This window comes from Aedes albopictus, chromosome 2 (assembly GCF_035046485.1).
Source record: "Aedes albopictus strain Foshan chromosome 2, AalbF5, whole genome shotgun sequence".
NCBI classification, from domain to species: Eukaryota; Metazoa; Arthropoda; class Insecta; order Diptera; family Culicidae; genus Aedes; species Aedes albopictus.
In genome coordinates, this window is record NC_085137.1 from 506,754,848 (window position 1) to 506,825,698 (window position 70,851).

Below are 70,851 nucleotides of genomic sequence, written 5' to 3' on the forward strand. Positions count from 1 at the left end.
TTGCAGCTACTGTTGGCAACACATAGTTTTATCCTTTATTCGGATATAAGTTTCCGCCATCGTCTCAAATTTGCGAGCTATAACATCAATATCATCGGCGAAACCAAGCAGCTGAACAGACTTCGTGAAAATCGTTCCGTTCGTGTTTATCCCCGCTCTCTTTATTACACCACAGATAACAAATGTTTATGCTAGTACAAATTTTTCGCAGAATCCTGTGTAAATGTTCAAAACGATACACGTTGGCTCACCACAGACATCTACTCAACTTATTGCGACATTACATCGAACTTGAATGCAAGAATAGTTCAAAGTTCCAGTTTCATTCATAATCCTCTGCGAGATTAATAGAGGTAATAAACTATAGAGGAAGAATGTCGCTGGCGTCGCCGCCGCAACATCTTTTGCTGGCGAAGATAGGGAGGGATATAAGTGTCAAAGCGAAAAAGTATGCAGTTTGACAGATAGATACCCGGCATGTTTGCAAACGAGAACAAAGGGAACAGCAGCGACATTCGTCCTCTATAGTTTATTAACTCTATTGCGAGATTGGAAGGGACTCAAGAGTATCACTGATACTCGAACTACGCACATCACTCGATTCATCGTCGTCTTAATCAATTGTAGCAGTTTATCCGGGAATCCGTGTTCGTGCATAATCTCCTAAGTGTCGTGGACTGACTCAATATGCTCTCTCAGCGGGAGCCAAACATCGGGAGACAAACATTGAAGATTGAGGTTATGTTAAACCTTGTTGAACCTGTGTGATTGATTGAAGAGTATTGTTATCTAGGTGCTGCGGATGTAATCGAAACTGTTGTCACGATATCTCCATTTGCCGCTGTCAAGCCGTTGGAAAGCGAGGAGAAGGATAAACATTGTTTTGAGCCTATTTTAGCTAATTTTTTAACAACTATCCATCAAAATTTCCATCGCGAATGGAAAATAATAAACTTTTAACATGAGAACAAAATTGGAATAATGGTGGATTGATCATGTTTACCATTTCCGAACAGCGTCGCGACCGTCGCGACGGCGTGTTTGACAACCGCGCTGAGAGAGGTGGTTGCAAGAAAATTGAACGCTCGGGCGTGTTTACAAGCTGTGTATCGGGAATGTGTAGGTGTGTGTTAGCTAGCTTGAAAAATAAAACCGCTTCTATTCGCACCACTCAGATAATCTCCATAGCTGGTCTCGATCGGTTGTATCATACGCCGATTTAAAATCGATGAACAAGTGATGTGTGGGCACTTTGTATTCGCGGCATTTCTGCAACACTTGGGCGAATGGCGAACATCTGGTCCGTTGTAGCGCGATCACCCGTAAATCCAGCCTGATATTGCCCCACGAACTCTCTTGCAATCGGTGATAGACGGCGTACACTCAGTAGTGTGATTGCGCGGTAGTTCCCGCAATCCAACTTGTCGCTTTTTTTTGTAGATGGGACACACGATACCTTCCATCCATTCCTCCGGTAATACTTCCTCCTCCCAAATCTTGGTAATGACCCAGTGTAGTGCTCTCACCAGTATTTCTCCACCGTATTTTAGAAGCTCGCTTGGTAGTTGATCTGCTTTAGCGGCTTTGTTGTTTTTTAACCGGCCAACCTCTTCCTCAATCTCTTGGATCGTCCTGTGCACATATTCCTAAATCTGTTACCACGCCACCTTCGATACTTGCAACGTCGCCATTGAGGTGCTCATCGTAATTCTGCCGCCACCTCTCGAGCCTGTAAGATGCCTCAATCGCTCTCGTACGGTGTTGCAGCATTCTCGCCCATGCTGCATTCTTCTCGTTTTCCATTGTTCACATTCGCCGTCGCCACTTTTTTCTGTGATTTGGAGTCGCGGAGCCTAGTGCTGCAACCGAGGTTCTATCTATGACGAATCGGATGTCCCTCCACCAGCCATCTTCAGCTGTAGCTGCGCCAAGCTGCTCTTCCGTTGCTAACTGCTGCGCAGTCTTCTTGAGCCACTACTACGTTACGCAGCTACTCGCAGCTCCTTACGTTGATCGGCTGCCACCCGATCACACGTTGTCGCATCTTGCCCAACACTATACCTAAATCCTGTTTCCAGTTCATTAGTGGTGCCACAGCTGTGGTAGAAGGTAGCCGCTTGATGCCCGCTTTTCCGTCGCGTGGGTCTTTGCCGATTATATAGAGTCGTATTTTCTCATTCGCAATGGGGATTTTCACGGGTGGCTTATTGGGCCTACGTCAACACTCCTGTCTCACCGGAGGGCCATCGTGCCAGTTCTGATTAACGTCCCAACCAACGCTAGGACGATCACGCTGATGGAGCTACCACCTTGGATCTAGCTGGGCGTGGTGCAGCGTTTCTTACTCAGCCGCTGGATGCCAGAACAGACGCTGTTTGAGTCGCACCTCCTTGGTGAACAGACGCTCGGGTCGTACCTCCTCAATATAGCTGAAGGCACAAGGGCAACAGTGTCTATCAGCTAATCACATAACTCTTAGCTGTCAGTCTTTGGCATCGATTGACCCGTGGAAGCACGAGTTAGGAACCTGCGAAGACTAGAGGTGTGTTGGACGCTCCAGGTTGTCAAGTCACTATTTTGCAGCCCACCCAAACTACATCCGCATCCCGAACCTGACACAGTCTGCTGAAATTTGAAAACAAAGCCATTAGTAGCCTTCGGATTTCAAACCGAAGGACGGTAAATAGTGATTCGTACTTGATGGGCTACAACTTGTAGCGAAAAGTCTACACCGAATGTAGTATACGCTTCCACTTGTCTTGGTACCTACTGGGCCAATCGCTTCCAGTCGCCATGAACGTTAAAAATCATTAGGTCCTCCTCAACTGCAACAAGCCAACGTGTGCGCAGCCGTCCACGAAGCCACCGACCGCTTCCTAGTTATCTGCTGAATATGATTTTAGCTTGTCGTTCCTTCGGCATACGAGCTACGTGCCCAGCCTGCCGTGTTTTTTTCGCTTCACTATATTCATCTCTTTGTATACTTGGTACAATTCGTAGTTCTTGCAACGCTGCCAAATGCCATCCTCCAGTTTACCGCCGAGTATTGTTCGAAGCACTTTACATTCGAAGACTCCAAAGGCTCTCCGATAAACATCTTTAAACGTCCATGTTTCATGACCATATAAAGTAGAATTTCGATATCGTGCATTCATTTCGCTTTGTTGCACCTGCTGATAAATATCAAGCTGAATTGTTGAATGTAAGCAAAGAATCCGACGCTCATGCTCTCAGGATGTTTCTTTCCTCCGTCTATCGAATGTATTGAACAACAAAATGCGCGTCAACAAGCCTTATCAGAAGACTTTTAAGCAAATATATTAAAAATAACATACGGATAAGGTAAAAATGCATCACGTTTCTTCTGCCTAGCTCTGATGTGTGGTGACTATCTGGTTGTTTAAAATTCTATCTTTTAAATTCTCAAACAGATTCATTCCAACTAACAATATGAAAATAAGCTGCTGTTCATATGGCCTTCACAATTCTCCTAAGGTGCTAAATAGTACGTGCCTAAAATACATTCAATCGTATCGAGTAGGTAGGTTGGAAACGCGGTTGATTGGTCGGTCTCTGATACTGTTTTTTTTTGTGCACTACATTAAGTATCTAACACTAACTATGCTGAGGTTCAGTAGGAATCATTGGGAGGAGAGGGAAATCGATGCTCAAACCGGATCGACAGACATTCTAAAACTATGATACGTTTCGTATTTTATCTAACTAGAAAAAAATAAAACTGATTGCCGCTTGCAATAGGAGAGAGAAAAACGTCAGGCGGAAGCAAAGTTTAACACCATGGCACTAGAACGTCATCATTCAAACGTCGGTTTGCTTCGTGTTTCCTGATTTGGATTTCGACGGCCCATTGGCGGCAGTCCTCGACAGATGAACACCCATCGATCCGAGCAGGTTCGCCGCCGGTCCCGGACCACCGATCTGCGACTGGTAACTCTCCATCATATTCTTCAGTACGTTCACATCGATGTTGACCGGTTTGAAGCTTTCGATGTCGTCAAAATCGTCCACATCCGATTGCCGTCTGGCCTCATCACCCTCGCCCTGACCAGGTTCACTTAGATCCGTCTCGAAGCTCTTGCCAATCGTGGTCTTGGCCAATTCCCGATCCATTTGGTCCATGTACGACTGCAGCTCGTTCTTGGCGCCCTTCGCCGCCTTTCGGGATGTGGCCATATCTTCGATGTTCTGATCGTAGGCATCTTCGTCGTAGTCGCTCATGTCCGAATCATCCGAGGAATCCCACCGATCTTCCGGAATCACCAGATCCAACATGTGCTTTACGTGAGCCCCGAAAGCATCCGGATCGAAATCGATTGGCTGATGCAGTGGCGCAGGCTGAGGTAGATTGTTCTCCAGATCCGCTTTGGCCTTGCTCTTGGTACGCTTGGGCTTAACCGGTTTGAACGCTCCCAAATCAAGCTGAGCCACTGCTGCGTCCTGATCCACTCCGTCAAATTCACTTTTTTGTTCAAGAAAATCGGTAACCATGCTCGTGAAAGCTTCCGGACTAGCGTTACCGTTCATGGAGAAAAGCTTCCGAGTTCCGTACCGTTCGGTCAGCATCTGATCCAGTTCCTCTGGCGATATGTTAATCCAACTGTCATCATCCGGCGCGGGAAGGTTTTGACCTTGCTGACGGAGATCCTCCACGTCGAAATCGTTTCTTTTCAGGATGGATACAATTTCTTCGCCGATTTTGGGTGTGAACTTCATGGAATCGCGATTTTCTTGATAGTATTCTTGCGCTATTTTGAGAAGACGGGTATGTTCCTAAAATACAAAGGTATACGTTTAAGAGGTGTTGTAATCTAAGGCACCCAATGCCCTTACCTGAGATCCGGTGATGTTGTCCTGGAAGTATCCTTTCGCTTTCAACGACTCAAAGTAGCTCTGCCAGCCTTTGTCCGTTTCCAGCGACTGGGACTGCGACTTGGCTTGCGATGCCAGAATTTCAAATCCACAGGCAAGTTTCAGGCCCAACATGTGCGCCTTGTAGTTCGGATCACTGGCCAGCGGTATGCTCCAGCCGGTTCTCCGATCTGGAAGATAGTTGCTATGCATCAGCATTGCATAGAGACATCGGGTGAACACAGCACTGGTGTAGACACAGTTCTCCGGTGGGAAGAACCTCATTGCCCGGCATGCTTTTAGATCGATCGGGTCACGATTACAGAATGCCAGGACGGCAGCCGATACCAGTTGGGGATTTTCCTTTAACGCGGCCGCCACTCCAACGGGAACAAAGAGATTCGCTCTGTGATGGCTTTCTTCGATTTTATCCGGGAAATCCTTGATTCGTTCATCGAGGCAGGATTTAATCTCCTTGGAAACAGCCCACTTGGAACGCGTTTCCGGTTCAAGTTCGCGAATGACCCGTTCCACCGGATAGGCATCCTTCTGGTCTTCGGTTCCAACGAGATACAGAGCTCCATCGCAGATAAAAACACGACCCTCGCAGCGTTCCGGGTTGGCCCACCGTGGTAAATGCTCTGCGGCTTCGATCAACAGAAATTCCCCATCGGCATCGATGACTCGGGCCAACAGACCGTGAATTCGGCGCGTCAGATGGAACAGCAGCGAAACTATGAACCATTCGTCTTGCACATTGTCACCGTAATGTGTGATGCCGTACAGATGTGGCGGCAGCTCGGCTAAAAATAGACATGTGGAGATTTATTGAGTTTTGGTATCTAGCTCGAATTATATCCATTATTCACATTTACACTTCAGAGATTTCGTTTGCCTTTCAACTGAGAAAATAATCCAAATTCATTATATGAGACATAAATACACAGAAACAAAATTAATAGCTACCTTTGGCTGTTTTAGGGAAAAGAGTGCAAAAAAACCCTTGACCTCAGATTATTTTAAAACTAGTATCACAGATATTGAGGAGGGAAGAGTGCTCCGATGAGCGGATTCGCTGATATCTCACAGGAAGTCCTGAAGGATCTCGTGACCCGTGACTCCGGCCAGCTTGTGGAGATCGTCGGTCGGGTACCGAGGTTTCAAGTTGTGAACCATCTTGAACAGATCACCGCCGATGCATAGGTGATCATTAAGTCGCCCACGCACTTGACCACCAGTAGCTTGTTCTTAATGTGCAGCTTCGACCGTCGTTCCAGCAGGGAGTACAGCGCTGCTTTGGTAGACCGATCAACCTTTCCAGCGGCGTAGTTCGCATGTTTGTCGAACTTCAGCTTCTTGCCAAACCACACTCCAAGATTCTTGACTTTATCGTCCCATGTAGTTGGCTGACCAATGACCGTAATCGACCTGCGGGAAGGTGTCTAGCAGCACACCTCCTCGTGAAGAACATCGACTGAGTTTTTTCTGCGTTCAATTTGATTTGCTACTTCCGTTGGAAGTCCTGGAGATTGTTCATCGCCGCTTGGAGGGAAGAATGTTGTATATTACCGTGACCGTACCTAATTTCACTTAAAAATGGAAAACATTTTCCACCAGGAAAAATTAGAAGACACCTTGATTCTACCTCTAAATGTGTATCAAAATCGATTTTGGAAAAAATCAAAACCAAAACATGAGAAAATTTATTCAGTTTTGGAAAACGAAGGTAATTCAATCTGCCAACACTGCTTTTTTGTCACGCACAAACTCTGCAGACAAATGAAACGCATCAAACTGAATAAAAAAAATGATTACCTTCCGGTTCTTCCTGTCGGTCGCTGGCTTCGAGCAACAGCCGCTGCACGCGACCGCCCTTCCGGACGGTGACCTTGAACCCTTCCCGGTGCCAAATGTAGCGCCGACAGTAATCCTCGGCCAGTTTGTTGACCTCGGCTCGCACTTCCTCGAGCTGGGTTTCACAGTTTTCCAGCGACACATCCTTCCGATCCAAACCGGTCGGGAACAGCCAGTACTCGACGAAGTCGTCCTCACGAACCGACTGGAGAACACTCTTGGTGGTCATCACGATTCTTTTTGCAGGTTTTCACACAAAATCACGACAGGATTTACTCACGCCACGGGATGAATCACTCGAAACTTTGGTTCGTACTCTTGCTTTATGAATGGTTTTTACCCTTCTTACACCCATAAGAAGGGTATAAATATCGCTCGAAAAACCGACTTTCGATCCGAGGCCCGGAGGGCCGAGTCTCATATACCAATGAACTCAGCTCGACGAACTGAGCAAATGTCTGTATGTGTGTGTGTGTGTATGTGTGTATGTGTGTGTGTGTGTGTATGTGCGTTACAAAAAAAAGTCACGCACGTTTCTCAGCCGTCTGTCAACCGATTTGAGTTCTCTTGGAAGCAAATGAAAGCTACTACATCCTAGTAGAACGCTATTGAATTTTTTTTTCGATTGGACGTTTGGTTACCGAGATATCTCTCGAAGAGTACTTATGAGTCATACTTCTAAACTTTTTAAGATTTTTGAACAAGTGTATCATAATAAATATTTCGACCGTTTGTCAATCGATTTGGGTTCTCTTGGCACCAAATGAAAGCTACAGCATCCTAGTAGATCACCCGGAAATTTTATTGCGATTGGACATTTGGTTACAGAGATATCTTTCGAAGAGTATTTCGGATTTATACAACTAAACCTTTTGAGATTTTTGACCAAAAGTATCATAATAAATATCTTAGCCGTCTGTCAACCGATTTCGGTTATCCTGGCACCAAATAAAAGCTACAACATTCTAGTAGAACCCTATACAATTTCATTAGGATTGGAATTTGGTTACTGAGATATCTTTCAAAGAGTACTTGGGAGTAATACAGGTTAACTTTTTGAGAGATTTTTGACCAAGGGTACCATAATAAATATCTCAGCCGTCTGTCAACCGATTTGGGTTCTCTAAGCACCAAATGAAAGCTACAATATCCTTGTATAAGGCCCTGAAATTTTATTTTGATTCGACATTTGATTACTGAGATATCTTACGAAGAGTATTTCAATAAATTCTTTTTACCCTTCTTACACCCATAAGAAGGGTATAAATATCGCTCGAAAAACCGACTTTCGATCCGAGGCCCGGAGGGCCGAGTCTCATATACCAATGAACTCAGCTCGACGAACTGAGCAAATGTCTGTATGTGTGTGTGTGTGTGTATGTGTGTATGTGTGTGTGTGTGTGTATGTGCGTTACAAAAAAAAGTCACGCACGTTTCTCAGCCATCTGTCAACCGATTTTAGTTCTCTTGGAAGCAAATGAAAGCTACTACATCCTAGTAGAATGCTATTGATTTTTTTTTTCGATTGGACGTTTGGTTACCGAGATATCTCTCGAAGAGTACTTATGAGTCATACATCTAAACTTTTTAAGATTTTTGACCAAGTGTATCATAATAAATATTTCGTCCATTTGTCAATCGATTTGAGTTCTTCTGGCAGCAAATGAAAGCTACAACATCCTAGTAGAACGCTCTGAAATTTTATTTCGAATGGACATTTGGTTACTGAGATATCTTTCGAAGAGTACTTAGGAGTTATACAACTAAACTTTTCGAGATTTTTAACAAAGTGTATCATATTAAATATCTCAGCCGTCTGTCAACCGATATCGGTTCTCCTGGCACCAAATGAAAGCTACAACATCCTAGTAGATTGCTCAGACATTTTATTAGGATTGGACATTTGGTTACAGAGATATCTTTCGAAGTGTACTTAGGATTTATTCAATTAAACTTTTTGAGATTTTTGACCAAGTGTATTATAATAAATATCTCAACCGTCTGTCAACCGATTTCGGTTCTCCTGGCACCAAATGAAAGCTATAACGTCCTTGTAGAACCCTATAAAATTTTATTAGGATTGAACATTTGGTTATCGAGATATCTTTTAAAGAGTACTTGGGAGTAATACAGGTTAACTTTTTGAGAGATTTTTGACCAAGGGTACCATAATAAGTATCTCAGCCGTCTGTCAACCGATTTGGGATCTCTAAGCACCAAATGAAAGCTACAGTATCCTTGTAAAAGGCCCTGAAATTTTATTTCGATTGGTCATTTGGTTACTGAGATATCTTACGAAGAGTATTTCAATAAATTCCTTTTTTTATTATTATATTCGTTTGTTATCTTGCATGAGCTTATGACCAGTCTATGGGAAATTATTGTTCAATCAATAATGCTGACCTCATATAAAGTGTATACTAGCAGGTTATTGTTTTCAATAAAATTATAAATAACAAATTACAAATAAACAGGAATTCTATGAAAACTAACAATATGTTAAATGAAAGCTTTGAATTTATGTATTGTGGGAAATATGCATGAACTGGACAGCCAAAATAACTAGCCAATTCCAAAACTGATTAGCATAGTAGATATATTATTTTTGTCCTTTTTACACCATAACCATGAATACCAAGTACTTCGGAGCTAATTTATTCGACTGGTTAAGAGATATTAGACAAAGTGTATCTCGCTGATTTTCTTACCCATTTGTTAATCGATTCAAGATCTTTTGGCAGTTAACAAAAGATACAATATTCCAGAATATGTAAGCTATTTTTTAAACATTCCATACAAGATTCTAGGAGGTGTCTGGCATTTCTGGTATTGTCGCGCTTATCTTAGATTCTCAGCAAGCTGCGTTCGAAACGCGCAGCCTCTGATAGCGCCAGACTGCGCACGTATGATTTGTACACGGTTTGCACCTTGGCTAAAACTGTTTTGCAGCCGCCGGGTGGGGTTGTCAGCCGCCGTGTACAAATCAAACGGGCGCAATCTTATGGCGGCTGACTCAGATCAGTAGGATCTGAGTGATTAAGCTAGGATGCACAATAGTTTAGTCCCTGGTCTATGATGCTATTTTGGAAACCCATCCACTAGATGTCAAATCCACAATATTTTCTAGAACTTTTGGTCAATTACACAAAATAAATATGTTAAATACAAATAATACAACAATAATTTTAATAAGTGTAAGAAGGGTTCTGTTCACCATAGGTGGATTAAATCGGGTTTTTTATTCTTTTCTTTGCGTTTCTTTCACAAACTGCTGCGCGGACAAAAGAAAAGACGACTGTTTTGGTCCAACTTCTTGTTCTTTTGCTCTCTTCCGAGCGAGCGAACGACAGTCAAAAACGTTATCGAAACAGAGCTGGCGCTATTCGAAGCGGGATAGTTTTATATCGATTAACGGCGGGATTGGAATCTGACGTTTCATGAAAAAAAAAAACACAAATAAATCAAAACATTAAAAAAATATTCACGAACATTTTTTAAGTTTTAAATTTTGTTAAAATAAAAAGTTAAAAAATAGAGAAAAGCACAGGAACTTTTGTTCGGTTTGTGCCGGCCAAAAGTGCACACAATCAGGAAATGGTAAACATCGCATTGCAAGTGCAAATATTCCCCGTAATAAGCAAATTTTCCTTGCAGGATCATTTCTGGCATACTCTGTCGAAGGAGGTTGGGCGTATCCCGGATACGTTGAAGAATATCCTGGAAGTGACCGAGTACATCAATGCCGGGCTGGGCTTCATCGGCAACGATGAGATAGCGGCCATTGAAGACGACGTCCGGCTGTTGCCGAAGATCATGGACAAACCGGCGGATGACCCTTCTATGAGGAAGTACTTTGGCCGTTTTGCCCACTGTCCGGATCGGTTCCGGTTGATGGCCGGCGAGAGGGCGATCCTGAAGATGATTTCCGGCTGCATTCAGCGCAAGGGGATTGCACATTATATGAAGACGGTGGAGCGGCGGGAGAAGGAAGTGGCCGTCGTCCAGGGCAGTGTCGATCAGGTGGCTAACGAGGTGCGTAAGAAAATCGTGGACTTTTATACTGACCGATGCGATGGAAGTGCGGAGCAGATTGATTTCTGCAACCGCGTGGCGTTGATTCCGATAGAAATAACAGAGGCGGATGACGGCGGAACGGTTGCGAGAATCAGATGCATTTTTTGCACCAACGAAAATGTGATAAGCTGTCGACCGGAGCGATGTGGGGGAAGCTGGAAGGTTAGCAACTTTCTGGCGCACATTCGCAACGTGCACAAGAACATCAATTCACCGAGTTCGATGGCTCGGGCCGTTGGAGCTGCAGGAACCAGTAAATCACCTCCGGTGGAGGTAATTGTAGGAGAATCGAGCTCCAATGGGGTCGGAGCTTATGACTACTGGAATAATTCGAATGATGTGAGTTCGAGCCACGAGAATCCGTACAAACGGAAACTGGAGCAAATGGCTGGAGGTGGGGAATCTTTGATGGACAAATACGGCTTCTCTATCAAGGAAGAGCGATATCAATAACATGCAGGTAATTCTCACATCGTTCGATAAATCAAATTAATCTAGTATCAAGTAATGCACCTTTGTTCCACTTTGATCTTCAAATATGCGATTAAGTGTTTCCGCTTTCTTGCAACAGAAATGACTGCAATAATATTACATGGACACTTTTATTAGGGAGATGTCGGAGTGGGTCGTTTCATCCAAACGGCGCGTGTTAACCCGATTTCCTATATACACATGTGAGGAAAATAGCGATTTGGGCGTATCGACTGTGGAAAACAGACATAGAGAGTCTTGGGACAAGGAGCAAATTATCAACAATTTAGTTGAAGGCCCCTGTCAACGTCGATTCAGTTACGTCGCAAACGCTATTTCATATGAATTTATTCATACAGGGTGTCTACTACCTGGAAAAACCTGGAAAACCGGGAATCCTCAGGGAATTTTATTGAACAGGGAAAAACCTGGAATACTCAGGGAATTTCTTGAGTACTCAGGGAAATTTTACTCCGATAATAAAAAACATTAGGTCGTATGAACCTGCCAGTAAAAATCCATAAAGAAATTTCGCTACAAGGATTTTTTCCAGAAATTCCGTCAGAATTTCTTTCTAGAACTTCTTTAAAAATACTTCCGGGAATGTCTCCCAGGATTTCTCATAAAATTCCTTCCGCATTTTTGATGCTATTTTTCTTGGTATCCTTTTTGATTTTTTTTTTCCGGAAAGGTATACTTCCACATTCCTTCCAGGATTCCTGAATTCCAACCGATTCTCCTGGAGTTTTTCACGGGGTTGCTATTTCTTCCCAGAGTTCCTCCAGTGTTTTGCTCAAAGAGATCTTCGTTGGATTTCTACCAGAATTTATCCTGAATACTCTATAAGAATATCTGTCGAGATAAATCGTGGAATTTCTTTCGGCACTCCTCACGGAAATTTTACCCGATTCCTTCCGGTGTTACTCTCGGGACTTCCTCAGAAGATCTTCACAGAATTTCTTTTAGGGTTGCTAAATGAGTTATTCCTGGGGTTTCTAGTTCCTCCAATGGTTTCTGAAGGAGTTTTCACGAATTTACTGCAAGAGTTCCTCAAGAGATTTCTTTCATTTTTTTCCTGTGATATCTTCAAACCATTGCTTTAGGCTTTCTTTGAGATGTTCTTCCTGGTCTCCTACAGGAATTTGATAAAAGTTTTCGCGAGGTTTATTCTGAAGTTGTACCTGAGGTTTTTCTCGGAGTATCTCCTGGAACTTCTCTCAGAAGATTCCTTCCGATGTTGGTCATGAGATGTTTCTCAGAGTTTTTCTGAATTTACCTTGGATTTTCTCCAGAGTGCCTTCTGGGATTTCCACAGAAGTTATTGCTGATATTTCTCATTAAATTCTTTTCTTGCATTCTTTCAGAGCCATGCTGTTTCTTGTAGTTGTACCGGATTTCTTGCAGTGATCCACCTGAGATTTTTTACAGATATTCTGTGCATTATTCCCAAAGATCTTCCCGGAATCTTTACCAGAAGTTGTCCCGAGATTCTGGATACTCCTTTAGGGATTTCTTCCAAAGTAATTGCAGGGATTCTTCTACGGGTTTTCCTCAGAATGTCTCCTGAGATAACTTACGAAATACCTTATAGGAAATTCATGGAGAAATATTTGACTGGATTCCAATAAAATCTTTCGAGAAACTCCGCAAAGTGTTATTGAAGAAATCTCGACAGAAACTTCAGGAAAAACCTGAGAAAAAAAAATAGACATCTCGAAAAAAGTTCTAGGTAATAGTAATCCCGAGAAGAATTATTAAGGACATCCAAGGAGGAATTCTGAAAACCTCATGGAATCCTGAAAGCAGCTGCGGACGTAGTTCCGCGAGGAAAACAATAGGAGTATCGGTAAAAATCCAATAGTTTATGGATAGCTGTCCTGGAAAACCACTAAAAAAGGCATGTACACTAGCTTCAGTCGGTGGCTGTACCGATTAAACGAAACTTAACACTGAATGGCTACGGATAAGAAGCTATTCTCGTGAAAAATGTCATCGCTCGGAGCGGGTATCGAGCCCTCATCCACCCGGACTCTAACCGCATGGCATGGCAATTAGTCTATGGCATGGCTACGAGGTTCAACCAATGACATTCTTGAAGAAACTTTGAATAGTTTTGGATGGATCTTCAGGAGGAATCCAGCGAGAATCGAAAGTATATCGGAAAACCTTTGCAAGAAATATCGGGACGTACTCAAACAGATATCTCGTGTGGAAGAATCCTACGGAAAGCCAGGAAGAAACTTTGGAAGAAATTCCAGGAATTATGCTCAGAAATCTTGAAAGAATTTTTGAAGAGTAGGGGAACTTTCGTATTTTCGGCAGTTTTGTTCTCTTCGTCATGGGTTTTTTTGTTGAACTTAGAGTTGGCATCAAATCCTTCCAAACCAAGCTGAATATGATCAAGTTTCAGGCAATTTGGCCGACATAAATCCCTCATGACGAAGAGAACAAACCTGCCGATGATACCCTAAGTCACCCTTCTTAATTTTTAGAAAATTTGGGTTATTTTTTTAATTATAAACTTTCAAAATATCATCTGGAAAAACCTGGAAAACTCAGGGAATTTTATTTTGAGCTATGAGTAGACATCCTGTCATACTCGTCATGAAAAATATGTGTGAGGTCGTTAAATCGATGTATGTACTTCCTTTATTTATTACTGCACCACGGTATGTGTGATTTTAGTATTTAAGACTAATATCGAAATAAAATAACTATAATACAAGCGTATAAGTGTGATCAACCCTAGAATAGCTTAATAAACGTGGCATCCATACATTTGGAGCAAACATAGTCGTTGGGGTCGCTTATTTCGGCACATTCCAGATGCAACGTTTCTCCGCCGCAGGCCTTGCATCCGACCATACGATCCGCGCATCGCTTCTTATCCCCATATTTGCAGTTCTCCGCCGAGCATTTGCAACCGTGCAGATCTTTGAAGTAGGTCCTATCGATTTCCCAGCTGGCATCCCTCATGGGTACGAAAATCCCATGCATTTTGGCGTACTGCGAAAAGATTTGCTTTTCGTGACAAATTGGGCACTTGAAATAGTACCCGGCTTCGTAGGCATACTTCTGTAGGCATTCGCGGTGAAACCAGCTCACTTCCTTTTCCCGACTGGAGGAAGATTCGTCCGGTTCGCAAAACGTTGGAACACAGGATACCGGATTCGATGGCTGTAGGGTATCCCAGCAGATCCAACACTCACCATCGTGTTCGGGTTGCGGCTCCTCGAATGGTAAATGTTCATGGCAGTACGAGGGATACTCTCCTGTGAACTGTGTCACACAACCCTTTCGATAACCACAAACATAATGGAAGTAACGACCACAATCCGGAGCAACACAGCGCACCGGAGCGGATAACTGACCACAGCAGTAGCAGACTTTGTTACGGAAAATTTGGAAGGATTGCTTCACGTCATTGATTAGAAATCCTAATATTCCAGCATCGTCACCGATTCCTCTTTGTGCAATGTGTGTACCGGAAAGCAAACACAGATAATGGCACCGGAAGGTGTCCTTTGCCAACATTTTCTCAACGAATGGTCCAAACTGAATGGTATTATTTTCGTTTACCAGAAGGCAAATATCGCAGCGAACGTCCTTCTCCGAATTAACTATCCTTAGACGAGCCGTTTGCTTCAGGACGGGTACAGAAGGACTGGACAAGCTCGCGATCGATGAAGCAGCTACTGATTCTGGAATATAAAGCAGATAGTAACCATTAGAAACTCTTCACACAGTTCAAAGTGCAAATTTCTTCTACCTTCAGATTTCAGCCGCGACAGAGCGCCCTTTGAAGCCTCCGGATTAATCTCGGGATTGTAGAAGGCGCGTATCTTCTCGCACCGTTTAACAATCGTTTGGGAAATCTCCGAAAGGCCCGTAAATTGCCTATTCTGCACAAGGTGCACCGTCGGGAACAGCTCCTGCAGTTTGAAAAGCTTCTCAAACAGCGGTAGGTTCTCGAAGTGCTGGCAGTTGACCTCCAGTTGAGTATCAATGGTGATCAGAATTCGATAAATCGGAGCATATCGCCGGAAGAAAGGGTTTGAATATTCGTAGCCCCTGATCAGCTGCAGAAAACCTGGAGTGTTGATTAGGCATTTCGAATCGACAGGAATGGAATCTACCTGCACACATCCAGGGCAGAATACGCGTTCAATCTGAAGAATAAACAAACACCAAAGTGAAAAGCAGTTTTAACTTTTGGTATACATACTTTTCGATAGTTTGTTCAGTTTGTGATCAAAATTCTTGTGAAATTAATGATGCCCCATTCTGCCCTATAAACACTGTGTGTACTTACGGCGGTCGAATCGGGCAAAGCTCCGTCCGGGCGCAAATGAATCATGAACGGCGAGTAGCACGAACAGCTCCGACACGACAGGAACAAGAAGCGGTCCAAGCCAGAATACGGTTCGTCTTGATCTACCAGGAGATCTTCGGCAAAATCCATGATAACAACACCAAAAAGTTTTGTAAAGTAGAAAAATCTGAGACGTTTGAAATCGCACCGAACTTTTGTTTTGATATGCGCTCGACGATGCTGCGGGCGATTTCAATCCCGCCCGTTAATAACAACCGAGGAATAGGGTGGTCCCGCAGTCATACAAGCGATATTTTTTCCTTTTTTTTTCTAAGTCAAACGGACCTTCGGATGAGTTTGACGTTTAAGCGGTGCCGAGTTTACATAAATCGGCACCAACATTTCAAAAGGGCGTAACTGCTTTTGCAACCAATGCCTTCTCACAGAGCTGTGGGTCGTATTTCATTAATCTCACGCAATTCACACCCATTAATCGAAAGAGGAGGATTTTATATTTCTATTTGTGCTAGTGGATTGCTCGAGAGGGATGAGATACGCTCCACAGCTTTGTGAGAAGGCATTGGTTGTAAATCCAGTTACGCCCTTTTGAAATGTTGGTGCCGAAATATACACTGAGAAAAAAAGTATAGTACTGTGAACCACGGCATTGTGCTTAATTTTACCATTCCCAAATATCGTAAACACAACCAAAATATTATTCACACCTACCACGAATCAATAAAATTTACTATGCTACATGGTAATTGTGACATGGTGAGGCTAACAATATACACATTCAGCAGTACTATTTGATTTTTACCATTCACCGAGCAAACATAGTAATATTAACTCCAAATATGTTTGCCCAAACTTTCAACACGTTCGAGCTCACAACGCAGCATAGTTGTTGTAAATATTTAAATGCTGTATTAAGTTTTCAGTTTGCTGTGTGTCGTTTGCTCCTCCGTTCGCCATCTTGACAAATTTCTAAAAACTCCGGACTCGAAACCGGAATAATTTTTAGTTTTTTAGGAACAGCGGATAATTAATTTAGAATTTAGTCTTAAACGCGGCAAATGGATCCAGAGGGCTCTAAGATAGCTACTTGCGTGGACCGGGGAAGTGCTGATCAAACAACAGCGGGCACTTATGCGGCGGAAATGTTAAATCGTCACTCGCGATCCGGACCCGGAGTAACTGTTCTGTTGACCATTTCTTCGGTATCCGTATTTAAACAGCAAGAGGTAAGTTGGAACAGTTGGACAGGAATTGGTCAGATTCCTTAAACTCATTCTGAACCGCCTGAACTATCCTTTCAGGTAACCTTTGCCGCAACTAGACCATTTTGTGGACTGCAGCACCAAATACGACGACAACCGCTTGCGAAATCCGGTAGCCCATGGAGAAATTCCCCCTGCAGGACCAGCACTGGCCCTCCAATTTGCTCATTTTGCGTGGAGTTCCCTCCGACTTCAAACAGCGGAAAAGATTGTGTTTATACATTATAATTGTGCTTATTCATGTTATTTATTTGTTGAAAACCAATAAAGTAATTGAATTTACTCATAAGCAAATTTTTAAAATGTAAACTAAAGAAATGACAGCACCATGAACCGAACCACATACATAGTAACTGAAACCATTTCACGATAGTTAAACTTACTATGCTTTTGCATGTTTTTTACCATGCGCATAGTAAAATAAACTATGAAACCCCATTCAAAAATACCATGAAATGTAAACATTAAGCGGCATGGTAAATTCAACCCCTTCCATTGTAGATTCAAGCAGGAATCATGGTCTACCAAAATCAAGTAGTAAAAGTGTTTTATTTTAACCCTCGATACAGTCAGAATTACTATGTCCCTTTTTTCAGTGTATGAGACCGTTTCTATCTGTTTTCATAATAGAGTTAATAAACTATAGAGGACGAATGTCGCTGCTGTTCCCTTTGTTCTCGTTTGCAAACATGCCGGGTATCTATCTGTCAAACTGCATACTTTTTCGCTTTGACACTTATATCCCTCCCTATCTTCGCCAGCAAAAGATGTTGCGGCGGCGACGCCAGCGACATTCTTCCTCTATAGTTTATTACCTCTATTGTTTTCATGAACACCTAACAAGGCTTGTTCACTCGACGTTTAATGAATGAGAATTGATTCCTTGACCTCATTTAAAGTGCATCCACTTATCCGCGAGCGGTAATGGCGGCGGCGGGCACAACGAAGTTTGACGTTTCCTGGGGATAGCAATCGGTTGGCGCCCCCGATCGGTGGGTGAAGGGGTGAGGAGGAGATTGAAACTGTTTTGACTTTCCCCCAAGAAACGTCAAAATCCGAACCGGTTGGTCATGCCCGCCGCCGCCATTTATGATGTTATTGATTTTCACGAGTTACCACGCATGCTTGTGTCAAAATTTCATTCATAAAATCGGCTCGTAAAATGGACTATTAACTCTAGATTGAGTTTAAACAAGGGCGAAAGTAACATGAGAGAGTTCTCTTCATCGACTCTCTCTTCTTCAAATTAAAGTGACAAGATGCAAATATTGTTGAACTTTTTGGTCATAAATCGCTAGGTTGCGATGCAATCTAGCGACTAAGTGTAAAAAGTTCGATTGAATTTGCATCTTGTCACTTTAATTTGCAAAAGAGAGAGTCGATGAAGAGAACTCTCTCATGTTACTTTCGCCCTTATTTAAACTCAATCTAGAACTATAGATTGAGTTTAAATAAGGGCGAAAGTAACATGATCGATTTCTCTTCATCGACTCTCTTTTCCTCAATAACTGAAAAGGTGCAAGTTTGATTGATTTTTTTTATGTTAGGACACAAAACCGCATGCCTACCTAGCGTTTTATGGCCAAAAAATCAACTTTACTTGCATCTTGTCACTTTAATTAGAAGAAGAGAGCAGGGATGAGAAATGTACTGGAAAAAACGGTTACCGGCTGTACATTTGACATTTTTCCACACGAACATCACAGGCCCAGCCAAACTCAAACTGTTCGAAAAATAAATGTCATAACATTTTTTTTCCAGCAGCCTTCCTCCTCGAAACGGTTTTCAAGCGTGAGAGCGCCGGTACTCGAGCACAACGACGAGAACAATTTCTGTCTCTCCCATTTTCGCACTTTTCTGCGTTTCAAACCGCTTCTAGACAAACTTCTTTATATGCATCACAAAGCTAGGAGTGTGCTCTAGCTATTTGTGCAAACAGATTCAAATTATTCACTAAAACAAGGGAGTTATTAGCAGTTGAACATATTTGACATATTTCGCAATCACCCGCCTCGGCATGACTGCTCATAAATATTTTTGTGGGGAAGCGAAAACTATCAAGCGCCAGCATGACTGCCGACGGCGCGGCTGCTGATAGTATTGGTGCTGCCGTTGTTTTGTTTTTATTTTACTGTCGGTATCGATGAACGGAAAAGAGAAAAAAGTATTTTTGCCATCCCTGGAAGAGAGGGACAACGAAGAGAAATCGATCATGTTATTTACTTTCGCCCTTATTTAAACTCAATATGAGCCTCTGTACTAATTTGCCCTGTCCTGCTCACTCCCACAGAAAATTTGAAAACACCGCGCACAGTTAAAGTCAAATTTTGACATACGAAACATAGAAACATACGAACTGTTTTCATATTTTCTGCGGGAGTGAGCAGTACGCCAGATTCGTGCAGAGGCTCATAGTCTATTTTACGAGCCGATTTTATGAATGAAATTTTGACAAGAGCATGCGCTCTAACCCGTGAAAATCAATATCATCATCACCCTAATAAAAAATTCCAATACAATCGCCATAAACTACCATTGAATAATGATAATATTGGCTGTTCAACAACAAATTATATTGTGTTCGTATTTTTCTGCTGAAAATGCTGTATTGGAACTACAATACGTGCACAATAAAATCAATGGCATTAGAGATTCCAATAATGAAAACACCATAAATTGAATGGTAGTTGACTTGAATTTGCTCCAGAAAATTTTGATTTTTTTTATGGTAAAGATACATAACAACCCCCATTTTTTATTGTAAAAGTGACATTTACAATACATGCTATGTAGGAAAAACATAAGGTCTGTTGTTACTCTATCGTTTTAAACCATTGAAATAATGGTAAATACCATTCATTTCAGTGTGTTGTAACAATACATTCTGTTTTATCTCTATGATCTTTTCTAGGTAACCAATCGATCAACTTTTCAGCTCAAACCGACATTCGGTTCTTTAGATTTGTGCTTTTGAAAATTCGAGGTGTGGCTTCGTCATATTCACCTTAATATAATTCAAGCATAACTTTTCAATCCGACGTATTGTGGATTTACCGGCTACTTGTATTCTACCGGTTACTTAAGTAGCCGTTACAAAGTAGCCGTTTTCATATAAAAATCAACTTGTTTGTTAAAAAATGAATGTCGCTGAGTAGCTAGTGGCAATGAGGATTAGCGCATACAACAAAAATGTTTAAAATCATTTTTAAGTTACTCTTTTTCTAAAACGGCTACTTTGGAGGCCATACTGAAGCGACCGGTAGAATACAAGTAGCCGGTAAATCCACAATAACTCGAGAATGTAAACAAATCCGGGTTAACTGATGCATGCATGATTCATAAAGCAAATTAAAGAATCCACATCACTGTTTGATAATTTATTGCTTAATTTGTTCAACTAAGCATATTTTTCGAAACGACTTATCTAACTATTTTGATGTTTACAACTACATATAGTGATAGATACACCGTTTTGATATATTAGAAAACCAAACGACGTATCTAGCCAAAATCAAAAGTAACAGATACACCAAACTGGCACCATACAAAAGCGACGTATCTGGCATGACGTATCTCTAACCAACCCGGTGTATGTGTATTTTTGTCAAAATTCATTGTGAAAATGATATGGAATAAGTAGGTTTTGTTTCTTACCTAGTGCGTGCTATATCCCTGGTGATGTTAAGCACGAAAAAACTTATGAAAAGTCTTTCTATAAAAAACTATTTTAGTGAAAGGGTTGTCAACATTGACCATGAATTTACTCAGATCAGTGAAAAAGTTAGATACGTCGATTTGAAAAATTATGCTTGAATTAAACAAAAATATAAAATTCAAATTTTGCTCCCCCGTGTATAGGCTCGCTTGGGGAAGATTCAAATATTACGTCCATCAATTTTTGAGATTTCTAGACCCCCCCTCCCCCCTCTGTCACGCATTTTCCCTATACCTAATACACGTAGTGTCACACTTTTGTAGACCCCCCCCTCCCCCAAATGTTGGACGTAATTTTTGAACGTTCCCTTGGCTCCGTCTTCGGCGTTGTTCACTTGCTTGTTTTGTTTTTGAAGCTGTCATCATTCTCACGATCGCATGCATGCGATGGATCTTTTGCCAAACATTCTCAGTTTTTATGGTTTTTATATTAGATTTTAAATTTGTAATCCATCTACAGCCCACAAAATGCTTAGTAATTATCTATTAAATCAACAGAAAATCCTGCTCATCAAAGGTAAGTATATTTTGAGACGCCTGTGCACAGAATGACCAACATTCCCATTATAGACCACATCGGAATCGAAAGCACCGCCTTCAAGGTAGTTAAAAAGTGGCTCTGCGACGGAAAAGGACCAGACGTTGTCCCGGAACCGGTGGAACTGCTCGACGAACAGGGTCCATTTCTTTTTGCTCGCATATCCAAGCTTGCCCGTTCGAAAACTCCCCGAGATCTTTTCCAATTCGTGCAACGTTGCAAGCGAAACCCCTCGGTCCAGTACCTGTTCCTGTGGGCAACGGAGAAGAACATCTCTGAAAGCTTTTTGGTGCCTTATTTGGAACATCAGAGCGAATTGATTGTTACCCTAGAGGACGAACGGCATCTGACAATTTTGGTGAAGAAAACGAGCGGTTCGATCAGCAACAAACGGTACCAGTACCAACTGCAGGAGGGTTGTTTCTCCGTGAAGGAACTGAAGAAAACCGATGTAGGGAAGACGGTTGCGGCAGCGGTTGACACGTCTTCGGTGGCCAGCGTCGATCCGGCTTCGCTGGGAACTTTCAAAATCGGCAATCTGAAGAAGGAGGAACAGGAAGCGAAGGAAGCTCTAACGTTGCCATTCGAATTGTACGTGGATGAAATGGATTTTCAAATTTGTGCTTAATCGTTTTTTTTTTTCGAACAGCTTCAAAACAACCCCCGAAGGCGGTCGAGTGTTGTACCACCCGGATGCAGATGACGATCTGGACGAAGAAGACCCGGACGATGATTTACTGATATGAATCAAGAGAACAAAAAACGTGATTTGTTTTCGAAAATACATTCTTGTACAGTTTTTTTTATTAACGATTCGATTTCACTGATTTGACGAACAATTGTTTGCAAATGATATAATGAGAAAATCTAAATAGGTACCTGCATTTGAGTATAAGATGAACCCTACTAAGGGAAAATAAAGCGGAAACTTGATCAATTTTGCAATGTATGAGTACGGATTGAAATGCAACTATCGAATGTTTCTAGTACTGCGATGGTAATACCTTTTATCTTAATCTATTTCTCTCTCTCAGAATTTTTATCCGTCGAAAAGTATTAAATTTAATAGTAGTAGTTAATGTCATTTACAAGAGTGATTTAGTTGAAAGACGAAGAATTGAACGAGAAAAAAGTAGGTATCTTAGAAGAAGTGGAAAGGAAAACTTGGACAACTTTTGCTGCGTTCTTTAAAGTTTTTTTTTTGGTATAACATTTTTATCGCCTTCGCACTATCTTATGAACTAGTAGCTCTGATTTTGTTTTCTCTCTATCTCTAGCCTATACATTGTATGAGTAGCAGGGTGGGTCATCGTATTTTTTTTCCTCAGAAAAACGTTTAAATATCTCATTGTGAGCTTATTGCATTGCGTTTGAATCTAAGAATTCGACAATGATTTTTCATAAGGGCCTAACTGACTTGATCGATTTCTCTTCGTCGACTCTCTCTTTCGCTAATAGCTTGATGAAAACAAACAAAATCATTATTCTTTTTGTTTCTATAGCAACATGTAGTCGTCTTCTTCGCATTTCAACCTAAAAATCTTTAGAAAACTTAATACACATACTGTGATAACACAAAGAGAGGATTGATGAAGAGAACTCGAGAATGTCAGTTAGGCCCAAATGAAAAATCAGTGTCGAATTGAACATCTGAATCTCGGACAGGCATGTTATACGCGTACAACATAAATTTTCAGTGGAAAAAAAATCCTAAAGAGATGGTATCCTAAAGCATGTTATAAGGATTTCCTGAAAGAATAGTGAAGGCTCCCTTCCTAAAAGTAATTACCAATGTTCAAATTAATTTAAAAATCCAAAACATCCTGAATAGTGGTTTCGCAGCGCGGCGCAAATCTACTGGTTGAAAATATGCCCATTTGATTTTGCCGGGAACAGCTGATTTTTGTTTACTATTTTCAACCAGTAGTAACTCAGGTAGTGTTCGTGTAATGCTACGTACACGTATTACGCAACACCACTAAAAGCAGAAACCACTATGAGTACAAACAATTCCTGAATATTTTGTTCGAATTATGAATAATATCTCTGGCAACTCTGTTAAGAGAAATTTGTAGTGAAGATTTTGAAGGAAGATTGCTGAAAATTGCATACGTTATTGCCTGTTTTTAGTTAAAAGCTGGGAGTTATTTGAAACGATGCACAGAATTCCGTCATCTTTATACGTATTTTTTTTTTATGGCTAGACAAGACAAAAATATGTTTTCGCAAAATGAATTAGATTGGCCATGCTGTCTTTCAGATGCCAGATAAAACCGGAAAACTTTTGATTTCACTTGATATGCCCATGTATTGCTATGATCCACCCTATTTTTCATCTAAAATTCACAATGTATTTCAAAATAAAGATTCGAGGATTTGATTGAGCATAAAATTGAGTTAAACTCAAATAAAAACGGATTTGGACTAGCTCTTTTGAGTTCCAGCCGTTCGTAAAAAAAAAACAATGGCACTAACATAAATTACTGTTGTTCCTTATCTTCTTTAAAGATATTACACAGCTAAAACACAACCAAATAAAACCATCAACAAAGAAAAGAACTTACTATCTATGCGATTCTAAATGCTTGATATCTTACAGGAATCCCATCCCTCCTTCAGCATACCTACTAGCTGCAGCCCCATAAAGGTCGCTCTTCGGATCCGGCGCGTAGCTGCTCCAATTTGTTTTACTACACTCCTCCAGGCCCTCCGGACGAGCCACTCGGCGCTCCTCGCCTTCCTTCCCCACCCAACAGGTTTCCTTAATATTAAAAAACTGCTGCACTAACCTATCTAGCTGCTCCGCTTGCTCTTGAAGTTGTTGCTCTTTGGTAGTTTCGTTTGCACTGGGAAGTTCCGTTCCCATCGGCGTAGTACTGTTGACGACCAGGAACCGAGTGACGCCCAGCAGGACCTTCTTGTGGACCAGTTTGGCAGTCCAAATCCCAGCCATCAGAGGGGGCTTTAAATTGGCCATTTTGCTGAAATGAATCAGATTCTCCGGCGGACCGGATGGGGTATCCTCAATGGTCAATTCAGTGGTATCGGCCAGTTCCCCTTTAGAATCAAACCACAAAACGGTCAACGGATAACTGGTGGTGTTCTTTTCCGCTCGGGATCCGGCCAAACGGAAGATAAGGGCCAGCTCTGCATTGGTTCCGATGACCCTTTGGAAATTGCGAGAAACCTGCTCTTTCTGATCGTAATCGGTGTTCACTTCAAGTTGCGTTATTCGACGACCGAGAGCAACCGATTTGGACACTTGGGCGGAAAAGGTGGGCTGGACGCGGGTTTCCAGCAGGACAATCTCATCGGCCAACGAAGTCTCGTACAGGATGAGGAATCCTCGGTAGTGATCGCGGTCTATGTAATGATTCAACTCTCGTATCCGGAACGGTTCCTGAAACTGGCTGAGCTCTGACTTGGCGTTTATTCTTAGAATGCTGTGCACTACGTTGAGCAGGGCTCCCTCGATGGAATCGAATTTGTCCTCATGATGGAAGAAGTTTTGCCAGTATGAATGCAAATTCGGATAGTCCGCTGGGTAAGGACCATTAACCCATTCCTCTAATTGCAAAATCACTTCCTGGTTGATAATGGGTTCAAACTTCCGGGCAAAATAGAACTGCTTGGCTTCGGTTCCTTGCAGTTTGGCCCAATCATCCGGCTTGAAGTCGTTCGGACTGCACCCGCACCAGTCCACTATCTGTTTGTACTGACACTTACAGCCTAGCCTCCGCTTCCAGTTGGTAACGTGTAAATTATTGTCCACGTAAGTATTGCAAAATTCGGAATTGCGGAGAACCGTATGGAAAAACGACTCCGCTGGCAGTATAGTTTGTCTACAAATAATCAACAACCCGGCTATGAGTTCGTCTTCATACCTCCCTTCCGTCACATAACGGGCAAACTCCCTCGATAAGCAGATCCAATCGCTTCCCCCGTCGATCTGAATCCCCGCAGGCAGCACTCGGTCCCCAATTCGCCACATATGGTTATCACACTCGACAAAAGTCCGATCCAGGCCCTGCTTCTGAATGAATCGTTGCACTTCGCGGCCGTGACTTCGCACAAAGTTCTTCCCCCGATTCGCACTCAAAAAGCTCGTCAACTTATCCAGCGTTTTCACCGGAAAGTCGCTTTCACTCAGATTCAGCACAAAGTCCCACTTCCAGCCGGGGGTTTCCTTTAGGAGATATTCCATCGAGCCGAGCAGCATCTGCAGCAACGATGCTCCACCCCAAATCGTGGACCAGCGGTTTCGAGACAACCGGATGTTGGGAAAGTGTTGTTCGAGTTTGAGCAACTCTCGGAAGAGGAACTCTTGACGCTGGAAGGATAAATTGATTTGGTTGAGCTGATCATTTGAGCTATGCAAATTAGGATGAACTCACCGAATCGACATGTATGAAGTAGTAGTGTCTTGGACTGTACAGCGTTTTCAACAATCGATTGACTTGCCTTAGGGCGCGGCCATTCAACGTGAGCAGGAATGCGATTCGCACCGGTTCCTCACCGGCTCTGGTGGTTACTTCTGTTGTTTGCGGGCTGAATTCTGAAATATAACTTAATAATAAAATCTGCGAGATCTAATCTTAACACGAATTTATCAAATGTCATACAAAAAATATAAACTGTTTTTATTTTGGAATCCATGATTTTGTTAGAGATCTTACAAACAATTTGCCACTAGAAATTTCACTAGCGAGGGGGGTGGTGGTGGCTGGTTGCAAAATGAATTGACAAGGTTCCAGATGGAAGGAGCGTTCGATATAGATCTGGTCCTCACAAGTTCCTACCTCATGCTTCCACGGGTCAATCAATGACAAGGCCCACCAGCTGAGAGTTTTGTAGGTATGTACTTAGCTGAGAGTGTAGGCATCGGCTCGGCACTGTTGTTTTTTTTTAAACTCAGTCAGATTGATGAGGTACATTCCAAGCTCTGTTCACCAAGAGGTGCGGCTCAAACAGCGTCTTTTATGGCATCAAGTTGAATATGAAATGCTTCTCCACCAGAAGTTACACCAAAGGTGGCAATCCCACCACTGCGAAAAGGTCAACAACTGCAGCATACCATATTACCAGAGACCAAAACAAGTTATTGATCAGTTATCCTGGCATCGAGCAAAACTTTGGGTGACCGTGTTGTTCAAGTTGCAAGAAATGGAGAAAACAACAACTCTAGGAATTACTCCATGAATTCCTTTGAGGATTCTTCAAGGAAATCCTCTAGGGATACTTCCGGGAATTCCTCAAGCAATTCCTCCAGGCATTCTTCTAAAAATTCTTCTAGGAATTTGTTCAGGTATTCCTCCAGAAATTCCACTAGGGATTTCTCAGAAAATTCCTCCAGAAATAGCTCCAGGGATATCTCCAGAGATTCCTTCAGGAAATCCTCCATGGATTAGTCCAGGAATTCCCCCATAGATTCCTTTAGAAATTGCTTAGAGAATTCCTCCAGGGATCCATCTAGAAATTTCTCCCGGGATTCCTCTAGGAATTCATTCCAAAATTCTTCTAGGGATTCCATTAAAAATGGCTCCAGAGATTCTCCTTGAAATTTATCTAACCTCCAGGGATTCGTCTAGAAATTCCCCCAAGGATTCCACTGGGAATTTCTCCAGGAAGTCCATTGGGAATTCCTTCAGGGATTCCTCTAGGAATTCCTTCAGAGATTATTGAAGGAATTCCTTCAGGGATTCATCTAGAACTTTCTGCAGAGAATTCCTCCAAAAATTTGTCTAGGATTTGCTCCAGGGATTCCTCCAAGGATTCCTCTAGGAATTCCTACAGCGATTCTTTCAAAAATTACAGGACTTTCTCTGTGAATTCTTCCAAGAAATCTTCAGTGGATTCCACCAGGAATTGCTCTGAGGATTCGTTCAGGAATTCCTCCAGAGTTTCCTTCAAGAATTCTTCTAGGACTGTAAGACTGCCGCGTCAACGCAGTCAATGTTCCAAGATGATTTCCATTCAAAAATCCATCAAAAACTTTGTCATATCTTACTTGCAATTCCGGTTTCGTAAATGTTCGTGGTAAAGTATCCCCCGCAGGCTTGCTTTGGATCTCCGGAACACTTCATGTTGCAGCTGGAATCGGGCAGTTTCGCGGAAGCCTTTGGGGGTTCGTCGCCACAGAAACATTCGCTCCTGAAAGTTACCAATAAAAACATTATTTAAATCTCACAATACCTTTGAGACATTGCTTCAAACTTACGAGTATTGTACGCCCGCGTAGAGAAATCCGGACTGCAGGCATAGCTGGATGCAGCGCCGCGGTGAATTGACTGTTTTAAAATTTGTGTAATACCCCGACAGTAGGCGAAAGTTTTTTTCGTCCTGAAAACAGCCCAACTCCCGATTGGGAACGTAATGCCCATTCGGACAAAAATTGGGCAACCTTCTCGGGTAGAATGTCCCCTTCTGGATCTCGCAGGCAATGTCCAGGATTTGCCGTTTGCACGACTGACTCTTAGCCCTGTGAACCGCCGAAATCGTTTCCTTGCTTCGAACGTCACACGGCGGCACAAAATCCAAATCATTCAAATTCAGATATGTTCTTCCTTGGTCCTTCCTCAGATCTTTGTCCTCCTTCCCGTGTGCATCTCCGCCACGCTGCTGCTGTTGCTCCACCTGGTTCCCGGCAGGGTCTTCATCGTCGGCTGAAAGGTTCGATCCGGCCACCTTCTTGACATACTTCTCGTACAGCCGTTTGCTCAAATCACGCTCCTCGTTGCTTCCGGTGCCGGAAACGGGTATCTTGAGCAGCTTATAGGCCAGGAAGATTTGCGCCCCGACAATCAGCAGACCGATCAGAAAGAACACTTTGTACCGACGGAACCATCGCAGGGCCAGAGTTTGCAGCATTTCCCCGGGGGTCACACCAGCGGGATCATTTGGAAGAATCTGTTGGATTGTTCGCAGGAGAGCACACTGCGCTATCAGGTCATCGAAACTGGCGTTGAATGGGGGAGAGCCCGTTTTCGCTGACACAAGAGTTTATGAGAAATGCACTGACGGTAATACGAGCCTCGAGTTGCTGAGGCTTGTGAAATGTGCGGACCGCGTGATGGAACACTTTGAATGGATGGACAGGATGTTTATTAAATGCACACGCCGAACCGGAACGGTGAAGGAATCACTGATTTGCGGATTTTAGCAGGATACAGAACGCGCCAAAGATGTGAAGAAAATTCACAAAATTTTAATTTTCGATTAACAGTTTTGTTTTGCTCGTCTGATTTGTGCGACCTCTTTGACAGCTCCTGATCAGAGCAGTGCTCCCAGTTGTAACGAACTGATGGAATATCTCGCACGGTAAAACTAAGCCGCACACGACATTATTTAACATGAGTCAAGGAAAATAATAGCCGAAGATAGCAATCGATTTTTGTTTAATATTTTCATGGATTTTTTTTTCTTTTGTGTGTGAAAATCGTGAAAAACAAACCACGGGAATCCATCCTCCCGTGCACGGGACCACGGAAGCTAAAAGAAACCAAAGTCGTCTCAAATTATCCTCAAGGTTGTAATTAACTCAAATAATAGGTAGGGTTTTTTCCCGTGTACTTCAGATGGTTGGAGTTTGATGGTGTGCGTGTGCTAAATGTGCGCCACGTTAGCCCTTTCCTCCCTCTCTGACGTTTGTTCGCTTGATCTGTCAAACTGAAAAAAAAAACAGCCGACTTAGCAGAAAAAAAAATCAGAAAAAGAGGAACGGCTGCGGATCGCTCGCAATCAGGGGGGCAGCGAAAGCCAAAATCCCCGTAGCTCACAACAAAAACATGTCCAAAATTGTTTGTGCTGTAAATCGATGCATTACACAATTTCTTACTGATTTATTTGCTATCTTCGCGTTGTCGTGTAATTTCGAACGATTGCACGCTAAAATTTTGATAACCTTTTGCTAGTTTTACACGTTTTACTTAAGTAATAACTTATGGTAATGACTAATTCGCAAATATCGTTCACATCCCAGATCTGTCAGAGTGCCCAAAAGTGTCAATTTCCCAAACATGTCAAATTCATGTGGACTACGGCTCATCTATTCGTGGTTGACGTCCGCGCTGCCCCGCTGCTCGCAATCGCATCTTTACACTCTGAAAAATTTTCACGTCCGATTTACGTGAAAAGATAGGTAGTTTTCGTCCACCATATTTTTCACGTAACCTTCACCGGAATGGCAGGGAGCTGGATAAATTTGAACTTCGCTAATCGACGTGATAAGTCAGGTAAACTTGACATTTATTTTACGTACCGATTACGTGAAATGTGTGTGAGTGCTACTGGAATTTCAAGGTAACTTTTACGTGAAAACAAGATTAGTTCTACGCAAATTTCTCGTAATTTATTCATTATTTTTGTATGAAAATAAAGCAGCAGTACCAACTTGCAACGCATTTGAAGAGGCAAGAGATTTTTAATCTTTACAAAATGCAATGAAAAAACACATCACTGCATCGTTAGGGATGTAAAAACGCTTGACTCCTCAAATACGCTACAAGCTGCTACATATATGTAACAATTTAAGAAAATTCATTATCAGTCTTTTATTCAGAACTATTCAATCTGCATTCACAAGCATAATAATTAAAACCATCTACACGTACATACATTTCGTACTCTCCAAGATTGGATAATTCCAAACAAATGCAGAAGTTTCTACTCAAAATCTTTGTAGTCCAGCTGTTCCAAATACTTGCTGAACTATAGTTTTCCATCACCATCAGGAGGCTAACAGCCCCGAACACCTGCTTCTGAAACTAAGGAAAATAATAAAAGTCAACACTGTTTGTAATTAATCATCTATGGCCTTAAACAATTAAATTACCGTTCAATATTCACAGAAACTTGCTCTGAAACGGCATGGTTCCTGCACCAACTCATTTTCAACGCCATATTGTTTTTATCTTGCGCACCTGAAATTCACGTAACTTTCGTTTCGCAGAAACTTCCAAGTCAGAAGTTTACTAACACAAACGCATTCAAATGATTTACGTGAAAATTAGGTGGATTGGACCAAACAGGGCGGTGAATACTCCGTGTTTATCGGGTGATAGTTACTAACGTCAGGTAGCTTTTGAGATTTTGTGAATAAGGATGAGCTACGTGATATTTCACGTAAATCGGACGTGAAAATTCTTTAGAGTGTACCAGGCACTTCTATCGCAAAGAAGCTCCCTGCAAGTCAAACAGCAGTTGTTATTAGATTAGTACTTTATCTGCGCTAAATTATCCAGTGGCAAAAGAATAGCACTTTCAGTTCCGGTGAAAGTTTATCGTGCGAGTTGTGTTGTTTGGGAAATCGTTTGGATTCTTCGTCGGAATCGCCAAGTGGCCCGTCCATCGCTTCAGCAGTGGTGAAAATCCCCAGTTTCTCATTGCGAGTCATAACAGAACGACTGATTCTCCAGCGGTTTTGCATCCGGGAAAGTGTTGTTAATCATCAGCAGCTTGTTGGGATTGACGAGTGAAGAGGCATCGGAAGGTTTTTTTTTCGGTAAGGAATTTGTGTAGGGAGGGGAGCAGAAGGGTTCGCAGTTACTGCGGAAATCCGTCTGAGACGACGATGCGGGACGACTATTGTGGATGTGTGCGGAGGATCTCGTGACATTGAGCCGTGTGAGGGGGAAAACTGGGAAAAACAAAGCAAATGTTTTCAACCTCAGTAGCAAACAAAGGCCATTCAAGTGATTCCAAGTGCGTTGGCTTCTGTTTACTTGCCTGATCATGCACAATCGACAATCGCTGTCTCGCAGTGGGTGGTAATTAGTTTTGCCGATATTCCCCCTTCGTCGGCCGGATGTGATTGACTCATCATCGTCGTCTCGGAAATTTGTTTGAATCTAAGGAAATTCTTTACTCATTGCAGTGAACCCGAGTGCGCAGAAATTCGTCAAAATTAGTGCGGAATCGAGAGTACGTAAGATGTCCCTCCAGACGGACTCACCGGATGCGAAAAAGCCCTGCAAGGGTATTTTGAAGTCGTCCAGCAGCTTCGACAAGCACGCCACAACGGCGGCCGCGGCTTCGTCGGTGTAAGTTTTTCCGGATGCAAGCTCTGATGGTAAACTCTGCCATCTAAAGCCACTTTTGATTTTTGTTTCAGCAGTCATCGGAAAAGTGCGAAATTCGATGAGCTGAACGTGCTGCAAACGTACCACCCACCGGACAAGGATTACGGACACATGAAAGTGGACGAACCGAAGACACCGTACAACTATGCGGAACCGGAAGATCTGGATCAGCTGGACGCGGAGCTGCTGGCAGAAAAGTGAGTTCCATAATCTCTTCGTCAATTAGCGTATTTACATTTGAACAATTTATTACTCATCTGAGCATGTCATAAACAGCCAATGATTGTCTTTGAGTGCGACGATGATCAGTATATAACATACAGGCTTGTTTTCGTCTGCTACAGCCCAGCAGCTGACGTAAACTTTTATGGAAATCAGTTTGTAGCTACTTGCATGTCGCATTTGTCGGATTTTGTCATAATAACTCTCGCTCGCTTGATTAGGGGCACACGCTCTCACATGAACACGGCCACTGGGCTGAAATAGGTGTTCTATTCTCTCTGTGTGCTATTGTGGCATTCTTGAAAGGTCAAGTCGGTTTTCGGTTGAACCTTTTCCGTTGTTATCAAGTGAGGAGAATGAGAAGCGGTGGAAGGAGAGCGTTGGAATTTGTTTTATTCCGGTCACAGTTTATGATGGTATGCTTGGTCGTAAATTGGTGTAGTTCTACAATGATACTTTTTTTGGTTATACATGCCAATTATAACATAGTCTTAATCTGGCGAGCACTTGGGAAGTTTAAATTTGTCGTGATCATTTTTGTATGCGAGAAAATGCATCATCCATCAGTATATCGCCTTGTAGAAGCAGAAATCCTCAAGGACCTCAAGAATAAAACTTATCGACGATGGCATCTCTTTTATTATGCCTATGAATGTCCAACGATAGCTCAAAACGCGATAGGAATGGAGTTTATACTTCGGACCGCAAATGAAACATGACCGTCGTGTACAATGTTTCTTTATTAACTAATAAGCTATTTTACGAGACGTGCTACCGATGGGCCGCTCATTGTTATTGTTTACATTTGATGTTTTTGTTTTCGCAAAAAGTAGCATAACATGTGGTGAGCGCCAATCAGATTTTTGCTGGCAGAAATTTTTTGATTTCTAATGTGGCATGTATCAATCCCCCGAGGTGCATGATATCACTAGCAGATAAAAAAAACCTCCCCACGGTCTACGGATATTGAATATAGTGGGCGGATTGACGCATTTTTGCAGATGAATGAACCCCGTTTATTTGATGGGCCTGTGTCACATGTTATGCTAGCGAAAATGTAAATAAATGGGCCCAGCGGTTGGACTTCAAAACTGGAAAACATTCAAGAAACAGCTGATTTGAAACGTCTCATAAAATGCCTTATTCTCTCTTTGATACAGTGGTGCCAAGACAGCCAAACTTCAATCAAATATAATTACACCGAGGTAAATCTCATTTTAAAATTCAAGTGTTTTCCTTTACAGTTTAACATCGAATATTCAAAAGAAAACTAATCGTTCATTCACCCCCCGTTGAGTCAGCAGACTCAACCGAAGGCAGCACTGCGATCTTTGTCACCGACCGTTTAAAATCGCCAGATGTAGTCTTGACGGTGACCAGTCGTATTGCTCCATCTCCTCCTGGATGTGTCGCAATGATACGACCACGACGCCACTGTTGAGGTGGTAGATTCTCATCAAGTAACAGCACTAGAGCACCAACTTTGAAGTGTTTGACGTCCCCAGTGTGCCACTTCTGCCTTGTCTGAAGGTGGTGAAGATACTCGGATGACCATCTTCCCCACAAGTGTTGCATCATCTGCTGAAGGTGCTCGTATCTGCTCAGTCTTCATACTTTCTCGTCGGTGTACGAAGGCTCCGGGAGTGCCACCGCAGACCGGCCAATGAGGAAGTGAGATGGCGTGAGTATCGTAGTATCGTTCGGGTCATCCGAAAGTGGGCACAAGGGACGAGAGTTTAATATTGCCTCCGTTTGTGCCAAAAACGTAGTCATTTCCTCATATGTTAAGCGTGTTTCACCGATGACTCGTTTGAAGTGGAACTTCATGGATTTTACCCCTGCTTCCCACACTCCCCCGAAGTGTGGGCTTCGTGGGGGAATGAAGTGCCAACGTATGCCCTTGGACGAACAAAACTCTGCCAGCTTCCGCCGATGCTGTTCTTCCTCGAAAAGTTCTCGTAGAGCTGCTAACTCGTGGTTCGCTCCAACGAATGACGTCCCATTATCCGAAAACACGTCACTAGGCAATCCACGACGGCTGGCAAAACGATGTAGAGCAGCGATGAAATGTTCAGTTGTCAAGCTTGACACCAACTCCATGTGAATTGCCTTGACTGCCATACAGATGAACACCAGTACGTATGCTTTGTATGTCTTTGGACTTCTCAGGCTTAATCTCAGCTGAAAGGGTCCCGCGTAGTCAACACCTACCTTGGAAAATACAGGCGCCGGATTCACGCGTGGTTCTGGAAGATTTCCCATTAGTTGACTGCCGAGGACAGGACGATGCTTAGCACAAAGTTGGCATGATGCAATGATCTTCTTGATTGCTGTTTTTGCGCGCAGTGGCCAATACCGTTCACGTACGATGGCCAACAAACCGTTGGGGCCAACGTGGGAATGATCTTCGTGGAGTCTTCTGATGAGGATAACTGTCAGGTGGTGCTTCTCTGGCAGGAGCACCTGATGTTTTCCATCGTAAGGGATGGCAGAATATTTGAGGCGACCTCCAACTCGAATCAGTCCATCTTCTGCCACAAACGGCGCAAGGTTGCTGAGATTGTGCCGCTTGACCGGCGTGTGCTGAAGAGTGCGGAGAAGATAGCCAAACACTTCCTCCTGTAGCATACGTATAACCGCATTTTCTGCAACGAACACTTCATCTGCTGTGATTGGTGCGCTCAGCGGTTGAGTGCGTCTTGGAGTTAAGAATCGCCGGACATATACCCAAGCTCGTAGCAGCTTGCGGTAGTGACTCATCCTGTTGAACTGGTCGTTAGGTTTAGCACTGGTAGTCGTCAGAACCTTTGCTTGTTTCAGTTCCGGTATCGCTGACTCGTCCAAAGGTTCAGGAGCGGTTGCCTTCACATACGGTTGCCACAACAATGGTGATCCGGTCCACCAGAGCTTGTTCTGCAGCAAATTCTCCGGATACTCGCCTCTGGATATAACGTCAGCCGGGTTGCATTCCGACCGAACATACTGCCACTGGTGGATATTCGTTGATTCCAAAATAGCTGCGACACGGTTTGCGACAAACACGTTCAATACTGCCGGTGATTTCTTGAGCCAGCATAGGACAATCTGAGAATCACACCATAGCTTCACTTCGTCGAACTGCACATTCATCGCCGATACCACCCTTCCTGTCAGCTCCGCAAGTAGCCGTGCACCACAGAGTTCCAATCTCGGGATTGTTAAAGACTTCAACGGCGCCACTCGTGATTTGCTTGCGACGAGGTCGACGTTGACCGATCCATCTTCGGCGATAGACCTGATATACAGTACCGCTCCGTACGCCCGCATTGAAGCGTCTGAAAAGCCATGCAACTCGACTCTTCTTGATCCAGCTGGTATAACAAGCCGCCGCTTCCTAATCTGGTTGACAGACGGCAGCTGTTCCTGGAAACTTCTCCAACTCTGCAGTAATTCGTTCGGTAGTGCTTCATCCCAGTCCAATCCGATACGCCATACATCTTGCATGAGCAACTTGGCCGAGGTCATGATTGGGCCAAGAAACCCGAGAGGGTCGAACAAACGTCCAATGTCCGACAACACGGTTCGCTTTGTAGTGGAAATCCTGTTTTCCGATCGATTCACGTGAAAGCCGAAATAGTCATCCGTTGGGTTCCAGATGAGCCCCAATGCCTTGATAGTATCGTTTACGCCACCTTCCTCGAAGTTGACTTGTTTCTCGTGTAGATGTTCCGGAATCACGTTCAGTACGTCGGGGCTATTCGAGCAAAATTTGTGGACTCCGAATCCACCCTTCGCTAACAACGCTGACAATTGATGATATACGGTGATGACAGTTTCGACGGACTCTCCTCCGGTCAGGAAGTCATCGATGTAGCTGTCTTTCTCTATTACGTTCGCAGCCAGGGGAAATTCCTGTCCTTCGTCCCTTGTCAGCTGCATGAGTGCCCGAGTAGCGTGATGAGGTGAACTTGCTACCCCATACGTCACCGTTTGAAGCTCGAAAGTTCGTTCTTCTCCGTTGGCGTTCTTCCACAGAATCCTTTGGAAGCGACAGTCTTCTGGATACATTCGAATTTGGCGGTACATCTTGGGGATGTCCGCCGTCAGAACCACCTCGTGTGTACAAAAGCGCAAAATTATCGTCAGCAGATCACTCTGTACGGTAGGACCTACTGAGATAGTATCGTTCAGCGAAACACCTGAAGTAGTTTTTGCTGACGCGTCAAAAACGACACGAGTTTTCGTAGTGGAACTAGTCGCTTTGTAGACCGCGTGATGTGGAATATAGTATCCTTTCTCATCCACACTTTCCACCTCCTTCATGTGTCCTAGTTGTTCATATTCAGCCATGAATTGCTCATACTGCTCGCGCTTGTCCGGGTTCCTATCTAGTGCAACCTTCAGTCGATCGAAGCGTTTCTTGGCAAGTTCGTACGAATCACCAAGCCTATCCTTGAGTTCGTTGAAGGGGAGCCGTACTTGATAACGGCCCTGCTCGTCCCGGTTATGGGTCTGGTTGAAGTGTTCCTCCACGTCAGTTTCCGTTTCAGTAAGCATACCCTCTGATGGAACGGACTCAACTTCCCAAAACTTCGTCAGTGTTCGGTTAAGCTCTTCCTCAAAGCGATTGAATTGGCACACACGAGAGAACTGTTTGGGATTTCGAGTGTGAACTGAACCTGCTACTACCCATCCTAGTTCGGTTTCCACCAGTACCGCAGAGCTATTTCCAAGCTTTACTCGACCGCCTTTGACGAGGTCAAAGAATATTTCGTTTCCGAGTATCAGGTCGATTTCTCCTGGAGTGTGGAACGAAGAGTCGGCTAACGGCAGAGTGGATGGGAGCGACAAAGAGGAAACATCTATTTCAACCGCTGGTATGTTGGACGTGACTCGGGGAACAACCAAAAAATCCAAATCGTATCGTGATTTTGTACCGAAGCGAGAGCGGATCGTAGTAGACACCAGATGTTTCACGTTGGTTTGAATGTCATTCAGACCGTTGATTGGGAGATCGATTCGTTCTAACTTGAGTTTCAGCTGACTGGCCAACCTTTCCGTGATAATGTGGCTGTCTGAACCGGAATCCAGCAAGGCTCGAGATTTAATGGTACTGCCTCCATATCCCGTCACAAAAACTTCCGCTGTAGAAAGCAATACGTGCCGCTTGACTGCCACGGTGTGACCACACAATGTATTTGCGCTCGGTGCATCTGGAACAATGGTTGCTTCAGGCTGGCCGCGGTCCAGGACTGTCTGCTGTTGATTTGTCTTCGGATCTGCAACCTTCGTCGAATTCGTAGCAGTGGAACCATCCGTATTGTTGCTAGGATGTAGTATGGTGTTTACGGCCACAACCCTGAACCTTGCAGACGTGATCCGAAGGACAATCGAGAACACGGTGATTACCCTTCAAGCAATTGTAGCACAAATTTGATTTGGTTACTACAGACTTCCGCTCCGAGGTGGACTGGTTTTGAAACTTAGGACATCGGTAGATAGAATGATCGGATTTGCAACAGGGACAGCTTTCCTTGGTAGTTTGGACGAAAGACTTTGAGGCATTCTGCGAAGTAGGGCGCTGACTGGACGGTTGCCGTTGCTTGGACTGGGACTGAACTGCTCCCTGCTGAGGCCCTTGGTGTTGCGAATGACTGGTCCGCACCAGAACACGTCCCCGTTCCCGGAGGAAATCCATAAACTCGCTAAACACGGGTAAGTCTCCTGCCCCTAACTCCAATTCCCATTGCTCTTGGGTTTCCCTGTCCAACTTCTTGTACAAAACATTGACAAGAAGCAGCTCAGCCAATCTCTCGACCTTGAATCCATGGCTACTGAGCGCTTCCGTATGTTTGGTGCAGATATCAACAAGTTTTGTGATTGACTTACCTCGGTTGTCCTTGGTTACCTTGGGGATGTCGAGGATAGCATCAATATGCGTATCCATAATCAGACGCTTATCTTCGTATGCGTTCTCCAGTATGTTCCAAGCCAGGCTGTAGTCATTACTATTGATGACCTCCTGATCAATTTTGTCTTTTGCATCACCATCCAATGAATTTCGCAGATGCAAAATTTTCATCGCTGGCGTTTCCTGTGGGTACTTACTCATTATGCTTTGGAACAGGCTTTTGAAGCTGTACCAATTCACAGGATCCCCATTGAACCGAGGGAACGGGGCGTGTAGTTGTGGCGCTGGAGCTTGAACATACACCGGCTGCGGGACGGCCGGAACCACCGCGCTAGGCGGTTTTGCTTCTGCTTCTCCGAACTTCGCTATCTTCGTCTGCACAACAACGTACAGTTGGTCGTGCATTCGTTCAAACTTCACATACTCCTGCCGATGCTCCTCGCGATTCTCCTTCGGAATGATCACCGACATTTCGGAGTGTATTTTCTCATATTCATCCGAACACCTACGTAGCGTGTCCAGATGCAGCCGTAGAAGGTGAATGTTGACGTCGTCCTGCTTCACACTTTCGTTGATCCGGAGCTGATCTCGATCAGCAAATTACGCCGATCACTCAACGGCTCCAATTTCTGCTCCATAATTCTTCGTTGCTCTGCAGCTTGCTTCGCGATTTTTTGCTGGGCAATCGTCGGAACATGGTTCCTGTCGTCGTCACCCGTCAAAGCACTCAATATATTTCTTCGTGGTATTGGAACCACCGCTCGCGGTGTCTCAGACTCCGACATTCACTCACACTTTTGTTTACGTTTGCTGCTCACACGGTGAGGCCAGCCCGTCACTATCACTAGTCAATTTTTGCTTCTTCGTGGCTTGGCCACTTTTTCATGCCGCTGGGGCACAAATACACGCACACCGTTGTGCAAGTCACTCGACGCGAAGAGCACCGATCACGAGTCACGCACAGCTGGCATGGCGACACTGCCTTCCCCTAATGCACCTCTCAATTCCATTCACCGCTGGGGCCGAACTACACGCACACAAATGTGCGCCACACTCTCTTGGCGAGGGCTGCTATGCTCACTCTACTAGCCGCTCGGGCATGCACACACTGTAATTGCTGAATGCTTCGCACGGCGAAGGACAGCTTTCACAAACACTCTTTGGAATACGATTCCAAAAATCCCACACTAGACTTTCTCCTCGCCCGACGGCAATCACTAATACATGTGTCACGGACACGTTTTTGTTTCACTGTAGTAGTGAGCCAGCAGCACGTCGTGCCAAGCCCATGAGGTTTCGAAAATTCAACTTCCTTTCGTCAAGATGGCGGCGAACTGTGCCACGGACACTTTCGCCGAGCTTCCGGTACGGTATTGCGCCGGGCGCTACCACACCATCACTTCCACCAAAATGGCGATTTCGCGAACTCGTTCCACGAATGCAAAAACTTTGTGGAGGCGTAACCCATCCACGAAATATCCGACATCAAACGCACAATTTGACGCGGTATCGATCACGACCGAAATTCTCAACACGGCGCGATTAAACTTCCATTCCAGAAAATCCGGTCGAAACGGACCAAAATGAATGTCCAACGATAGCTCAAAACGCGATAGGAATGGAGTTTATACTTCGGACCGCAAATGAAACATGACCGTCGTGTACAATGTTTCTTTATTAACTAATTCTCTCTTTGATACAGTGGTGCCAAAGCCAAACTTCAATCAAATATAATTACACCGAGGTAAATCTCATTTTAAAATTCAAGTGTTTTCCTTTACAGTTTAACATCGAATATTCAAAAGAAAACTAATCGTTCAGCCTATTATGTGCAATAAACTCTAATTTTTCAATAAAGCTTCATTCTATCACTTGGTCTTGCATAAATAATTAACGTAACGCTGTTGTCAATCTCCCAGTATGACTGGACAATCGAGGAGCTAGTAATTAAAGGAAAACACTTTGGTCCTTTTACTATCAATCCATAGGTACCTTGCTAAACCGATAGGTCTCGATTTTGGTGTGGCAAAGAAAGGGTCTTGTGATAAGGAAAATGTGTTAGCATTCCTAATCTTCTATTGCGTGTTCACTGGTGTGAGGACCAGGGTTCCGATGCAAGATCAATGTCGGTATTAAACATGTCAATCAGAATCCTACCTTGCGAATCAATTTAGAATGACTACAAACCCCAATACCTTATAATTTTTGAGTAGTGCAAAAGTAACATGACATGCACTATTAAATATACAAAGAACACGGGATATAGAACAGTAGATCAAAAAATGATCGCAGTGGGTTATGTCCCGATCAGATGAAAAAAGAAGCCTCAACGCCAGGACATCATAGGATATAGGAGACAAGCGCTCAGGTAGGTCAGGAGGAAGAATTCAGACTGAAGATTGAAAAATTAAAGTTGGCATACGACAATATCTAGCTTGAAAATGGCTTTGCCAGCCTTGACAAAATACAGCTATTTAATCTTGTCCGACGTTTCGGTCGCATTTAAGACTTTCCAGCAGCGTATACAATTATCGTAATTAGCAAGTAACCTGCTATGCAGGGGATTTGCGAAGGACGAGGCTTAGTTTCGGGAGCTACATGTCATATGTCCCGAAGTTCTGAAAGTTTCATAAAGCAGCTACACATATAATATCCCGTCGAACCGACCACGGGTCTCGTCGAGGAGCAGCAAGTTCTACAGATTCCATAGCTGGCGGCCAACCTTTTTTCTGTTAGTAAAATTTGCGAGAGAGAATTATTAGTGGTATTTACTTTCGACCAGTACCAGGTACGCGAGGAAAATGTAACCGTTATTGCAACTGGAACAACTTGGTACAAGTGAATGGGACATCTTAACTATCAAAGATTGAAGAAGTCATCAACAATATCGCATGGTATCTAGTTGATGTTGATGGACGAAACAAATCCAGAATGTACTGCGTGTATAAGTATGCTCACAACCCGTTGCCCAATAGTTCAGCAATATCCGAAGGAGTTCTGGACCTGATGTATTCGGATTTGATTGGGCTTGTAGAATTTCCGTCCGTTTTCGGGAGAAAAATAATCAAGTTTTCGATGCTTGAGAACGTATGTCCTTATACCCCAGAGCAAAACGATGTAGCGAAGAGGATGACTAGCACACTCCTGGAGAAAGCTCGTAGTATGCTCAACGATGCATAGTAGTTAAAATAGTTTTTCACAGAAGCATTATCAATGTATGGGAGGAGCATGTGTATCGCTTTTGCCCGTATCATTCATCTGGGCATCTGGGCATTCTATTTCGTGAAGCATTCTGGGGATGCTATTTCGTGAAGGATGCACGGAATCAAGGAGCGATTGAAGTCAACTACATTAGCATTAACATATACTGCCGTAAATCGCATATCTGTCCCATTTGCATAGGAAATCCAGCAAAGATGGGACTGATATGCGATTCACGGCAGTATAACCAGTAGATGGACCGACGAAGGCGTTAGTAAAACATGAGCTTCAAGTGTTTCAAGAATCTATTCATCATTTATCCGAAGGAGAAGGGAAGGTATAAGGAATGGCAAGAATAGTCTACTATCTCTACCAGCGTTTGGAAGCCGAAGTGATAAATGAATCACTCGGCGGTTTTTCTTCCCTTTTGTTAGTTCTGTTTCAATTACCAGGCGTGACTTTGTTCTCTCGTCGAGTTGCATAGTTCACGAAGGAATGCAAAAAAGATACTCCGACATTCGCGTAACTACAGCGCATTTTGCCCTTCAGCTCCAGTGTCGTGCTCGTTTGCTATGCACTACTGTAGTAGCTGTAACAGTCAGCGTGCTTGACATTGGAGCTAAAGGGCCTGCGTTGTAGTTTTGCGCATGTATTCCTATATACAAAAGTTGCGGCGAGGAGCGGGCATCACCAAGTGTAACACTTTCTGATGTTCTTTCATCGTTGTCTGGGAACAACTTTGTCTTGCGTGATTGCCACTCTCTGCAACAACAACTGCATACCTTCGCAAACTGGTGCTGTACGAATCGTATGGTGGTTAAAAAGACTAAATGCTCAACTATTACGTTATCCCGGAGGCAGAAACCAATCCGCTTTGACTACAAACTTGCAGGCACTACTATCGAACGCGCTACTCAGGTGACTAATTTGAGAGTTGTTATGGAATCAAATATTAACAAAAAAAATACTGACATTTACTGCCTAAAGTCCCTGAATTGCTCTCTGCTTTGTCCGATTCTATATTATTGTTCAGTTGTCTGGAATCCATATTACAGCAATACGGGTGAAAGAATCGAACCCATCCAACGACGTTTTCTACGATATGCCTTGCGCAGGTTACCTTGGCGAAACCCTTGCGTCTGCCAAACTACGAAAATCGTTGCCGATTGATTGATCCTCAACTGCTTCGAACTCGCTGAGCACTCCTCGTTGCATTGGAGAAGATCCCGTACGAATCAGAGCACAAAGATTAGGGACTAATCTTTGACTCTTTAGACAAGATAAAGGGTGATACGGTCAAAATTTGGTCACACAATTTGTTTCATAACTTGAGACTGCGTACACCAAAACAGCTGATTTTTGGACCAGTAATGGTACATTATATGTAGCTTATAGCTTATACCATAAAATTTTCATCAAAATCCGTCTAGTATTTGCGGAGATATTGTTGAACCATGGGATCTGCAATTTCAAAACTTTGTGCAAAGAGGATTCACAAATAAGAACACATTTTTACTGTTTTATTTACAGAGCCAGAGATACTTAACCGATTTCAATGAAAAATTTTCTGTATGTGAAGTATGCAGATCAACATGTTGTGTAAAATTTTCATTCAATTTGATCTAGCCGTTACAAAGTCATATTTGCTTAAGTGACACCCGGTCAGTTTTTTTTCATATTCAAACTGCTACAACTTTGAAAGTATTCATACAAAATGGCTCCAAATTTTACTAAGAACATATTTTTATAATAGTATTTGTACGCGGGGAGCTGAACGGGACGAAATAAAACGCGGCGGACTACATTCGAAATAATAATGGACTGTATTTTAACTTATTTTACAGAGGTTGAAAGAAAACGTTTTTTCTGTCGACCTCTGTAAAATAAGTTAAAATACAGTCCATTATTATTTCGAATGTAGTCCGCCGCGTTTTATTTCGTCCCGTTCAGCTCCCCGCGTACATTTTGGACCTTCGTCGCCGGATATTTCACGAAACCGCTATGGAATCGATTCGCAGACGCCGCGATGTGCTTTTCGAGCGCATGAAGTGGGAGCTGAAAAACGCGAGTGTGGTGGAAAAAAGGCAGCCTCCTGCTGGTGAAATTCAGGAGCGCCTGCACAAACTTTCGGACCTTTGTGAACAATTTGATAAAGCGCAAAGTGAAATCGAGGAACAAGTTGATGCGCTCGTGGAAATTAACTCGATTTTCAACCATCGGTTGGAATTCGAGGAAATGTACTATGAAGTGAAAGGACGCTACATCATGCTCCTCGGTGAACATAACCCCCACGGAAGCAGTGAAGGAACTATCGTCGAACCAGCGGATGATCTGAAGGAGGCAATCAGGTTGCTTCTGGATTCGCAGCGAATCCTGATGACATCCCAGGCTGCAGCTTCGAACACGGTGTCGCAGTTGGCTGGCCAAGTCGGTTCCGTTAGCCTTTCCCGTCCGGTTGCTGACGCACAGGCGTCCGGGGGCCAAGTTCCGCTGGAGGTGCGCTTGCCAACGATTGTCCTGCCAATCTTCAAAGGCGACCGGAAACAGTGGCCATCCTTCAAGGACCTCTTCGAAAGCTGCATCCATTCGAAGAATCTGAAAAACTCCGTGAAGCTCCAGTACCTGCTTTCCCACCTGGATGGGGAGGCGAAAAAGATGGTTAGCTCTTACGCTATCACCGACGCCAACTACGTGGAGGTATGGGACCGGCTCAACGAGTTCTACGGGAAGAAGAAGTACACTGTCGCGGCCCTCGTCAAGGAGTTTGTGGACCAGCCGCCAGTTACTGCGCCAACCCTTGTTGGACTCCGCAAGCTTACCTCTACCTCGGATGATGTAGTGCGGCAGCTCAAGGCCCTAGGAGAGGAATACGAAACTCGTGACCCGTGGCTGATCCATTTGCTCCTCGAGAAACTCGACCGAGAAACCCGATCGCTGTGGGCCCAAATGCTGGTCGATGAGGACAATCCCAGCTTTCAAGATTTCATCACGTTCCTTGAGCGACGATGCGATGCCTTGGAAACCTGCGCGTCCTTTTCCAAGAAGGGGACCGATGCCACAGCGAAGAAGGAGCAGGAGCGGAAAGTGGATCCAAATCCGAAGGCAAGTAAACAAATCCAAAGCTTCCATGCAAACACCCAGCAAGCTTGCCCGCAGTGCAGCGAGGCTCACACGATATACCAGTGTGCCAGCTTCAAGAGGATCCCGGTGACCAGTCGACGGGACCTCGTTCAGCGAGCCAAGCTCTGCTTCAATTGCCTGAAAGCGACCCACGGCGTGAAGAACTGCACATCCCCACTAGTGTGCAAACAGTGCAAACAAAAACATCACTCGCTGCTTTGCGCAAGTGACAGCTCTGCCTCCGACTCAGGCCAGCCCCGGGAAGAAGCAGCTGCGAAGAAGCAAGAAGCAGGAGAACCAAAGCAAGCGGATTCGGTGGCATCGTATGTCGCGGATCTCAAGACCAGCTGTTCAGTGAACTTCTTAAGTTTGCTGCCTACGGCTGTCGTCAAGGTGTTGGGGAAGAACAACGTCTTCCACGAAGTACGGGCAATGGTCGATTCCGCCTGTATGAACTCGCTCATCAGCAAGCAAGCCTTCGAACGTCTTGGCCTGGAAAGGCGCAACGCCAACATTCTCGTAAGCGGTATCACCGACGGGAAACCCAGCAAGACAACAGGAGCGGTCACACTGCAAATCTCATCGCGATTCGACGATCGTATCGTCATCGTGGTGGATGCGCTAATCCTGAATCACCTGGTCCCGGACCAACCGAGTCACCAGTTTGACGTCGACGTTGGTGCCCTGGCCGAGGCGCCTCTCGCAGATCCAACCTACAACGAATGTGGTAAGATCGACCTTTTGTTGGGAATAGAAGCTTTCTTTTCCATTCTAGAACCGGGCAAGCTCTACGACGGTCGAGGCGTACCAGTTGCGCAGAATTCCGTCTTCGGCTACCTGGTTGGTGGCCACTTCAACACAGCACGTGCCACCGATGGTCGTCCGATACTGGGACTCGCGACGACGACGACGAATCTGGATCAAACGCTCCGGAAATTCTGGGAAGTGGAGGAGGTGCCTAAATCCAAGCAGCTTACCCCGGACGAGCTGCGCGCTGTCGAGCACTTCCACTCCACCCTTTCTCGGACTGAAACAGGGCGATACGTGGTTCGCCTACCCTTCGACCGTACCAAGCCAGAACTGGGCGAATCGGCTACCGCTGCCATCCGGCGGTTCAAGGCAATGGAAAGGAAGTTCAGCATCGATCCAGAACTACAACAGCACTATCGACAGTTCATGACTGAGTATGAGGCTCTCGGTCACATGGAGAAAATTCCGCCAAGCGAGGTGGAAGTCGCACCGGAGAAGTCGTTCTATCTTCCGCATCACGGCGTGTGGAAGGTGGACAGCGCAACGACGAAGCTTCGCGTCGTTTTCGACGCCTCGAGCAAGAGTGCTTCCGGGGTGTCGTTGAATGATCGCCTGCTAGTGGGACCGAACGTGAACGAATCTCTCTTCAACGTGTTCACCCGCTGGCGCACCTACAGGATTGCTTTCTGCGCCGACGTCGAAAAGATGTATCGGCAAGTTCTTGTCGCCAAAGAAGATGCCGATTTCCAGCGAGTAGTGTGGCGCGATTCTCCCGACCAACTTTTGGACCATTACCGCTTGCTGACCGTTACGTACGGTACCGCGAGCGCGGCGTATCAAGCTATGGCGGCCTTGCAACAGGCTGCTGAAGACAACAAGGACGCACATCCGCTGGCATCCGAGCGGATTCCGAAAAATTTCTACGTGGATGATCTGCTCTCGGGGGCGGATACCATCGAAGAAGCTAAATCCCTATGCAACGACATCGTTCAAGTTCTGGATAGCGGTGGCTTTGCTCTTCGCAAGTGGAGCTGCAACGAACCGCAACTATTGGAAAGCGATGCGGTACAAGATGAACCGGTCCAGATGAAGCTGCCACAGGAAGATGATTCCGTCAAGGCGTTGGGGATCAGATGGTCACCTCAAGATGACACGTTCAGCTTCAAACTTACGTTCGACATCGACAGCACAAACACCAAACGTCAGCTGCTGTCCGATTCTTCAAAGTTCTTCGATCCATTCGGCTGGATCGCGCCGGTGATCATCCGAATGAAAATACTGTTCCAACACCTGTGGCTCTACGACCTGGGCTGGAACGATCCACTTCCAGCATTCATCCTGGAGGAGTGGATTACCTTGAAGGAGACCCTGCACCACATCGAAAGAATTCGAATCAGAAGATGGATTCCGCACGCTGGAGGGAAGCTCCAACTACATGGTTTTGCCGACGCTTCTGAAGCCGCGTACGCAGCCGTCGTGTACGCACGCACCGTTAACCAGGATGGAAGGGTTGAAACGAATCTCGTGGTGGCCAAAACCAGGGTGGCTCCCATTCTGCAGGTTTCGCTGCCTCGTCTGGAACTCATGGCGGCGGAGCTACTCGTCGATCTGATGGTCAAGGTACAGGAATCATTCTCGCATCTGGATGTCGAACTATTTGCGTGGAGCGATTCTGAAATTGTTCTTCACTGGCTCACCTCGCTACCAAGAAAGTGGAAAACTTTTGTGGCCAACCGCACCTCCAAGATTTTGCAGCATCTTCCCAGGAACCACTGGCGTCACGTGTCATCAAAGGACAATCCGGCCGACTGCGCCTCGCGCGGTGTCACGCCCTTGGAACTACTGATACATCCGCTGTGGTGGAGGGGCCCCGGTTGGCTCGCACAACCAGAAGACGAATGGCCTACTCAATCGGTTCGTTCAGTCATGGACGACGAGCTTCTTGAACAGCGAACGTCGGTGACCTGCTTGCACGCTAGTGCTACGGTGTGTCCCAGCGGTGGCCACGAAACACTGACGTACCTCCTCAACCGATACTCAAATTTGTCCCATATTCGGCACGTTTTGTGCTGGATTAATCGCCTTCGACACAATGCTTTGGCCCGTAAACGTGGTGTGGCCCGACTTGAAGGACCGCTCACACCGAAGGAAATCAACGATTCCTGTTTGCAGCTGGCACGAGCAGCGCAGGGCGACTGCTTCCAAAGGGAAATCGATTGTCTGGTCAAGAACGCTCCTCTTCCAGGCAACAGCAAGCTGAAGAACCTCTTTCCTTTCGTCGACGCTGATGGCACTCTACGGGTTGGTGGTCGCCTCCAGAACTCAAGCCAACCATACGACGTTCGCCATCCAATCATCATACCGAAGGATCACCAATACACCAAGTTGCTTCTGTCAGAAGTACATCTCCGTAACCTACACGCAGGGCCAACTCTGATGATCGCGACACTCAACCAGAGATATTGGATCGTCGGCTGCCAGACGGTGGTGCGTGGCTCTGTGGCGAGCTGCATGCGATGCTGTCGGTTGAAAGGGAAAACAGCCACTCAACTAATGGGAAGCCTGCCATCAGTCCGCACAACTCCAGCTCGTCCTTTTGTGCACTGCGGCGTGGACTACGCGGGCCCAATCCTTCTGCGCTCATCAACCTTGCGGTCGGCGAAGACAATAAAGGGCTACGTTGCTGTCTTTGTTTGCCTTGCAACAAAGGCAGTACATCTTGAGGCAGTGTCTGATCTGTCCACGAATGCTTTCTTGGCGGCCCTAAAGCGCTTCTGTGGTCGTCGTGGTCTCTGCAGCGAAATTTGGTCTGACCACGGCACGAACTTTGTGGGTGCCGACCGAAGTATCCGCGAACATCTGCAATCGCCGGAGTTCAACCAAGCTGTTAGCCGCTACCTAGCGGACCTGAAAGTGAAGTGGACGTTCATCACTCCATCCGCTCCCCATATGGGAGGAATTTGGGAGGCGGCCGTAAAAAGTTTCAAGAAACATCTCCGGGCCGTCCTTGGGCATGCGACGCTGACGTACGAGGAGCTTTCAACCGTCTTGACGCAAATCGAGGCGTGCTTGAATTCGCGTCCCTTGTGCCAGCTCTCCACATCGCCCGACTCCTTCGAAGCCCTCACGCCGGGGCATTTCATCATCAACCAACCACTGAACCTGTTGCCCGAGCCTGACATCCGTCACCTCCAGGAAGGCCGTCTGGACAGATGGCAACGTGTTCAACGCCACGTGGACGACATTTGGGCACGATGGAGGAACGAATATGTCGCCACGCTTCAGCCTCGTAACAAATGGCAGTCCGTTCAACAGAACTTAGATTCGGGGCAGTTGGTCCTGATCAAGAACGACAACACGTCACCAGCGGCATGGGAACTCGCAAGAATCGTCGCAACCCATCCGGATCAATACGGTGTAGTCCGCACCGTAACCGTTCGTCGTGGGCAGAACGAATACCAACGAGCGGTGCACAAGTTGGTTCCGCTTCCACTGGATTGAGGCATCCGCCTCAAGGGCCGGGTGGATGTTCGCGTGCAGTTCAACCCTGCGCGCTTTTGGGTAACGCCTGCACACCCCTAGCACCCGGACGTCGCCGCCGTTGGCGCGCGCCGCCAGCGTCGGCCAACTTCCTACAACGAGAGAGAAACCAATGAACAAGACAGAACAAGTACAGTCGTCAGACCGAACGGTCGAACATTTTTCTTCCAATCAGTAACCTTTGTAAAGTTAATTAAATACAGTCCATTATTAGTTCAAATGTAGTCCGCCGCGTTTTATTCCGTCCCGCTCAGCTCCCCGCGTACAGTATTATACTGTAAAATTTTGATAAAAATCGGAGCAGTATTAGTAGTTCTATAATCAAAATTGTTCTTTACTAACCTTAAATTTACCAAAAATTTACTATGGAGCGCCTTTGTACAAAATTTTAAAAAGGTAGGTCAATGGTTTTAACTATATATCAACCAATACTTAATCGTTTTTGATGAAAATTTTATGGTATAAGCTACATATAATGTAGCATTACTGGTCCAAACATCAGCTGTTTTGGTGTACACAGCCAAAGTTATAAAAAAAATATGTGACCAAATTTTGATCGTATCACCCTTTAGACGCTGTCCTCCGGTTGAGAGAGCTGCCCTGATCACCTTCTTGCGAGTCCTGAGGGATGGGAAACTGTCCCATGTTTGCTAGGTTTCCTATTCACTTGGGACTGTTGTGCGAATGGAGGTAGTACAGGGGATAGTCAAAATAATTGGGACAGGTAAAATTTTCACTTTTCAAAAAATGTTCAACAACATAGCTGTAACTTTTCGAAAAGGACATAAAATATTCTCAAAATTTTACTGTTGTGCGTATCATTGGTCAACATTTAGAAAAGATCGGGCTATTCTACACGAAGTTAGAGAAATTGACTAATATAATGAACTTTTAAGAATAATTGACTTAATTTGAAATTATTTGAAATAATAATTGTTATAATTGTTATAATTGTCTTTCGTTTTAAGAATTTTAAGTTAAGCCAAAAGTTTTTAATAGCTCATGTTGGAATGTTTAAAACTTACTGCCTGATTACTTCAGGCAGGAAAATGTCAAGATCAAAATTTGATTTGGTAGATCCTACACCGCAACGAACAATTATATGTAAGTAAAGCGATACACCCATGTTTCGGGTATCGAGACTGTTACCCTCTACATGATCAATTATTCTATCGTAAATTCAGGATTTATAATCGTTTCATTTTAATAGTTAATCATTTTTATTTTACCGAAAAGGTACGGTTATTTCCCAACGCTCGGTTGGAATGATAAGCCTCGCAACCACCGAGCTCGATTCCAAACCAATGCGCATTTCTCATCCGACCAAGAGCGGTTTTCTCAAGCATGTGTTAATTTGATTACAGACTGCGGGTGGCTGCTAATTCGAAAAGTGATTCCATCTCTGGCGAGGAGTCTTCCGACGAGGAGGAAGAAGACCTAACCGACGAGCAGAAGCAGCACAAGCTGGAATTCGAACGACGTCGAAAGGCCCATTACAATGAGTTCGAGGCGATCAAGCTGGCTCGGAAGCTGATCGAGGAAGAAGACGAAGACGACGGCGATAACGATGCTTCCAAGTCGTTGGAGAACAGTAGGACAAGTGACGACTCGCCAGATAAGCAGCAGATGGAGGTGGAAGAGCAGGACGAGATCGATCGGAAGAATGGCGATGGGGACGAGGCTGAGGAGAGCAGTCAACAACCGGCAGGTACCACTTCTATTGAAGCCGATGAGGTTTAGAGTTGAATCTTGGTCGTCACCTTCTCGACCATTATCCGGTAGGATTCGATCCGATGCGAAATCAGAGTTTTCCATTCTTGCTCTGAGATGTTTTAGCGTTTCTTTTTTAGCGCATCGAATGAAATTATATATATATTTATATGTATACTTTACATGGGTGAAATTAGTTTCATAAACTTGAGCGCTCTTTTTTGAAAGTCAACCATAACTAAAAGGCGAAATCATATTTTAGTCATCGCTTTATTTATTGTATGTTTTCATTTTGTTTTATTTTCGCACGAATTTGAGACGTTGAATTTGATGAAAATTTTACTGCCTTTATTTCAAAACTTTTACCGCAAGAAATTTTTATCCGATTTGAAGTCCCTTCGAATCTATTCGAGTGATAATAAAACAAGCCCTTATAGAAAGTTTGAGTTTACTCACGCTAACTTTTCTTTCTCTCTTTTCATTTTCCTTGCTTTGGTTTCGCTTTATCGCCTTCATCTTCCTCTTCCCAAAAAAAAAACCGTAAGTAACCCTCGTCGCCTTGGTCGGGCAGGACCTTGAAACGGCCCGGACCGGCGAGGGTTCATCACCGATCCGAGTTACTCGTCGATCGGTCATTTCGTACATTGTCATCATTTCCGCTGTGCTAACCATTGTTTCGACGATCCTTGTACTGTCGCTCATTGAACTGGTTTGAGTTCACTTTCTCTGTCATTCAGATTTTCGGGGTAACACTAACCTTCATCCATTCACCCGCAGCTGATATAAACACATACATACACACTAGAGTGGGTCAACGTTGTATGGAGAATCTTTAAATTTGATCGTATCAACACGGAACAAAGCTTTTTCAATCTATATTAGTGTCCAAAGCAACTGTGCAAAATTTGGGAGCGATTGGTTGCGTCCCCGTATTCCGCTTTGCGATTGAAATTTGTATGGAAGTTAGTATGGGAAAACGTACTTTTTTGCATTTTACTCATAAGTTGAATTCTTTTGTCCAATACCATGTAACTAATGACGTTAAAGTATAGCCTAGGATAAACCGAAAAACTTTGCCGAATATCACAAAGTGATCCGACGCTTGTGAAAAAAGTTATTCGCGTGGTAACTTAGGCCAAAAATTGAGATTTTATTATTGATGTTATTCCTTTACATGTTAAATGTTAAGCGCCACCGGGCAATCTGTACGTTATATCTTTTTTCACAAGTGTCGGATCACTTTGCGGTCTTCGGCAAAGTTTTTCGGCATATCCTAGGCTATACTTTACCGTCATTGGTTAGATTGTTTTAGACGAAAAATTTTAACTTATGAGAAAAATGCAAAAAAGCACGTTTTCCCATATTAAATTCCATACAAATTTCAATCGCAATGCGGAATACGGGGAAGCAACCAATCGCTCCCAAATTTTGCACAGTTACTTTGGACGCTAAAATGAAACGAAAAAGCTTTGTTCCAAAAAATCGACTTTGTTGACCCAGTCTAATACACACTTACACGTGTAACATGGTGCAACACTAGCGATCAGCTCTTATATTCACTTTTTTAGTTTGTTGAAGTACTGTAAACTTCGAAAATACGTTTCATTTGCTTCAAAGTTTTTATGCTCATGCAGTTTCATGTGACTGTGGACATTCATTTGTGAAATCAGATGATATTGGACATTGTACAAAGCCCATGGTTGTTCAGGATGTCAACATCAATAAGACATCGACTCATTGAACCATTATGAAGAAAACTTGTATGGCACTTTTCACATCAAAACATAGGTATCATCGTATATGGACTATAACATTGTGACAGCAGCCGATTTATGTTAAACAAACAAGGCACCGGAAGCGCTACCTGTTCATTACATAGCGACCGTTATTCTGAATGCTTCAAAAATACGTAAACCCAAACTATCCTGCATTTGAATAGCGCTAATTCAAGGTTTCCGCCAGTTTCCTTACTAGTACTGTCAAGTCGACATCGACCTGAACTTCAAACGGCATATAGTGTCTCAATGTTTGCTTTTATCTTTCTTTCACCTTTCAACTCAGGAAAGATAAGACCTCGAAAAAGTGATGCAAAGAGTTGATTATTACTGTTGTTGTACCATGATAATAAGAGTGAGAATTAGCGCCTAAAATGCGAAACAAAACACTGATCTTGAGTTTTATTCACGAACGTCCTAGGTTTTGTAAGTTTCTTTTATGCGTTTAAGTTTCAATTTTTTGTAGAACTTAGTTTAGATATTACTGTCGAACCGACCGGATTGAAATCAAAATTGGATTGAACCACCTTCGCGAGAGAATAACATACATTTAAACAAGAGAGGAATAAAAAGAGAATCTTGTTCATAACAGAATAACCTAATACGCTTGGATAACAGTCAATATATTTTTTGTACTACTAAATGTGTCCTATCATCCCTTGAAACCTCCCGAACAAAAGTCTATTTACGTATACATTCGTCCATATTTGTTGTACGAACAATTAGTGCGCTGTGTCTGTTGTGTGCGTAGATGTTGGCGTAGTTGATTTTATTGATTTTTCAGTCTTCTATAATCAGATTTCAGAGCAGATTTTTTTTTGGATTTCAACACATTGCTCACGTCGGCAGCAGTTCATAAGGGAAAGCAATTAGACCAATGTTTGAAGATTGAGATAACGTGTAGTTCCTTCTGAGGTAGAGAGAAATCATACGGTCAGTAGATTCATAAATTTAGGGTTTAGTCGGCTGTTCGAGTCCGTATGAAGTTGATCATCAATATTAACTTCTTTTCTCGATCAGCCTAGATAGCTGTGTAGTGTCGGTAGCGATTGTCTCAATTGGCTAAGAATAACACTACGGACCGCCTGTTCCGGTGGTAAGAATCCACCAACAGGTGACCCCTAATTCATGGTGTGATGCGGCTTTATGCTTACCGTGCCTAGGAATGAATGGCTAGGGGGGTCTAATAAAAACCTAACCGCTAACGGAGCCTGTGGAGTACCAGGGCGCCCTCCACAGTATGTAGCCCTTACTGCGCTAACCGGAGCAATGGTGCAGTGGACCTTGTGCTTCTCCGAGACAATCAGCTGCCCTTCTTTAGTCTCACTTGAGGCTAAATAAGGGCGGGATTATGAAGATGTTGTTAATTAGTTTAAATTTTCACCTATATGGTTTCGCATTATGCGATTTACACAGTGTATTCTGTGTATCCTCGCCTTTGGCGTTTTCCAATCGATACCGATTTGGTTTTATTGTTGCTGTTCTTTGTTGTGCTGCTGTTGCGAAGAGTTTAATCTTACCTAGTTTGGGTAGTGGCTACGGTTAGGATAGCTCAGATCAATCTTCAGCATAAAAGAACAGCAACGATCAATCTTTGCAGACTTATGCAAAATGGTACAGCCCAAGTGGCCTTGGTACAAGAACCTTACTTTCGTAAGGGAAATTTCTATCTAGGAAACCTTGTGAACCCGGTGTTTGCCACTTTCAGTAAACATGAAATGGCAAACTCGCGTGTCATGCCTCGAGCCTGTGTGCTTGTCAACAACGCAATAGTTGCTACACTCATCTCTGAACTAACCACCAGAGATGTATGTGCTATCACAATTGATGTATCTGTTGGAAACCTCAACAGGAAATACGTCTATTGTTCTGTGTATTTACCACATGATGAACCATCCCCTACGGATGCTTTCAAACAAGTCATCGCATACTGCACTTCAAAAGGCCTTCCGCTAATTGTTGGCAGTGATGCTAATGCTCACCATATCATCTGGGGCAGCTCAGACATTAACTTGAGAGGCTCCAGTTTGATGGAGTACTTAAGTAGTACAGATCTTGCATTACTTAACATAGGCAACCGCCCAACCTTCATGGTATCTGCTAGAGAGGAAGTGTTAGATATAACGCTTTGCTCTAGCAGAATTAGTCACGAGCTGACCAATTGGCATGTGTCAGATGAAGAATCTTTATCTGACCATCGCTATATCTTTTTTGAACATTTAAATGTTACTTCGCAAACATTGCGTTTCAGGAATCCTCGGTCAACAAACTGGGATCTTTATACTGATTTGGTTGCAGCCAAATTTCATGGATATTCACCATCCATTGACACTCCAAGTGATTTAGATGATGCCGTTGATACTACAACGACCTTCATCATGGAAGCTTTTGAAGAAGCATGCCCTCTACGGTCTGTGAAGATCACAAGAGGAACCCCTTGGTGGAACTCTGATCTGGCGAAACTCAGGAAACAATGTAGAAAGAGTTGGAACAGACGACGTTCGGCTGGTTCGGAGGCTTTCAGGTCGGCTCGCAAGGCCTACAGGAAAGCTCTCCGGTCTGCTGAACGATCCGGCTGGAAAAACCTTTGTACAAATGTTTCCAGCTTGAGTGAAGTCAGTCGGTTAAACAAAATCCTTGCGAAATCTAAGGATTTCCGGGTGAACGAACTTCGTTTGCCAAATGGCGATCTGACTTCCTCTGATGAGGAAGTTCTGGAATGCTTATTCAGCACACACTTCCCTGGATGTGTGGATATTACATCTTCGGATGACCCTGATGTCTTTTCTTGTAGTTATGATTCTTTAGCTTCGGCTCGGAGTATTGTAACTATAGAATCGATTGAGTGGGCTCTTAATAGCTTTGCTCCTTTCAAATCTCCTGGGGCAGATGGGATTTATCCTATTTTGCTTCAGAAGGGATTTGATTATTTCAAACATGTTTTGAAAAAACTACTTGTTTGCAGTTTTGCTACAGGGTATATTCCCAAATCCTGGAGGGATATTACTGTAAAGTTTATTCCGAAAGTGGGTCGTGCGTCGTATGAAGAAGCAAAGAGTTTCAGACCTATCAGTTTGACCTCTTTTCTTCTGAAATGCTTAGAACGCATTGTGGATCATCATATCCGTGATGTTCATCTGGCCAACGTGCCTCTTCATGTGAACCAACATGCCTACCAATCTGGTAAGTCCACTGTGACTCTTTTACACAAGGTTGTTTACGATATCGAGAAAGCATTCGCTCAAAAGCAATCTTGTTTGGGTGTTTTCTTAGATATCGAGGGTGCCTTTGACAACGTGCCTTTCGATGCCATATTGGAAGCCGCACGGAGTCATGGTATATCTCCAATGATTTCCAATTGGATTCACCAAATGCTCAAAAACCGATATCTCTTCTCGACATTGCGTCTAGCAGGGATTAGGAAATTGAGTGTTTGTGGATGCCCCCAAGGGGGAGTCTTATCACCGCTTTTGTGGAATCTCGTAGCAGATACGCTATTGAGGCAACTCAATAATAGCGGTTTTCCTACTTATGGTTTTGCCGACGACTACCTAACATTGTTAGTTGGTATGTGCATCAGCACCCTTTTCGACCTGATGCAAAACGCCCTTCAGGTAGTTGAGGGTTGGTGTCGCCAATATGGCCTTTCGGTTAATCCGAGTAAAACATCTATTGTTCTTTTCACGGAAAGGCGAAACCGTAATGGCGTTCGACCTTTGCGTCTCTTTGATTCTGAAATCGATGTGACTGAACAGGTAAAGTACGTTGGAGTCATTCTTGATTCCAAGCTTTCCTGGACACCTCACATTGAGTTCAGAATCAAGAAAGCTTGTATGACCTTCGGGCAATGCCGGCGTACTTTTGGTACAACTTGGGGTCTAAAACCCAAGTATATCAAATGGATTTACACAACTGTGGTTCGGCCAATATTGGCTTATGGATGTCTTGTGTGGTGGCAAAAGGGTGAAGTGAGAACGGTCCAATCAAAATTAGGCCATCTCCAAAGGATGTGCTTAATGGCGATGTCTGGAGCGTTCTCTTCAACTCCTACGGCAGCGCTAGAAGTTCTCTTTGACGTTGCCCCACTACACATTCATCTCAAACAAGAAGCCCTTTCTTGCACTTACCGGTTACGGGTACTCGGTCTACTAGAGGAAACTCCTGTGAACCGCAGTTCAACACACACCTCGTTGTTTCCACTTTTGGTGAATTGGGACAAAATTGTCCTTGCTCCAAGTGATCTTACAATTGCTTGTAATTTTCCATATAGGACATTTTCCACGAAACTCCCTTCCCGGGAAGAGTGGACATCTGGTTATCTGGAAAGAAGTATTTCAGACGGTATCGTATGTTACACTGATGGCTCCCTTCTCGAAGGTCGAGCAGGTGCTGGTGTTTATTCTCGTGAGCTAAGGCTGTATCAGTCTTATTCACTTGGTAGACACTGTACCGTTTTTCAGGCCGAAATCTTTGCTCTTATGTGCGGAGTGCAATCAGCACTTCAGCAGCACGTAATGGGCAAAGTAATATACTTCTGTTCAGATAGCCAGGCTGCTATTAAAGCACTTGCTTCGGCCAACTCCAGGTCGAAGATAGTTATCGCTTGTCGAACTCAAATCGAGAAGCTGAATTCAGCAAACGCTGTTCACCTTCTATGGGTACCTGGTCATTCTTCCATCGCTGGAAATGAATTGGCTGATGAGTTAGCTCGCTCTGGAGCATCACATGACTTCATTGGCCCTGAGCCAGCTATTCCGATATCGAAGTGTTGGATTAAGCTTCAGATTCACACCTGGGCTGTCACTCAACACAGACAATATTGGAATAGTTTGGAGTCATGTCGTCAAACCAAATTGTATAGTGCTGAGCCATCTCTACGGGTGGCGAAGTATCTAACTAATCTGTCTAAGCAGAATTGCAGCATGCTGGTCAAAGCATTAACTGGCCACTGCCGACTCAGCTATCACATGGCGAATATTCAGCAAGCTGATTCATTTGCCTGTGATAGCTGTGAATCCGATTATGGAACTTCGTATCATTTGATATGTAACTGTCCATTTTTCGCGCAACTGCGTTTCCGAGTATTCGGTAAACACTTATTAAGTGAAACTGACTTCAGAAACCTGAATCTTCAGGATATTCTGTTGTTCTTAACCCGCTGTGGTAAAGAGCTATAGGCTCTCTTTCGCTTTATGCGTTATTACAGTGCCCTTTTCAGGGCGCTGTTTGAACCCATTGTGGTACGCTTGTGCGTTAGTACCCTCTTCCAGGGTATTTTTCCTATTTCCCTACCTGTCCCTATCCCCATCCAAATCCTTTTTCCTTCCTTTTCCCTCAGGTAGATGATGAAATAGGCTGTTATTTTGGCGATGGCACAAATGTCCCAAATGGAGGATAACGTGCCTCTGGAGCCGGCCTTCTGATAATACCTTCGCGAGAGAATAACATACATTTAAACAAGAGAGGAATAAAAAGAGAATCTTGTTCATAACAGAATAACCTAATACGCTTGGATAACAGTCAATATATTTTTTGTACTACTAAATGTGTCCTATCATCCCTTGAAACCTCCCGAACAAAAGTCTATTTACGTATACATTCGTCCATATTTGTTGTATGAACAATTAGTGCGCTGTGTCTGTTGTGTGCGTAGATGTTGGCGTAGTTGATTTTATTGATTTTTCAGTCTTCTATAATCAGATTTCAGAGCAGATTTTTTTTTGGATTTCAACACATTGCTCACGTCGGCAGCAGTTCATAAGGGAAAGCAATTAGACCAATGTTTGAAGATTGAGATAACGTGTAGTTCCTTCTGAGGTAGAGAGAAATCATACGGTCAGTAGATTCATAAATTTACAGTTGTAGCAGGTTCGAGCTGAGAGAGAGTGATAAGAATGGGCCCGTATGCATCAATTCGGAATTGTTCGGTTTAGTTTGTAGGAAGTCCTATTAGGTTTATTACTAAAACCAATAAATTTTCTCCAACTCATTTTTCGTTTTTTTATTTTTTTATTTTGAATTGAACAAAAGAAACACACTTCGGGGTATTCCTTGGGAGGAAACATCCAGATTGGATTCACACGTATCGTTGCAGTCATCGCGTTGCAGCGGTATCAATACAAATAGAAAGTTTGATTTACCACCAGTTTGGTTTAATTTTTCCTTCTGCGTCTAAAAATGTATCATTTTGGTTACGATGAAAGTTATAAAAAACGCATCTTTATGGAAAAAATGCCTCATATTGGTCTCAAGTTGGTCTTCTCCGACTGATAGTCAGGAATGGTTTGAAGAAGTTGTTAGTGATTTTTAGTTTCGTAAAGTTTTCAATCTTCAAATGCAATTTTCTCAATTGTGTGTTCCGCTTGGGATAATTATATATCTTCCAAAAGTATATATTTCAATTTATGACACTATGTCTTTCAAACACCTTTGTGCAATCTGAAGGGTGAATTCAAAGCAGCTCGCTGAGTATGGAACATTTGCATTTTACACCGCCTTGTTGTAAATTGATCGTTCATCACACCTCTTCGCTAATCCAATGCTTAACACTCAAACGCCGATGCCTCAAAAAAAGTTGGAACGCTAATTTCAACCTTCTATATCTCGGCCGTTACAAGTCCGATTTCAAAAAATTTTTTGGCAATGGATTTTTTAGGATCTCTGGATGAGTATACATGTTTTGAAAATTTTCTCTGATCAAAATTCTAATTTCTAGTACTAAAAAACCCGGAGCAAGTCGTTATAAATTTCGTAAGATTTTTATATTCGAGCAGAACTTTAAATTTATCGCGATGACTACATGATTTTTTGATGGTGAATAGCCCACACGAGTGTAATAAAGCTATCAATGTGATTATAGTGAGTATTTATCACTCAAAGCACTGCAATATATTCACAAAACTACGTATAATACAGAAAAAATCATATTTTCTTTTGTAACTTTAAATTTGTCGCGATGACCAATATATTTTTTTATTTTAAAATGTGCGCATATACTTAAGGAAGAAATTCTCAGAACATTGTGGATATTTTTCTCTTCAAAGAACTTAAAAAAATTCAGAAAACTACGAATTTTTCAGGGAAAATATACAATTTCGTAATAACTTCAAACTAATCTCGATTTCCCATACATTTTATGATTTTAAAATATTTGTGTATTTATCCAGAACAAGTTTGCAGAACATTATTGATACAAATCTGGCCAAACAACTACAAAAAATTCAGAAAACTACGATTTTTTCAGTTAAAATATACATTTTTGTTATAACTTCAAACTAATCTTGAATTCCCATACATTTTATGATTTTAAAATATTTGCGTATTTATCCAGAACAAGTTTGCAGAACATTATTGATGTAAATCTGGCAAAAGAACTACAAAAATTCAGAAAACTACGAATTTTTCTGGAAAAATATACAATTTTGTTATAACTTCAAACTAACCTCGAATTCCCATACATTTTATGATTTTAAAATACTTCCATATTTATCCAGAACAAGTTTGCAGAATATTATTGATGTAAATCTGGCAGAAGAGCTACAAAAATTCAGAAAACTACGATTTTTTTCAGGAAAAATATTTAATTTTGTAATAACTTCAATCTTATCTTGAATGCTCATACATTTTATGATTTTAAAATATTTGTGTATTTATCCAGAACAAATTTGCAGAACATTTTTGATGTAAATGTGGCCAAAGAACTACAAAAATTCAGAAATTTACGATTTTATCAGGAAAAACATACAATTTTGTTATAACTTTAAACTAATCTCGAATTCCCATACATTTTATGATTTTAAAATATTTGCGTATTTATCCAGAACAAGTTTGCAGAATATTATTGATGTAAATCTGGCAAAAGAGCTACAAAAATTCAGAAAACTACGAATTCTTCAGGAAAATATACAATTTTGTTATAATTTCAAACTAATCTCAAATTCCCATACATTTTATGATTTTAAAATATTTGCTTATTTATCCAGAACAAGTTTGCAGAACATTATTGATGAGAATCAGGCAGAAGAACTACAAAAATTCAGAAAACTACGAATTTTTCCGGAAAAATACACAATTTTGTTATAAATTCAAACTAATCTCGAATTTCCATACATTTTATGATCTTAAAATGTTTGCTTATTATCCAAAATAAGTTTGCAGAACACTAATGATGTGAACCTGGCAGAAGAACTACAAAAATTCAGAAAACTACGAATTATTCAGAAAAAATATACAATATCGTTATAACTTCAAACTAATCTCGAATTCCCATGCATTTTATGATTTTAAAATATTTGCGTATTTATCCAGAAAAAGTTTTCAGAACATTATTGATGTAAATCTGGCAAAAGAACTACAAAAATTCAGAAAACTACGAATTTTTCAGGAAAAATATACAATTTTGTTATAACTTCAAACTAATCTCGAATTTCCATACATTTTATGATTTTGAAATATTTGCGTATTTATCCAGAACAATGCTGATATAAATCTGGCCAAAGAACTTCACAAAATTCAGAAAACTACGATTTTTTTCAAGAAAAATATACAATTTTGTTATAATTTCAAATTAATCTCGAAATCCCATAAATTTTATGATTTTACAATTTTTGCGTATTTATCCAGAACAAGTTTGCAGAACATTATTGATGTAAATCTGACAGAAGAATTACAAAAAATCAGAAAACTACGAATTTTTCCAGGAAAAATATACAATTTTGTTATAATTTCAAACTAATCTCGAATTCCCACATTTTATGATTTTAAAATTTTTGTGGTTTTATCCAGAACAAGTTTGCAGAACATTATTGATGTAAATCTGGCAGAAGAACTACAAAAATTAAGAAAACTACGAATTTTTCAGGAAAAATATACAATTTCGTTATAAATTCAGAAAACTACTATTTTTATTAGCAGAAATATACGTTTTTGATAGGGTGACATTGGGTATTATCGGCAGGTTTGTTCTCTTCGTCATGGAGGGTTTTTGTCAGCCAAATTGCATGAAACTTTGCCATTATAATTCACATTGGTTGGGAAGGATTTGAGGCCAACTCTGAGTTCAATAGGTTTCAAAAAACCCCCCAAGACGAAGAGAACAAAACGGCCGATAATAGGTAATTTCCCCTATAACCTCAAATTGATTTCAATTTCTCATATACATATTTTGATTTTAAAATATTTGCGTATTTATCCAGAACATGCTTGCAGACCATTATTGGTATAAATCTGGCCAAAGAACTACAAAAAATTCAGAAACCTACGATTTTTTCAGCAGATATGTACAATTTTGATATAACCTCAAATTGAGTTCAATTTCTCATACATTTTATGATTCTAAAATATTTGCGTATTTATCCATAACAAGTTTGCAGAACATTGTCGATAGTTTTCTCTTCAAGAAATAACAAAATATTCAGAAAACTACGATTTTTTCAGGAAAATATACAATTTTCATATAACTTCAAATTGATCTCCAAAACGCATACATTTTATGATTTTAAATATTTGCGTATTTATCCAAAACAAGTTGGCGTTACACTGTTGATAGTTTTCTCTCCAAAGAACTACAAAAAAAATCAGAAAACTACGAATTTTTAAAATACTTGTTCTGTATAAATATGCAACTTTTTTCAAATCATAATATGTATGGGATGTTGAAATCTTAAGATTGATTTTAATTGGTTATAATTAAAATATACGTCATCAGAAAAAAATGTATTTTTCTGAATTTTTGTAGTGCTTTTGCCAGCATAATATCAACAGTGGTTTGTTTCGGAAAAATCGGCATTTTTTTAATCATAAATTTTGAATGCATAACGCAAATATTTTAATATCATAAATTGAATTAAGAATTAAGATCAACTTGAAGTAATAATAAAATTGTATTTTTTTTTTTGAAAAACTCATAGTTTCTCATTTTTTTGTCGTTCTTTGACCAGAATTATATCAATCTTATGTTATAACAAAATTATAAATTTTCCGGAAATTTTCATAGTTTCCTGATTTTTCGTAGTGTTTTTGTCCGAATAATATCAACAATGTTCTGCAAATATATTTTAGATAAATACGCAAATACAGGGTGTTAGGTTCCTGAGTGCAAACTTTTTAAAGGGTGATAGAGGACCATAAATGGTGAACAAAATTGTTCTACGCATATGGTCAAATCTCAACCGTTACGTAGTTATTGAACTCCCCATGTTTTTTACTTTTATTGCCTTAACTGGCAATAACTTGAAAATGGTTAAACTTATCGAAGTTTTTTTACCCTTATTCGAAAGATTATTGAATTTTCCATCAAATGGCATCTTTGAACTGATTGGTTTGGTTAAATAACTTAGTTTTCTAGAGCAAATAGCTTAAAAGTTGTGTTTTTTAATTTGTTTTTGTCAATTATCTTTGAAAAATACGTAATAATTTAAAATTCTTTCTTTGGCAAAGTTGTGGCCCCTATTACACTCTACATTTCGTTCTTTGATACCAAACTTCTAGCTCTTATCGTTTTGTTGAAATTTCGATTTTAACATCGCATTTTAGATCATAAATTTGCAACTGTCATGGAAAGCACTTTTTTGCGCATAGTGCCGCACATTTAAATCAAAATTGCAAGAAAACGATAAGAGCTAGAAGTTTGGTGTCAAAGAACGAATTGTAGAGTGTAACAGGAGCCACAACTTTGCCAAAGAAAGAATTTTTATTTATTACGCATGTTTCAAAGATAATTGACAACAACCAATAAAAATACACTATTTTTAGCCATTTTGCTCTAGAAAACTTAGTTATTTAACTAAACCAATCGATTCAAAGATGCCATTTATTAGAAAATTCAATAATCTTTCGAATAAGGGTAAAAAAACTTCGATAAGTTTGACCATTTTCAAGTTATTGCCAGTTAAGGCAATAAGAGTCATAAACATGGGAAGTTCAATAACTACGTAACGGTTGAGATTTGACCATATGCGTAGAACAATTTTTTTCTCCATTTATGGTCCTCTATCACCCTTTAAAAAGTTTGCACTCGGGAACCTAACACCCTGTACACTAAAACCTCCATTTAGGTAATGAGTCGGGACTGCCTAAATAGAATTTTTACCTAAATGGATTCATTACCTAAATGGATTCAGTCTATTACCTAAATGGAGTACAAGGTTGAAAAGAAGTTCTAGAAGGGAGAGTGACTAGGAGATTTAAAGGGGGTCATGCGGAGTTTCAGAGGACATTCAAGGGAGTCTCAGGAAAGGAGGGGCTTTAGGGGCATTTTCGGGGGTTTTGGAGGATCTCAGGTCAGACTTGTCATTCAAATGACTAGATGGGCACGAAACACGAAAAACCCTGCAAAATTCCGCCAGACTGAAAAATTGTTGAATGTCGGGTCAAAGTCGGGTCAATTTTTATCGTATGTTGGGCCACTGTTGGACCAACAACGAACAACTGTTGGGTTTATATTGGGTTTGCCGGCCAAAATGAAAACAGGTCAATGATAGGTTGATGTCGGGTTTGACGTCATCAATGATGACCAATGACAATCAAATTCCATTTAGGTAACGTTACCTAAATGGAGGGACCTAAATAGATTTTACCTAAATGGATCCTACCTAAATGGAGGTTTGAGTGTATATGGAATATTGAAAACAATTTGAAATTATAACGAAACTGTATATTTTTCCTGAAAAAATCGTAGTGTTCTGTATTTTTTGAAGTTTGTTGGGCAGAATTATATCAGCAATGTTGTGCAACTTGTTTTGCATAAATACGCAATTACTTAAAAATCATAAAATGTATTTTGACGGGATTTTGACATCAATTTGAAGTAATAACAAAATTGAATATTTTTCCTGAAAAAATCCTAGTTTTCTTAGTAGTTCTTTTAGGAGAAAGCTATGATCGATGTTCTACAAACTTGTTTTGGATAAATACGCAAATATTTTAAAATCATAAAATATATACTAAATCGAGATCAATTTTAAGTTTTTACGAAATTGTATAATTTTCCTGAAAAATTCGTAGATTTTTTGAATTTTTCGTAGTTTTTAGCAGCTTAACTATCAACAATGTTCTGCAAACTTGTTTTAAATAAATACGCAAAAAATCTAAAATCATAAAATGTATAATAACTTACTTGATACTTGATGGGCTACAACTCGTAGTGGTGATTCTACGCCGAATGAAGTATCCGCCTCCACTGGCCTCGGTCCTGGGCCAATCGCTTCCAGTCGCCCTGAACGTTTAGAGTCCTTAGGTCCTCCTCAACTGCAAAAAGCCAACGTGTGCGCGGCCTCCCACGAAGCCGACGACCCCTTTCTGGCTGTATAATAAATCGAGATCAATTTGAAGTCACAATAAAATTATATATTTTTCCCGAAAAACTCGACGTTTTCTGATTTTTGTTGAAGTTTTAAGGTCATATTTATATCAACAATGTTCTGCAAACTTGTTCTGGATATTTAAAATCATTAAATGTATATTTAAAATCATTAAATGTCCAAGATTTTGTGATCAAGAAGATGTTATGAAATTCGTATTTTTCTGATTTTTTGTAGTTTTTTGGCAAGATTTATATCAATAATGATCTGCAAACTTGTTCTGGATAAATACGCAAATATTTTAAAATCATAAAATGTATGGGAATTCGAGATTAGTTTGAAGTTACAACAAAATTGTATATCGTTCCTGAAAAAATCGTAAATTTCTGAATTTTTTGTAGTTCTTTTGCCAGATTTATATCAATAATGTCTGCAAACTTGTTCTTGATAAATTCGCAAACATTTTAAAATCATAAAATGTATGAGAATTTGATATTGATTTGAAGTTATAACAAAATTGTATATTTTTTTCTGAAAAAACATAGTTTTCTGAATTTTTTGTAGTTCTTTGGCTACATTCATATCAATGATATTCTGCAAACTTGTTCTGGATACAAACGAAAATATTTTAAAATCATAAAATGTCTAAGATTTTTAGACCAATAAGATGTTATAACAAAATTGTATATTTTTCCTGATAAAATCGTAAATTTCTGAATTTTTTGTAGTTCCTTGGCCAAATTTATATCAATAATGTTCTGAAAATTTGTTCCGGATAAATACACAAATATTTTAAAATCATGAAATGTATGGGAATTCGAGATTAGATTGAAGTAATTACTAAAATGTATATTTTTCCTGGAAAAAATCGTGGTTTTCTTAATTTTTTTTTAGTTCTTTGGCCAGATTTGTTTCAATGATGTTCTGCAAATTTGTTCCGGATAAATACACAAATATTTTTAAATCTTAAAATCTATGGGAATTTGAGATTAGTTTGAAATTATAACAAAATTGTATATTTTTCCTGAAAAATTCGTAGTTTTCTGAATTTTTGTAGCTCTTTTGCCAGATTTACATCAATAATATTCTGCAAACTTGTTATGGATAAATACGCAAATATTTTAAAATCATAAAATGTATGGGAATTCGAGATTAGTTTAAAGTTATAACAAAATTGTATGTTTTTCCTGATAAAATCGTAAATTTCTGAATTTTTGTAGTTCTTTGGCCAAATTTACATCAAAAATGTTCTGCAAATTTGCTCTATATAAATACATAAATATTTTAAAATCATAAAATGTATGAGAATTCAAGATTAGATTTAAGTTATTACAAAATTAAATATTTTTCCTGAAAAAAATCGTAGTTTTCTGAATTTTTGTAGCTTTTCTGCCAGATTTACATCAATAATATTCTGCAAACTTGTTCTGGATAAATACTCAAATATTTTAAAATCATAAAATGTATGGGAATTCGAGATTAGTTTGAAGTTATAACAAAATTGTATATTTTTCCTGAAAAATTCGTAGTTTTCTGAATTTTTGTAGTTCTTTTGCCAGATTTACATCAATAATGTTCTGCAAACTTGTTCTGGATAAATACGCAAATATTTTAAAATCATAAAATCTATGTGAATTCAAGATTAGTTTGAAGTTATAACAAAAATGTATATTTTAACTGAAAAAATCGTAAATTTCTGATTTTTTTGTAGCTTTTTGGCTAAATTTATATCAATAATGTTCTGCAAACTTGTTCTGGATAAATACGCAAATATTTTAAAATCATAAAATGTATGGAAATTCGAGATTAGTTTGAAATTATAACAAAATTGTATATTTTTCTTGAAAAAATCGTAGTTTTCTGAATTTTTTGTATTTGTTTGGCCAGATTTGTATCAATAATGTTCTGCAAACTTGTTCTGGATAAATACACAAATATTTTAAAATCATAAAATGTATGGGAATTCGAGATTAGTTTGAAGTTATTACGAAATTGTATATTTTTCCTGAAAAATTCGTAGTTTTCTGAATTTTTTGAAGTTCTTTGAAGAGAAAAATATCAACAATGTTCTGAGAATTTCTTCCTGAAGTATATGCGCACATTTTAAAATAAAAAATACAATGGTCATCGCGACAAATTTAAAGTTACAAAAGAAAATATGATTTTTTCTGTATTATACGTAGTTTTGTGAATATATTGCAGTGCTTTGAGTGATAAATAATCACTATAATCACATTGATAGCTTTATTACACTCGTGTGGGCTATTCACCATCAAAAAATCATGTAGTCATCGCGATAAATTTAAAGTTCTGCTCGAATATAAAAATCTTACGAAATTTATAACGACTTGCTCCGGGTTTTTTAGTACTAGAAATTAGAATTTTGATCAGAGAAAATTTTCAAAACATGTATACTCATCCAGAGATCCTAAAAAATCCATTGCTAAAAAAATTTTTGAAATCGGGCTTGTAACGGCCGAGATATAGAAGGTTGAAATTAGCGTTCCAACTTTTTTCGAGGCATAGACGTTCGTGTAAGTGAAAAATAGCATCGACGCAGGAGTGTTAATATAGAGTTTTTTTTTTTTTTTTTTTTTTTTTTTTTTTCTTTTTTTATTCTGGGATTTTCTGCCGTAGGCAGGTTCATCCCGGCAAACTTAATATAGAGTTACTTCGTCACCAGCCACTTTGAAGCATCGAAAAAAGCTTAATATAGAGTTACTTCGTCACCAGCCACTTTGAAGCATCGAAATCGAATCGTAGCATCTTTGTTGAAGGGGTTTTTATAGCTACTACGGTATATATATTGATACACTTACTTGTCCTATAAAATCGATTTGGGTATCTCAGTTTTTCTCAGTTTTTTGTTATCTAGCTCTGATTATTTCCGGAATATGGAATAATGTACAACTCACACTCTATATAAGCTGATTCTGTATTTATTTTTACCTATTGCAATTATAATTTAGAACTAATTTTTTTAAATTCATTTGTTGCTGATTTTGTACCAAATTTCAACTCATTCAATTCATATCTCATATATTCTCATCAATATGAATTGGTGCATACGACCAGGTTTGGAAGCTTTTAGAAAAATGGAAGCTTTTGCTTTCCATTGCGCCATCTCACTGCAACGCTTTCAACTGCACCACTCAAAGCACGTTGCATTTTGTTGCCTTCGTATAGATAGATATCTTGTGTTATATACATATAATAGCACTTCCTAGGTTCTGATATTACCGATACTGAGTACAAGATTTCCATCCAGAAATTTATTTATGAAATAGTCAGGGATTTTTGGTATTTGTAATTCTACTTTATTCTGCATATATTGTTACATTTATGGATCAGGCGATATTTTTTGTCACATAAAAGGCGAAAACCCGTTTACAACATATGATAGTCAAACCAAGCAAATGAAGCAATCTGAGAAAAATAATTAAAAAAAAAAACGAACAAAGTTACATGTGCTAAATGATTATATTTGTTGACAAAAAAAACTTCTCGTGAGGACGGTGATGAAAATGGGTAAACCACCAGGTAAAATTAGTAACCTAGCAATTAATCAAACAATATTCAGAGCTTTTAAAAAAGATGATGGTAACATAAAGCAAAAATCAAAACAGTTTTACAAATCAAAAATGGATAAATGGTTTGATTGGATTTTGGATTGGATTAGAAGAGCATCAGATGCATTTGTTTTGAGATCAGATGGAATTGGAATAGGAGGTACAATTTTAATAGATTATATCGCTACTTATGTTCAACAGGGAGACCATATGTTTTAGCAAAACAATAAAGAAAAACATCTAAACATGAGTTTGTGGACGCAAATGGATAAAAATGAAATCAACTATACATAAATAAATTGAAAATTGTGAAAACAGTGACTAAAAAGACGATATCGTCAATCGATTGGATAATAAATTGGATGGATAAATCAAACGTAGAATCCGCTCACTTGATTGATATTGAAAACCGATGACATCCCATTGCTTGACATATACTACTACGGTTATACCGTTCTGATTCAATGCAAAGAAAAGAAGAGTGATTGAAACGGAAAGCTGCAATTTCTGGGTGTTTCGACAACAAGGTATCTAAATTAAAAAGCTGACCCTACCGTCCGATATCGCATAATAATTTTTGCATAGGATTCTGACCTAACCTAACCTAGGATTCTAAACTTTTGCAATCAGAATTAGCTATTGTTGGAAATATATGTTGAATAGGTAGGGTGGCAAGATGGGTCGCGGGGCAAGATGGGTCAGTGCCATTTTCGAACGCATTACTCATGTTTTGATTATGTTAATAATTTTGTTAGATGACCAGCATGAATATACAAAAGTTTGGGGCATTGATTGAAAAATTATTCACTCTCATTGGAAATAAAAAATAAAATGGTTTGTAGCCATTTTTCTTATGCGATACATCCCATATAATCTCCATATAAACGGCCGCGGGGCAAGATGGGTCACCTTCAATTTTGAACGTATTTTTGGAGCATTCAAAAGTTATTTATTTTTTTATTACAAGACTATCTTATAACTGACTTCAATCAAACGGAATGAACGCTTAAAATTATAACATAAAATTATGATAATTTTTTAGTGAAAACATCGATTTTCAAATAAATTTATAAAATTTTTACTAGTAGCTCTTGTTTACTCAGTATGGATATGGAGCATATATGAATGCGGAACAAATCTTATATTTTGACGTTTTTCGTTGAGAAAATGTGAATTACCTAAAAGGTGACCCATCTTGCCCCGCCCTTTTTTCACGGCGCAAAATCGATCACTTTTTAAAACTGCTTGTTTAACATCATATTTTTTATTTAATGATCTTTTTATCGACTTTTAGCATAGCTAACTAGTGTATTGAAGAGTAGCGGACGAATACAAACCAATACGATTTGTATTCACAAAGTTATGGTGATGCATCCTTAGGTGACCCATCTTGCCCCGCCCCACCCTACGTTTTGGTGGCACCTGGAATGAGAAGTAGAACTAATTACAAGTTAAATGGGATTTTAAGTGCAGAATACCAATTTTTGGATATAAGCTGAATAATTATCTTGATGAATGGTTTATAATTTCAATTGCTCTACACGGGATCTAGACATGGATATATTCAACAACATTTTTGTATGAAAAAGCAATCGTAACTCTCGAAATCGATGTGATACAAACTTGGCGTCTTCGACAAAACTATGAGTTTTTAGATGCGCTAAAAGTGCCCATAACAAAATATTTTGTAGAAAAAAAAACAACAATACACAAAATTGGGCCGTTAGAATTTTTTTTTTACTTTTTGTCCCTAGTAGCAAGAAGCGAAGTCCCTGGGCAAAGGCACAACCTTGTGATTAGCTTGATTGCATTCAGGTCTCGGGGCTTCATTGTATCTTTACTCTATAGAGAAAGATGCACACTAGTGGTGCCACTAAGAATCGATACTTTTCGTGATTAAACGAAGAAGCGTCGCGGTCTTGCTCTTCTATTGTTTGACATTATTGACCAACACTGTTGAAAACAAGGTTGCAACCATTCATTTGCAAAGATTTACATTCGTTTGCTATTATCTCAGTTCAGAAGCATGCTATCGAAAAACAATGTATGGATGAATTTTACCTTGTAGTTTTATCTGAAAGTTTGCCGAATAACATTGGGGTCGCACACGCATTCCAAAATCGTGAGCGAGCTGTGAAGGCAACTTTCCACAGTGTGAATGAAATTTACATTCACCGCGTGGAGAAAGTTTGCCGAATAACAACTTTCAGATAAAACTACAACGTTAAATTCATCCATACATTGTTTTTCGATAGCATGCTTCTGAACTGAGATAATAGCAAATGAATGTAAATCTTTGCAAATGAATGGTCGCAACCTTGGTTGAAAATGCTTTGACATCCATGTGCACAACAGAAAAATGTGCTCGATGAACAAATTGAGATTTGAATTATTAAAAAAAAAAACACGTACTCCGGTAAGACTCGAACTCACGACTCCCAATTCGCTAGACGGGCGCTTCTAATACTTCAGGCTACGGAGTCACGCAACTATTTCCGTCGCCAGTAGGCCTAGAACTGAACTCGATTCCACAGTCGCACATGGTTATCTTCTTTTCACAATCCAAACCGCCTTCGGATGGGATTAGATGAACATCAATTAAAAATAATTTTCCCTCGCGCTTTGACATATTTACATGTACACAGCAGTGTATGTGTTAGAGTTAGATGTTCATACAAGATATACCAAGAGTCACCCCAAAAGACAAATAGAGACTACCATAGCAACGTTAGAAACAAAACGATACAAAAGCCAAAGCGCAACAAACCCAGCCCAAAGGGCAGATCACATATCAACAACCAAACTCAATTAGCCCACGGCGTGTGTATCGGAAAAGTTTATAACAAAAAAATAGGCATCGTCAAAATTTTCGCTATTCAAAAATAGAGGCTTTCAGCTTTCATTTGCAGGGTCCCTCAAAAAAATCCACCGAGGGATCTCGAACAACTTTTTCAGAATACTGTTTTTCCCCATACAAAATGCACGGTTCCAAATTAATCCCTATTTCTACTTAACAAACATACCCAATTTTTGTATGAAAAAGTTCCCCCGATGGAATATTTCGATGTTAGGCTTGAATGAAAGCTGGTAGCGTCAACTTTCACGTAGCGTAAAAATTAGCGATGCCCATTTTTTTGTAATAAATTTGTTCTACCAGACACACCGTGAGCCACAATCCAAGATATACCAAGGGTCACCCCAAAATACTAAAAGGGACTCTCACAGCAACGGTAGAAACGAAACGATACAGAAGTAAAAAGCGCAACAAACCCAGCCCAAAGAGCAGATCACAAAGCAACAACACCAGCAAAGATGGTGTATGTAAAGCATGAAACAATATACCAATGGGAGCATTGTGGACTCCGAGGAAAGACACCGGAACCCCACCTGATAATCAACGAATACAACCCCAAAGTAATAGCACCATAAAATAAACAATGCCAGCACATAATAGCAGGCAAAACCCCATTGCTAATCGGAGCGCAGTCGTGACCCAACCAGCGAATCCAGAATGTAGTTGCATACAGAACATTAGGAAAGAAGGCAACAACATATGTAAGGTACACCGGGGCAAGATGAAAGCGAAG

The 70,851-nt window shown here is 41.5% G+C and overlaps 6 protein-coding genes across 13 annotated transcripts; 3 read left to right on the forward strand and 3 right to left on the reverse strand.

Annotated features, from left to right (window-relative positions):
* Positions 1-3,277: 3,277 nt before the first annotated feature.
* Positions 3,278-7,474, reverse strand: LOC109621709 (protein ecdysoneless). Its single transcript, XM_029870313.2, has 3 exons — positions 6,685-7,474; positions 4,852-5,672; positions 3,278-4,791 (listed from the first exon to the last, which is right to left on the reverse strand). Exons 1-3 carry the CDS (start codon positions 6,950-6,952, stop codon positions 3,820-3,822), a joined length of 2,061 nt encoding a protein of 686 aa, XP_029726173.1. The 5' UTR covers positions 6,953-7,474; the 3' UTR covers positions 3,278-3,819.
* Positions 7,475-10,166: 2,692 nt separating this feature from the next.
* Positions 10,167-18,071, forward strand: LOC109621715 (uncharacterized). Of its 5 annotated transcripts, XR_009998113.1 has the most exons (4): positions 10,167-10,320; positions 10,378-11,257; positions 16,613-16,824; positions 16,900-18,070. XR_009998113.1 is itself a non-coding variant. In XM_062854502.1 (3 exons), the coding sequence occupies exons 1-2, from the start codon at positions 10,318-10,320 to the stop codon at positions 11,248-11,250; spliced, it is 876 nt and encodes a 291-aa protein (XP_062710486.1). In that variant the 5' UTR covers positions 10,167-10,317; the 3' UTR covers positions 11,251-11,257; positions 16,613-18,071. The 5 variants fall into 5 exon arrangements, 4 of the variants coding, with proteins under 4 accessions (XP_062710486.1, XP_062710487.1, XP_062710488.1 ...); XM_062854502.1 differs by having other exon boundaries at positions 16,613-18,071; XM_062854503.1 differs by having other exon boundaries at positions 16,642-18,070.
* Positions 13,900-16,596, reverse strand: LOC109621714 (PHD finger protein 7). Its single transcript, XM_020075853.3, has 3 exons — positions 15,581-16,596; positions 15,038-15,437; positions 13,900-14,969 (listed from the first exon to the last, which is right to left on the reverse strand). The coding sequence occupies exons 1-3, from the start codon at positions 15,728-15,730 to the stop codon at positions 14,014-14,016; spliced, it is 1,506 nt and encodes a 501-aa protein (XP_019931412.2). The 5' UTR covers positions 15,731-16,596; the 3' UTR covers positions 13,900-14,013.
* Positions 18,072-20,868: 2,797 nt separating the features above from the next.
* LOC109621717 (uncharacterized) lies at positions 20,869-21,930 on the forward strand. The gene is made up of 3 exons (XM_020075856.3): positions 20,869-21,091; positions 21,145-21,703; positions 21,762-21,930. Exons 1-3 carry the CDS (start codon positions 21,043-21,045, stop codon positions 21,856-21,858), a joined length of 705 nt encoding a protein of 234 aa, XP_019931415.2. The 5' UTR covers positions 20,869-21,042; the 3' UTR covers positions 21,859-21,930.
* On the reverse strand, positions 21,881-28,383 carry LOC109621710 (xylosyltransferase oxt). The gene is made up of 4 exons (XM_020075847.3): positions 27,330-28,383; positions 27,120-27,262; positions 25,507-25,667; positions 21,881-25,442 (listed from the first exon to the last, which is right to left on the reverse strand). The coding sequence occupies exons 1-4, from the start codon at positions 27,977-27,979 to the stop codon at positions 23,706-23,708; spliced, it is 2,691 nt and encodes an 896-aa protein (XP_019931406.2). The 5' UTR covers positions 27,980-28,383; the 3' UTR covers positions 21,881-23,705.
* A 1,880-nt stretch (positions 28,384-30,263) lies between these two features.
* LOC109621706 (protein phosphatase inhibitor 2) lies at positions 30,264-57,385 on the forward strand. Of its 4 annotated transcripts, none has more exons than XM_020075840.3 (4): positions 30,264-30,611; positions 30,984-31,149; positions 31,221-31,385; positions 49,276-57,385. In XM_020075840.3, the coding sequence occupies exons 2-4, from the start codon at positions 31,040-31,042 to the stop codon at positions 49,649-49,651; spliced, it is 651 nt and encodes a 216-aa protein (XP_019931399.2). In that variant the 5' UTR covers positions 30,264-30,611; positions 30,984-31,039; the 3' UTR covers positions 49,652-57,385. The 4 variants fall into 4 exon arrangements, with proteins under 4 accessions (XP_019931399.2, XP_019931401.2, XP_019931400.2 ...); XM_020075842.3 differs by lacking the exon at positions 30,264-30,611 and adding an exon at positions 30,654-30,876; XM_020075841.3 differs by lacking the exon at positions 30,264-30,611 and adding an exon at positions 30,655-30,916.
* The last annotated feature ends 13,466 nt before the right edge of the window (positions 57,386-70,851 follow it).

Bases quoted from the DNA above. Each gene is read 5' to 3' on its own strand.
- LOC109621709 (XM_029870313.2), bottom strand. From the start codon at position 6,952: ATGACCACCAAGAGTGTTCTCCAGTCGGTTCGTGAGGACGACTTCGTC. The intron at 5,673-6,684 runs GTAATCATTTTT...GTCTATTTTTAG, and splicing joins CCGACAGGAAGAACCGGAAG to CCGAGCTGCCGCCACATCTG. The intron at 4,792-4,851 runs GTAAGGGCATTG...TTTGTATTTTAG, and splicing joins ACAACATCACCGGATCTCAG to GAACATACCCGTCTTCTCAA.
- LOC109621714 (XM_020075853.3), bottom strand. From the start codon at position 15,730: ATGGATTTTGCCGAAGATCTCCTGGTAGATCAAGACGAACCGTATTCT. The intron at 15,438-15,580 runs GTAAGTACACAC...TTTATTCTTCAG, and splicing joins CTTTGCCCGATTCGACCGCC to ATTGAACGCGTATTCTGCCC. The intron at 14,970-15,037 runs GTAGAAGAAATT...TTTATATTCCAG, and splicing joins GTCGCGGCTGAAATCTGAAG to AATCAGTAGCTGCTTCATCG.
- LOC109621717 (XM_020075856.3), top strand. From the start codon at position 21,043: ATGCTTAGTAATTATCTATTAAATCAACAGAAAATCCTGCTCATCAAA. The intron at 21,092-21,144 runs GTAAGTATATTT...TTCCCATTATAG, and splicing joins GAAAATCCTGCTCATCAAAG to ACCACATCGGAATCGAAAGC. The intron at 21,704-21,761 runs GTACGTGGATGA...TTTTTCGAACAG, and splicing joins CTAACGTTGCCATTCGAATT to CTTCAAAACAACCCCCGAAG.
- LOC109621710 (XM_020075847.3), bottom strand. From the start codon at position 27,979: ATGCTGCAAACTCTGGCCCTGCGATGGTTCCGTCGGTACAAAGTGTTC. The intron at 25,668-27,119 runs GTAAGATATGAC...GTTATATTTCAG, and splicing joins TTACGAAACCGGAATTGCAA to AATTCAGCCCGCAAACAACA. The intron at 25,443-25,506 runs GTGAGTTCATCC...TTATCCTTCCAG, and splicing joins ACTTCATACATGTCGATTCG to CGTCAAGAGTTCCTCTTCCG.
- LOC109621706 (XM_020075840.3), top strand. From the start codon at position 31,040: ATGTCCCTCCAGACGGACTCACCGGATGCGAAAAAGCCCTGCAAGGGT. The intron at 31,150-31,220 runs GTAAGTTTTTCC...TTTTTGTTTCAG, and splicing joins GCGGCCGCGGCTTCGTCGGT to CAGTCATCGGAAAAGTGCGA. The intron at 31,386-49,275 runs GTGAGTTCCATA...ATTTGATTACAG, and splicing joins GCGGAGCTGCTGGCAGAAAA to ACTGCGGGTGGCTGCTAATT.